Source organism: Ixodes scapularis, unplaced genomic scaffold (genome assembly GCF_016920785.2).
Source record: "Ixodes scapularis isolate PalLabHiFi unplaced genomic scaffold, ASM1692078v2 PGA_scaffold24__2_contigs__length_7659602, whole genome shotgun sequence".
Taxonomy (NCBI): Eukaryota; Metazoa; Arthropoda; class Arachnida; order Ixodida; family Ixodidae; genus Ixodes; species Ixodes scapularis.
This window is the reverse complement of record NW_024609851.1, coordinates 5,900,795-5,972,883: the sequence shown is the minus strand read 5'-3', so window position 1 is coordinate 5,972,883 and position 72,089 is coordinate 5,900,795. Positions and strand designations below refer to the sequence as shown.

General features: G+C 44.6%; 1 protein-coding gene across 1 annotated transcript; it reads left to right on the top strand.

The window, feature by feature from the left end:
• The first annotated feature begins 25,255 nt into the window (after nucleotides 1-25,255).
• On the top strand, nucleotides 25,256-26,317 carry LOC115331198 (zinc finger BED domain-containing protein 4-like). Its single transcript, XM_029993291.2, has one exon. The coding sequence runs from the start codon at nucleotides 25,256-25,258 to the stop codon at nucleotides 26,315-26,317; it is 1,062 nt and encodes a 353-aa protein (XP_029849151.2).
• Nucleotides 26,318-72,089: the final 45,772 nt, after the last annotated feature.

The following is a 72,089-nucleotide window of genomic DNA, read 5'->3' as shown; positions in this document are numbered from 1 at the left end:
CGCAGATTTCGACAGACACCATGTATGGTGGCACAGACGATAAAATTCCCCTGGTGTGCCATACGTCGAAAATCTGCGGGTCCTGGGCCACGACGTGGACCCTGGCTGACGACGAACCCGGGCCTGGTGCCGCTCGTCCCCGCCGCGTTCTCTTGCGACGGCCACCCTGGCCGCGGGCTTGGCTGGAACCCGGGCTTGAACCAGGCTGCTGCTGCTGCTGTTGGCCGCCGCTCGTCCTCCCCCCTCGGCAGACACGTGCGAGGTGCCCAGTTCTCCCGCACGTGAAACATTGTGCGTGGACGAACTGGCACTGTGAGGGGGAGTGGGCAGCACCGCAGCGGCTGCAGGCACCGCTCCTTGTCGCCATCTTGTGCACCGCCGCTTCCGTCGACGGTGAGCCGGCCGCACGCACAATCTCGCTGGCGTCCTTTGCTGCGGCTTCCATCGCCAGCGCTGCCTTCACCGCGTCGTCCAGCGAGAGGTCGGGGAGCTCCAGGAGTCGCGTCTGCATGGCAGGGTTGTTGATGCCGCAGACGAACCGGTCCCGGAGTAGCGAGTCCAACTGGTCGCCGAAGGCGCAGGTGCTCGCTAACCCTCGTAGCGCAGCGACAAACTGCCCGATTGCCTCCCCGTCCTGGCGGCTCCGGTTGTTGAAGCGGAACCGCTCCATAAGCGTGGACGGCGCCGGGCTGAAGTGCGAGCGCAGCGTGGCGAGCAGCTCACCCAGCGATTTGACGTGCGGCGTGGCCGGCTTGAGGAGGTCGAGCAGGAGGCTGAAGACGCGGGTCCCGCAGCTGGCCAGGAAGATGTCCCGTTGTTTCGCCTCGGGCGTGTCGTTCGCCCGGAAGAACACGTGGACCTGTTCTTCGTAGACCGGCCAGGCGGACCCATCTCCCTCGAACGGCTCGAGCCTCCCGTACAGCGGCTTGGCGACAGGAGCGGGGTGCGGTGTTCCGACTCTCTCGGCGGCGTGGGCCGAACCGTGCACGTTGGTGGCCTCCAGTGCCACGGTTCCTCGTCGCCAGTGTCACGATCTTTCTCGAACGTGGACGAAGGGGCCGAAGCACCCGCCGAGGAGAGACGATACGCAGCCTGGTTGAGGGGGTGGACGATGTCTGACCGGAGCGGCGTACGCTCAACGGCGTTTATTGACGAGGTGAACAATGTTGCCCGCCGAGCCAGGCGGCCGCAGACGGGCGGACTGGAGGGGGGCGCTACCAACTTGTCACATGCATATATTAGGGTTGCCATCTACTACGATGCAGATTGATCTCTGGCTTCGTATCGACCACTCAGCTAACTGCATCGCCAAAGTGCATTGTGACGACATTTTGACGTCACCACCAACTGCACCATTTTACGAGCATAGCTCGAACTGCATAGGGAAAACCACATTTCAACGTCATGTCACGTGACCCGAGAGAATAGCCAATATGTGCCCAATTCAGTTTTCTACATCATTTATTTTTCGGTCCAGCATAGATAGACAAATTAGAGCTTGATGAGTTTCTTGCTTAGCCCACGTAGTCGCGTGGGGTCCAAACACACACACGGTCTCCGGGCTTGAAGTGTACGTCGATCCGGCGAAGGTTGTAGCGGGTAGCGTCGATACGTTGTTGATCTTGAATTCGGAGTCGAGTGAGCTGGCGAATTTCTTCGGTTCGTTGGGCAACCACCTTTGCGTCGGGGCTCCCGACGCCAGCTGGTTCGTGGGGTACCATCGCGTCGAGCATGGCCTTTACGTTTCTGCGATGCACCAGCCGAAACGGAGTTACTCTTGTGGTCTCTTACACTGCCATGTTTTAAGCAAATGTGACGTAGGGTAACACCTCGTCCCAAGTTTGGTAGGATATACATGGAGGTGATGTTGGCGATAGTTCTGTTTAGCTGTTCTGTTAGTCCAAATGTCTGTGTATGCTACGCAGTGGTTCGACGATGGCCGGTGCCACTCAGGCGAAGGATCTCTTGCGCCAGCTGGGCCATGAACGATGATCCTAAATCTGTAATGAGAACTTTGGTGGCGCCGTGCCGGAGGACAATGGACTCAATAAAAAACTTGGCGACTTCAATAGCAGTGCTGGCGTTAGTCTTACCTCATCGCACAGCAATGTGGAGCGACTTTATGGCGACAGCAATTTCCCCGCTAAATTTAGCAGAATATTTACAATACAGGGTAAATTCGTGGTACAACGCGAGTACATAATGTCACGTGACGTACCATCTTGAAGGCATGTTGCAAGACATCACGTGGCGCTTGGTCGAGCGAAATCAGTTTCACCGGCAAATTTAGTGGGGTGATCATCCTGGTTTCCCGTGACTCAACGTCACACTGTGATAGGTCGTCACGGTTCTATGTAGCGCCATGGTGTAACATGACGTGACGTCACAGTTTTTTGTGGGAACAATATGCGCTATATTCGGAGAGAAAAACAGCTCTTTTAAAACCTAGACAAGTAATGTCGCACCTTCATTGCCATTGATTGAATGGCAAAAATATTAAATACTTTCTTGACGAGGCAATACTTAGCATGGCGAAGTGCCCACTCCCAGTACTTTTAACCATCTCCCGTGCACTTAGGCTGACTGCATAGGCAACCTGCAATGCTGTTTTGTTCGGCACTAATTAGCGACTGAATCAATAAATATTGGGTATGTCTTAGAGTGGCGGTTGCAATGTTCAAACGTCAGCATTTAGTCTGTTTACGCTTGATAGCCTAGTGTCCGACTCAAGAAATGCTAGGTAGACAAAGAAGCCGTAATCGCATAACATGCCAGTACGGCGGAAGCTACCGCCCTCAAGGGCCAATCGGAAAGTGACTTCATATCACCGAAGAGTAGGGGTGTGCGAATAGTGGATTGATTTGAATAGCGCAACGTCTTTCATAGTTTTGGAAATGCAAGGGAAAGGAAAGACGGCCGGTTTTTCCTCAGTGAGGAAGCTTGAGAAATGACGCTGTGCTATTCGATTCGAACCACTATTCGCACACCACTACTGAAGTGCGCTTTTACTCCGAAGAAGTATCGGGCCTTTCGCTATGTCATGCTCGAATATGTCTGAGTCGCTCTCCTATACGTATTGCATATGCAAGCTATCGGTATGCAATGTGGGGATTATTGTTTTTTATGACAATTAACAACGAGACGGGGTATAACCGTAAGCTCTTACTCTACTAGCGCCACCTGGCTCATGCCGGCCGGCTATATGCTCTGCCTGCGTAGCAGGGTATCGCGACGGTCCCATATATTGTAATATGCGTATTTCGGGAAAGGCGAACGTCGCCTTTGCAGGAGACGTGATGGGCGCAATGATATGACGACGCATGCACGGCTGCGTAGCGTCTCAAGAGCACCGAAATAGCGCGCGATTGAGCGCATTGCCTTGTTGGTTGTCGTGTTGCCTGATTAACGACGGCCACTTTGAAGCCGCCGTTGATATTATAAAAGTAAAACAAGTTTACATGCCTAAATGACGCACACATTGTGCTCAGATTTAAGAAGCTTCTCGCTCCTTCATTCATAATACGTTTTCAAACTCGCCATTTGGAGCAGTCGCGCGACCGGCTAGCGGCAAAATTCTAAGTGGAGAGTCAAAGCAAAATTGAAAAATAAAGTTCTCTCCAACCTGTACCACACGAGTTATAGCAAGTTTAAGCCAATCATGGAAAAAATATATAAAAAGCTTTTGTTTTCTTTTATTAAATGCCAAATGAAGGAAGAGAGAAGCGCGACCTCACCCCGTAAAGGTGTATTCACACGAGGGAGAAATCCCGGGGATTCCTCCCGACACGCGCACATCACGAGATGAAAACGCGAGGCTTTTGCACATCCCAAAGCCTGTCGTTTTCGTAGTGGGATGCGCGTGCCGGGGAGAAATTCCCGGGATTTCTTCCTCGTGTAAATACCCCTCAAGGCCACGGTCCCACTGAATGTGTCAGTTTAGGTACTTTTTGGCAGGTCATTACTCATCTCCTTTTAAATACTGCTTTGTGGGATTGATGTCATTCGAAAGGCAACGCAATCCTCTTTCATTTGATATTATGTCTGTGTTGGTTTTTACTGTTCATGCGCATTTGTAGTGTTGCGAATATGATGTCGCGGACCCTCTATTGCTCCGCTAGTTCATGTTTTATGAACGATACATTAAAGATAACACGGTTCCAATATAGCAGTTTTGTTAAGATGATGTCGGAGCAGAATGTAACGATACACTTTTTTGATATTTGCACTACTTTGTTTTTTTCATCCCTCCAAACATTGCAATAAAATTGACATTTTTCAGCACAAATATGTTTTTAATGACAAGCGCTAGGACAATAAAATTAGCTAAAGATGTAGTGCTTATTATTGGTAATATTCAAAAAAAAATTTAATGATGTGTAAAAATTTTTTGTTTAGATATTTTATATCAAACCTAGCACTTTTCGGTGCTTCGAGTCATGGTACTTCAAATGCCGCTGAGGAAATAATTAAACTATGACAAAATCGTTTATATCATTTAGAGCTACAATGGTTTCCCAAGAGGTGGACGATGGCTTTTTTTCATTTTCAAAGTCATAACGCTCCAGGAGCCCTTCAAATTTACCTGTTTTTGACGATATCATTTTGGACATCAAACATATTTATTGGCATCTAATAACATTTATTGTTTGGAATAGATATACATTGCAATGTATTAGATTTTCAGAATGATATTGCTTTGGTTCTTAATAGGTGTAGAGCTTAGATAATTTTAAAAACAATTAAAAACTGTTTGGGTGTTTTGTTGCGCTACCTGGCGGATGGCAGACAAACTGCTGATTTCTAATGTTCAAAAAATTTCCGAGGGCGGCGTTGGCGTCTGTATCATCATCAATCTCCGTGTCTTTTTACCTTCACATTACAAAAATATATTGGAAGATTTACTATCGATAAATGAATGGTTTAAGTAGTGAGTCAGGTTAATAAATCTAGGACAAAATATTACACAAGCGTAGCGTGATATAATGTGTTCATTATTTGATATGATTGAAATCAATAAACAATAAAGACGAAGAGGAAAAGAATACACCCGAGTTCACTTCATGCCTAGAGTCAGTAAATGAGCTTTAAACTATCGGCACTCCGTTCCCCAAAAATTGTTTTGGGCGCCGCCATTTTTGGTCTTGTCAAGAGCAAACGCAACGGCCGATCGTCATGATCCAAAAGTACGACTTCCTCAGCATTAGATGCGGTGCTAGGAAGCTAATGCAATATTGCAATGCTCTGTCGCGGGTTGTTTAAACATTTGTAGGGGACGGAAAAGCGTTTTCTGTGATTTTAGATAAAGCTTCAGATAACTGGCAACCATGATTTTAAGCCACAAAATGGCCAAGTGTCGTTACTCTGAACCGTAACTACTTTACTGGCACAAGCGGGAACAATAAGGAAGAGGCAGGTGTGAATCCACGGGGCTTGCGTCATGTCCCCTCCAGGTATTACCGCTCATTCACACTGGAAGCAGATCCGCGTTCGCAAAGCGGTTGCGAACGCGGTTGTATAAAGATCCAGTACAATTGCACGCGCACCTGATGTCATCGAGTGCGCGTGCAATTGTACTGGATCTTTATACAACCGCGTTGGCAACGGCTTTGCGAACGCGGATCCGCTTCCAGTGTGAATGAGCGGTTAGAAGCCTCTTGAACAAGAGCATGAATAGTGCCATTAAATAAGCTACGCTTCAGAATAGTGACACTTGGCCTTATTGTGGCTTAAAATCATGGTTGCCAGTTATTTGAAGCTTTATCTGAAATCACAAGAAACGCTTTTCCGTCCTCCACTTTAAACAGTTTGCGACAAAGCAAAGCAACATCACATGAGCTTCATAACACCGAATCTAATGCTGAGGATGTCGCACTTTTGAATCATGACGATCGGCAGTTGCGCCTGCTCTGCACAAGTACCAAAATGGCGGCGTTCACAACACTGTCGGGGAAGAGAGTGCCGATACTCTACGCGCAGCTCATTTATTGGCTCTAGTTCCCGCGAAACTCTTTTTACCTGACTGAAACTGAAAGTAAATATGAATAATACACCATTATTATAGCTTACTTAGTTATAACCAAATACACATAATGAGAGGAGGAAGCGGGCGGGTAGGAGAAACGCAGCTTTTATGTGCGACCGTTCTAACCGTCTCAAAAGAGAGAACGCGCGAGCTTTCGCAGGTTTAAGAAAGGCATCCAAAGAAAAGAGGCGGCACGCTGTGTTCTTTGTTATTATGCGTCTAATTGCAAATTGTTGTGTGTATGTTTATACAGCCGCAAGTTAGTCTGCCTTAGTGGGCGTCTGGTGTCTCAGCTGTAGATGAGCAATTTAGACAGTGCGGTACAACCGCAAACCTGGGGTCTTTAACGTGCACCACACAGTAGGGATACACGACCGCACGCCGGTACGATGCTCATCCAGATCAAACGGACAGGGGCGAGTGGCTTCTGCAGCGCGAGCTTTCGCTCCAAGCGCTCCGAGCTGGTGTGCGCTGACTTTAGTGTGCGCTAGGCCATGCACTCGGCCACCGACTCCTCCCCCCCTTGTGCTGTCTAATTTATATACAGGTATAAGTATTTTAAGACAGACGCTGGACGTCGATCGTCTCGAGGTAATGTAACGTAATAACATTTTAGACGGTTTACACACGCGCCAGATTACAGACGCCATTGCCGACCTTCTAGTGTCTTACCGAGATATCAAATCACTGAAGCGGGCTTTGGCGAGCCTCCACAAAGGCAAATGTCGGGGAAAAAGACACCGTCGTATTTAAAATAGCAGTAACCTGTCCTCCTGTGGTAATGATGGAGGAGAGTGAAAAATATGAGCGAAAACCAAAACTGAAGGGCGGTTATGGCGGCGCCCATGCGCAGCTGCTGTAAAGCATCTAAATATATAATAAATTTGTTGATGGACTGAACGAATCAATTTTTCAATTCTTGGAATGTAATATGGCGGCAGCCTATTGTACTTACTGTTGATGAAGAGCAATATGAGGTGACCAGGTAATGATTAAATGATGAGGCTCTATAAGGACGACGGTTTTAGTGGGTATCGAACCAGAACGTACAGTGCCAGACTTGTTTCAAGTATCGTGTGCCCAAAGACTTTCTTCACCCGCAACAGAATATGGTAAAATCAATGAGGATGCTGCTTTACAACTGTACGTGGAACAGGAAAACTGCACTGTGCAGAAGTGCGGTTTATTCGTTAATATGAGGGACGGATTTCTAGCAGCGTTCCCTGATTGACTACTTGGAACAAATGGCGTCGTTGACGTAAAGTGTCCCCGTTCCAAAAGATTCTTGAAGCATACTTAAACCGCAAAGGAGTATGAGGCGAAAAATAAGAAATAGAAGCCTGGTGTGAAAGGTCCAAATCACCACAATAGCTTCTACTATCAAATACAAGGGCAGTTACACAATACACAAAGAGGGTTTTGCGATTTAGTTATATTTACCCTCAAGGGCATTGATATCCAACGTATTCAGAGGGATGACACCTTCTGGTTAACCAACATAGAGCCTTTTCTACTCAAGTTTCACATGGAAGACCCGTCTTCCGCTAAAATTCCTCACGTTGTCCGACCGAATAAACTGCCATTACTCCCAATCTGGGAATCTCTCGATCTTCGTTCGTAGGCCATAGTATCATGAGATCGAGGGGTGTGGCTCTTCGTCCGCCGAATATTGCTTCGGCGGGAGTTATTACCGTGTAATATGAGACCGTCGCGTGCTGCTGGAACAAAAACCTGGCGATTCTTCTCTGAACTGCTTCTTCCGTAACCTTCAAAAGGGCATTTTTCAGTTTCGCACACCACCTGTTCTGCTTGCCCGTTAGTTGCAGGATTGTATGGTGCACTAATGTGATGCCTGATGCCGGTTTCTTTTTTCTTCAAAAACTTGTTTATTTTATTTGAAGCAAGATTTGGCGCGTTATCAAAGAAAAGTATTTTTGGTAGGACAAAAGTAGGTAAAAGAGACCGTAGAACGTCAATGACGTGTTTGGACGTCGTGGCGGGCATCATGTAAACTTCCAGCCACTTAGAGTACGCATCGACCATGACTCCGCAGATGCGGAGACGTTTCGCCACCCACCGAATGAATAGTGGATCGTTTTCAGTTACTGTTCATGATGGCGTTGGACTCAAGGAAGACTTCGAGTCTTTCCAGAAAGTTTCTGGGAACTATAATGTTCCCAGAAACATAATAGACCATTACAACATCTTTCGGACCCCGTGAAACACAATATTTCGTGACGTATTTTAGTCGTCATTAAAATGGAGAGGTAAGTACCATAAATCGCGAAGCAGTTTTCTTGACGTCTGCTTCCACTTGTGTCTTGGAAGATTGAGTCTACTGAGCTTGCATTCCTGCAGAAGAAATTTTCATTGATAGAATATTGACACGTCAATCAACATTTGATTCCTTCTTGGTTAGATTTATTGCGAAAGCCCGTTACCACCGCCGAACCGCATCTCCCTATATCAGAGAACAATTTATACCCAGCCTGACATTCTCGCATACATCCGTTTGCTCAGCCACGCTACTTGAGCCAGCTGAGCACAGCTGGCATCGGCGCGAGCAAGGCCACGAGGGGAACGTGATGGTGCTCGAGCCATCCCACTGTGAACCAATGTTTCGGCCGCACCACGGGTGCGTGTCGCCATCTATTGGTTGAACTAACGCCTTGTTGAAGATGGCTGCCGTGGGACCGCAGCCTTAACGAGCCTGCAGTATCCGCGGTGCACTTTTTTTTACTTTTTAACATACATATATACATTTTTTTCTTAACTCTTGCTTTTTGTTTCTTGAACTCTTGTCCTCTTGCTCCTTTTTGTTTGTTCCCTGGATCTTGATTGGATGTTCTTAGCTGCGGTATATCAATGTGACAAAATTGAAAATGAATAACTATTTATATATATATATATTCTTATGTAGAAAGTATTATATTGCTTATAATTAACGATCTAGTAATTTTTTCACATAATTAGTTTGTAGTGTCTTGTCTGTATGTATTCATTATCTAGTTTTGATTGAAAGTTCCAATTAAGAGATCTGATAACATTAATGCTTAGTAATACAATCTTTCTGGTGTTTAATGGGTTGGAATTTATTTCTAACTAGGAAATATAATTATCAGGGTGTGGGATGCAGAAATTGTGTAGGAAAGACTATTTCGATGGTGTGGCTAGAGAAGTTAAAGTCGATCAATAAAGAATTACAATTACATTGGTGTGATGGTTTGCATGTTTTAGTGAAGAATGATTTTGATGATGCGTTAAATAATACGTAATAAATTGTCAGTAATTCGAATTCAGTAGCAAAATAACTACCCTGATAGCGGCAGGCAATACGCGGCAACCGATTTTCTCACTCCGGTCGATAGGCGAGTCAGTACCGGCAAGTCGCTCCTCATAAGTTTTCAAGAGCCGCCGTTGATTCCATATCGTTCCCGCCACAGCTCGGGTTTGCGTTTGTCTGCTCGCTGCTTTCCCATTTCTGTTAGTGCACATCCCCACGTGAGTCATTGTCACCATGAGAGGAGAACTCGTGATATTGGCCTGGGTCATTCAAGGTCGTAAATTTAAAGCACAATCGTTCCAATGGCGTGCACTGGCTCGACCTTCCGCGGTACAATTTTACCCGGTTATGCCAATAACCACAAATTTACTGTCAAGGGAAGCTGTTTTTAAGCGCTTCTTCAAATAAAGCTGGTGCTCTTTGTTATATACAAAAGGTTACTCTTTAATATCGTTGATTTGAGTTGCCGGAGAGACCTAAATTGCTCTCTGTATATGGTCGCTACAGCGAACCGAGGTGTTGGATGGACATGTCGGTTGAATATCCCACAAAACCTCTCTACGTAAACAAACTCGGGGCGAAACACAACTAACTTTGTGGAGCCGTTGATTGTTTCAGCCGACGGATGAGTCGGTAACCAGTCGAAAGGAATTGGTCTGAAAAGTGATGTGCTGAAAAGGTCTCTTTTGAATAAGCAACTGTAGCTCTTGCGAAAAAAAAAATGTCGAACCACATTTGTGACCTGTACCTGTAAACGCTCCTTAAAATCTATATTTCGAGAACGTGGTGGGAAAAATATGTCCAACCCTGCACACGACTCTTGGGAAGTCTGCTTTCTGGAAAGCGCGAAAGTAAAATGTGGCGCATGGCAACCTTCTCCGCTTGAGGCGAAAGGAAAAGGTTCCGCCATACGGATACTTTGGATTTTATGGACGAGCAGTCATCCCACATGTAACAGCGCATATATGACAAAAACCAGCCGACACGAAACATTAACGGAAAAAAGACGAACATTCCAGATATTGTTTCTGCATAACTGAGCAACACGTGTCACATTTTTCCGCAATCTACCATTTTCGTAATAAATACTCAACGTAGCAATGATATCTCTAATTCTTGTTAAAAAAGTGTGCCTAAAATCCGCACTCAAACATAAGTATGACGAAACGACGGATCTTGAGTGACGCTAAGACATAGATACTTTATATATTTTTCAGTAAACTAGTTGGGACAATTATCAGGAATTTTATAAAAATTGATTTAAAACTTTCACAGCAAACGCTCGAACAAATTAAAGAAATATTCTCTCACGATTCGGCAAGTGGAAAGAAATAAATTACCAGTGTTAATAAGTGCGCCATATGTTGGTATTTCTGTGGTGAGTATTGCAAATACCCACTTACTGGACCGTATTTAAGACCTACAGGATAGAATTGTGATTTTCTTTTGGACTAGAAATATAATTATACTGATTTGCCCAGGATAGCGTCTTAGCTCAATTCTTGATAATTTTTGGGAATTTTGTTCACGGCTCAAAATTTTTCACCTGTTTGTTTTTTAGCATCAGCGGAAAACAACAAGACGCATTTTTTCTGGTCTTCCGGACAACTAGCACGAATTATCACAACAGTTTAACCATTCATTGATTAACGAGTTGAGTTGACTTGAAGCGTAATATATACAAAAATCAAATTTTATTTTGTTTTCTAATAAATGTCTCACTAGCCTCTACATCGTGGAATGCGCACCCTCATGTTAAAACAAATGATGTAATGGCGATAACTAGCAAACAAGCAAAAACAGAAGAAGAATATTTAAGCCTTAAGATACTATTCAAATATCGTACCTAAAAATAACTTGAATTACAATCCTGAGTTTTGTGAAGTGTTGTTCGTGAAATGCAATAAAGCTGCCTCCCAAAACACTTAAATATGCGCCAAATGGTAGAGAAAACATTTGTTCATTGTCTCCAAATTTTCTACCCTATCAAAAGATAAAATTATATAGCGATTAAATCATAAATAAAGAATTCATAATGAATTGGACAAATGTCCACCGCTATTAGGTGCTGTTTGCTGCTGTCGTGACCCTGAAATCTTTTAATTGACTTTTATTTTAGGTTATGGCTGGTAAATCGGATATAGACACGAAGTGCAGCATCCGAAGACTTTATCCCACTAGGAATGACTATGAGAATTTCTGTTTGAGAGGGACTGGGGTAAGTACCACGTGCAGTACTCAATACATCGCAAGGTATGTTGCGAATAGGAAGCTCTTACAAATTGACTAGTGAATGAATTGCTACAAAATTGGAACAGTACACGTTAGGATAATTGTTGTCATGAAGTTATTGAATTTACAAATGTGGCTTGAATGATAGAAGTACTTTCTTGGTAACTTTGGAAACGTGACGTAAAGTGTTGTTATTAGGTGGAGGTAGAGCTTGTTTAAACGGGTTTGATCAGCATTGATGTTGTCAAATGAAGGCTGCATAGTGAAGCTCACCCGAACAGTATGACAAGAAAACGCGCCAGATATTGTGTTTTCAGAATGTCCATTTGACATCCCTGTTACATATGTGACGTCCATTGAAATTGAATATTGGTTCTGTATAAAAATAATTTGTAATTCTTCTTCTAGGATTATTGAGTTTAGCTACAATAAATTTCACACCGGGAACAGTCATATATTTAGTTTAGGAATACGTACAAACCACCGGAGTCCCACTTTATTTTAATAAAATATACGTCAGAAGTGAAAAGCACAGCCAGGCAGCTGTGTAATATTTGAACCTCCATTCCCCCCCCCCCCCCCCTTGTAGAGTCGTATGATGCTGTTTATATTGCTTTAATGTGTTTCAAATATCACCTGCATGCACAGCAAAGAATAACCTCTTTCGTATCGCTGAAAAATCGCTGTTTACTTAGAAATACCAGCCTGCGAGGAGTGATATTTTTTCCGGTTCAGCGATGGATTCTAGTTTCTGACTGAAATTCAAAGCACAAAACTACGGCCTTCAGCTACTGTTGGTCTAAAAATATAGCCGAAATCTACATATCAACTTAATGAAGGGCTTGTAGTGGCACTAACTTTACCTCAGACATTGTATTTTATGGCAGAAACAAGCTAGGAATTTCAAGCATCCCAAAACAAAAAAAAAAAAATTATTATTTAAAAGTTTTTTTTAGAAACCCAGAAAACCCAAACTTGCAATATTGTGGGACCTGTGTATTAAAACCCACGAAACCATGCGACATGTACCTTTTTGCAAAGCATCTCCAATGAACAATTACTACCACGTTCGTCATTTTACTTTAATAACACGCGATCAAAACTTCTATAAGTCCACAAGCCTTCAGCCTCGCAGAAAACATAAAGGCTCGATCATCTGGCCTTTTCCTCTATTGAAACGAGTCCTAAATCGGGACATGCCCTTCTACACTTATGGCGCGTTCACACTAGAAGCGGATCAGCGCGTTCTCAACCGCAAATCGACTGAAATTAATTAGTTGAAGCGAGTTTTCGCTAACCGCTTCGGGACCGATTTGCTCCAATCGTTTTCGCGAACTACAAAGCGCAAACCAATCGCCACGCGATGCTCACGTGGTGTTGGTGTTTTTCAAAACACTATGGCATCTGTCACTGGGGAGGCGTCCAAAGCGCTGTTTTCCTTCCGTTACAGCAAACAAATTAACAAACAAACGTGGTGACGACAACCGTCACTTGAATCCACCGCGAAAATATTTTTTTCGTAATCTTTTCGGGCTTCGCTATGGTGATTTGGTTGGGGTAAGAGTCTTTTGTTTATTATTCCGGGTGCCACAGCCCGTCGCTCGTTACCTTGTTAACCTTTGCCCGTGGAACGTTGGAACCCACCACTGATCAACCAAAATGTTAGCTGTTGTACCCATTAAGATGGTCATGTGAACTATTCTGAGCTTAAGATACCATGCGTGCATAACCATCACGAAGGCCCATAGTGGCGTCATGAGCCTGATTACGTAGCCAACACAATGCCACGAAGCTCGCAGGGTACTTGCGATAGCTCGACCTGTATCGTTTACTAGCTACCAAAAGGAATAAAGGAAACCTATTCAAGAAATAAAGTTTGCGAACCAATCGATGCAGAGTAATCCATACAGTGTTTATTTGGATTAATATCAAACAAACAGTAGACGAGAGGAGATTCTTCCTCAAAAGAAGGCATGACAGGCTAGCACCGAACACATTCCCCCGCCCCACGGTCCGCTAGTGCCGCTCACAAATTTGAAAATTATAAGAGGGAGCAATAGGGGCGAAACTGGTCCTGTGCCCCGAAAACAACGTCAGCTTATCATTCGGGAAGAGTTCACTTTGAAAAAAGGGTCAGGGGCATCCTCTTTTCAGTCACTAAGGCCAGCGTAGCTGGGCTTTGCTTGTGGACGAAGTCGAGGAAATCGCAGGAGGGTGTTAAAGTCCATGCCTCTTTTCTCACTGAATGGACTGGGAATGCGTACGAACATCCCGAACTAAAATCTTCGGAGTACCAAAATAGCAAAATATTGGCTTTGAATCGTGAAATAAAGATAATTTTGGATTGTAAAATTTGGTTGCCAAACGCATGTCTCGAAAGGTCACGCGTGAACGCCAATGAATCACCGACCTGCTCTCGCCAGCCGCCAACCACCTCTTGGTGTGTCTCAAGAGGGTCGCTCGCGAACCGCAGCCGCTACCGCTTCGCCAACATAGCTCAACAGCCAGTGTGAATGCTCCATGAGCGAGTCAAAGCATGATATTTAAATCATACGTGGCTTTTCTCTTTGTGGGGGCTTGCTCATTTCTGAGGCCACATATAAGTCGAACTCCTGATCCGAAGAGTCCGCCGCGCACAGCGGGTACCCGACACCATTCGGGATACACTGCCGTGCGGCGGAATTAGCATTGCAGCTGCAGCCGAGTGCGACCCTTCAATGAGCGGTAGAGACGTCATTGGACCAGCAGCCGAAGCGCAGGCCAATTTCGTCGGCAGCTAAATTCATGATGTAAAAAAGGCTTTTAATATTTTTTTTTATTTGTAGAAGCGACACACACATTTCGATATCGGTGAAACAGAGAACCCTCTCGTCAAAACAAGCGACCTTCAGCAAGCACCCACATCATCGCGCCGCCCTCTTATCCCCGTAACAGACGGATAAGGTTTCTTCCATTGAAGATGGTATCAGGTCTGTGCTAGGACAAACGGATTGGGAATAGCATTTGATGCCTTTTACATCGAAATCAAGTTTGAATTAAATGGGCTCGGCTCCTTGGCGAGCTAAGTCGATCTTCAACTATGGCCTGTGGCCTGCTGGCGTAAAGCTAGCTCAGGGTCAACCCGGCTTTTAAACGAGCATCACTAAAATTTAGATGACTGAGGCTTCACTGTTTAATCGTCTTATCATCCTTTCAGAATAAAAGTGGCGCGCTCCCAGTGAAGAAACCAAAGCTAAAATTCTAGGCTGGATAAGGTGTAGGTCCTGGCACCGCGAGACGCGAGCAAGTGGCTGTTTTAATTATGTGCAATTAACATGTAGCTTTTAAATAACCAGATATTCTAGTGTGTGTGTAGATAACTATTTACTAATTAAATTGAATATGCTAAAACATCACGAGGATCATACAGAAAACTTAAAACTATATTTTTTACCAAAGTGCAAGAAATGGTCCTACAGTAGGTCCTGCTGGCACCAGACTGACCGCACTTTTCCGGTGATGTTTCGTGTTTGCAGCAGTGCAGGACGCTTTAGGGCAGGTATACCAGGCGTTTCATTAGCGGTGATGCTCTGCAAGTATGCGAAGTGGGGATAAAGTTATCTTCTGATTTGCAACGCACAATCCACATAATGTTATGCAGACACGTGCGTAACGCGTTACTAATATTAAGTTACTTCTACCTCGTTTTTTTTTGTAACGACTAAAGTTGCTAGCTAATTCTTTATACTAGAAATGACTAGCGTACTTAGCTATTTATAAGGCCAAGCAACGAGTACCTGTATTTCGTTACTTTTGAGCAGCTACGTGTACGACGCTGTTGAAACAGTCTAGTTTTAATTTTACCTGAGCTTCGTCTATTCTGACAAAGGCACATGTGCAACCCGAAAAAAACCCAATAGTGTTACAGAATAGCAACGTTTACTCCTAAAAATGTAGCCAAGCTCAACACCTGCGAATGTCCTCCACCCAACGAACACAATAGTGTTCGTTGGTAGAACTTTCTAGAATAGTGTACATACCGAATGCAAACCCGGATGTTGCCAACACGGGAAGGCACAAAACCCATTGTGTGCTTCGAATTTTAAAAGCAGAGAGAACAATGAAAGTAGATTCTCTCAGATTCACCAGCTCTTCTTGGAAGACAACTCTGCGATTCCACCGAGAGCTTAAGTAGAAAGACGCTTTAGCTCGAAGGACATATGTTCGCGTGGAAGCGCAAAACAATAGTTGACAGAAACTCCAGAGGCAACTACTGCCTAACTGCAACGACTACTGAAAAGAAAACGAAACCATGAAACAAAAACAGTTGCGTGTTTGGTCATCAAAGTAACGTGAAAAGAAACTCGCTACTTTTGATGTAAAGTAGCGCGTCCTTTTTCAAAATAGGTAACGTGTAATGTTTTAATTACTTTTTGACGTGTAACAATAAAGGTCTTTACTTGCTAAACTTTAGCCCAGAAAAGTAACTAAATTCTATATTTAGCGTATTTTTCGGGGTTAACGTGCACGTGCCTGTTTATAAGTTCTTACCAAACAAAACAGGCTGATCATGCATGTCTGAAGGCATATTACTATTAAAAAAACATTTGTGTGAGTAACTTCTGTGTCCAATAAACACATATGAATCATACAAGTTATATAAGAACATATAAGAACCATATTAGATTCTAGTGATGGGACGAATCTTTATCCGAATCGAGATTCTGAGCCGAATCTCAAGATTCGGAAAGATTCGGAAGCGTAGCCGAATCTCGAGAGAACCGGAAAAGTTCGGAAAAATTCGGAGCGTTGCCATGATTGCCAGATTACGTTGACGAGTGTTTAACTTTTCGTTACATTAAATTCACTAAATTCTACAAAGTGCACAAAATAATGTTGCAATATATTAGTATAGTAATAAATAAAATGTTCCGCTTCGTTTATAATATTTTGGATGTTTTGTCGAGAACGGTAGCCAGACATCGCGGGAAAATTGGTTTCGGTTCTGGATTACGACCAAAATAGGCATGATTGGTGCACGTATGGTACACGTGGAAATGCAAGCGCATGTCTGCATGTTTTCATCGCCGCAAGAGATCGATGCCGTACGTGCTGTTCAGTACGGACAGATTTCGTGCCCATAATTACGGTCATAGTGGCACACACCACGCAAGTGAGTATGTTCGATTCGATTATCTCCATCGTGTGTCCACTGAGGTACTGTTATCGGAACACGGGGAACAATCTGAAACTCCTTGCGCTGTAGTATTGCAGTCTCCTGTACTGCATTTGTACCTTTCTGGTTAATGACATCCGATTTAATTAGTGTTTGTTTCCGAACAATAAAGTTGCGTTGGACACCCCTGTGTTGTGTTTCTCTTTCATTAAAGAAAGTTCACGCATACAAAACCATCGAAGTGCGCCCCCCCCCCCCCCTCCTCCCCTTCCCAAAGCTCCGACTGCGCCGACTTCGGCGGGTATTACGGTTTCGCACTTGAAGGATGGAGCCAATGGAGCTACAGGATTCTTCGGGGCGTTCGGCACACAGGGAATCCCCCATCTTACTGTAAGTATATGAGCTTTCACTTTTTATTGGAGCATAACTGGTACGTGAACCGGTGTGCAGCATTAAACGTGCATTTCAATGTGGGAAAATTGTCGTATTGAAGTTTAAGTACGCACAAAATATCATGTGCACACAATTGAAACTAAACAAAAATGCGGTCGTTTTCACCTCGAATTATATTAATGCAATGTATTTTTATTGCCAGAACTACGTCGATCATAGCTGCTTGGTAGCTTGTCTAAAATAAATAAGTGAATTAAATATTAATATAAACGTTAAATACCTTGACCTGACAAGGGTGGTTCAACTTACCTCCTGTACAACATGCTCGCAAAGCACTATATTCGGAAGCTAAATAGAGCAACAAGTACCCAAGACTGAGGTGGGCGGCATTTAGTGTACCTATTAATGTAAATTTTAATACCTTCCAGACAAAGAATGTATTAAGTCTTATATTTATTCAGCTCAATTCAATCAAATTTGGCATTGAGATTACATGAATATATTTCAGAAGAGGAAAAAATATGCAGCAAGGGTAATTATTCGTCGTGCATTTAAGTGGAATGCAGTGTAGGTTTGGGGTTTACATGCAAAACCAACTAAGGGCATCTGGCACGCCCAAGCGGTGGGCTGAGGATTACTTGAACTATCTGGAGGTATTTTGATGTGCAACCCTAACCTGAATTACATGGCACCTTTTTGCAACGGGCCTCAGTCATATTCCGGGCACATTTAAGTGGAATGTCTAAATACCCTGCTATTCCAAACTCTCTCTGTCTGGACACTGTAATGGTGCAACAATGTTTCTCATGTTGCAATGCATGTTGCAGAATAACCTGTGATGTGCCACCCCAAAGTATGTTTCGGTTGTTTTAAAATGTGACTGATGTGGCACATAGGCATTGTGTAAACAACTTATAATAAAATAATAAAAAAACCTTTTTTAATTCTGAAAGGGAAATTCCTGACAAAGCCACGGAGAGTGACAGAGCAACGGGGCCTCCTGAAACTCCTGAACCTGCAAGAGACCAGTTCCAACCAAGGTTCTGTGTATGTCTTAAGAGGAATAGAAGGACTGGAGGGCTTCGAGATTGCAATAATTCAAGGTATTATATATTTAGCACACATCTAGCTGCTAGAATAAAGTCTATACTTGGGGACAACGTTCTTGGCGGTGTAGACAAAGCTACGGGCAGTTGTGAGCTCGCACACCCAGGGTGGCGGTCAAGGCTACACAAATGTCCTCTTTAATACTGATATGCCAAAAAAAATATCTTGCTTCAGATATAGTTCTCCAGCCAAAGGAAACATGTGCCCATAACAATATTAAAGCTGTATTACCAAAAGTAACCAAGTCAAATTATATTTCATCCGATCTCATTTTCAGATGTACGCTGCCAATCGACACAACTGCTTAGGGCGTGAATTCAGCACACAAGATATTACCCCCTGATATCAGCGTAACCTCTTTTTTTAGAATGACAACTGATTCTTGCTCATAATTATTCTTAGTCAGCCTTTGCTTTTCTAGACTGCAATTTTTCTGCGCTTTAAGGGCTTGACTAGTGAGCAAACACGGTAGACAGAAGTGCATCGTCGCTGCATCTAACTGATGAGTTCGCCTTCTTATGCCAGGAGCCCAGTTTTGTGTACAGATAGTGTTTTTCAATAAACAATACAGTTGTAAGTAGTGCTCAATGTCGTCTTGGTCTTCTGTTCTTGTCTTTGAGGAGCTTATTCACTATATGAAATATGGAACTGCAGGCACTCAAATAATGAAAGTTTTATAACTACATCATGCACACCAGCGTTACTCTATGCAAAAATTCTGTAGATCCAATTGCAGTGGTCCAAAAAAACAGTAGCTATGAGGTATATGGTAATCACCTACATAACTATTTGTTACTCTTTTTAAACTTTAATTATCAGATCCAACGCTGACACCTCCATGGACGCTCAAGTGGACCAAACACAGAGTTCCAGCAGCAGAGCGCCACCGAGTGGACCCAGTCCAGATATCCACGAGGACCGGAACCTGCCCCCACCCGCCAAGTGTGCAAAAGAATCATCAATATGGGTCCATTTCGAGAGAACAGGCCAGTATCAGGCAGTATGTAAACAATGCCGCAAGACTGTACGGCTTGGAAAAGAAGGTGGATGCCAAGGGATTGGAACAACTGCACTTCATAATCATATGAAGCGAAACCATCCTTACTTGTTAAAGAGGACTCCTGCTGCGCCAACAGCAACGTCTGCATCAACACCAGCAGCATCATTCGTGACATCCTGTGTTGCAAAATCACCCCAGACCCAGCTGACCTTACTAGAGGCCATTAATCGCAAACAGTGCTGGACTTCGACGCACCCATTGGCAATGGCGCACAACAAGCAACTGGCAGAATACATAGCAAAGTCAATGAAGCCATTCTCCATGGTTGAAGACCCTACATTCATAGATTTTATGCGGTTCTGTGTTCCGAAATCGAACATTCCGAGCAGGGGCTATTTTGCAAACTCGGCCATCCGAGCGCTGGAGACAGTCATTGCAGAGGCTTTAAAGGTACAACTTAAAGAGTGCGTGGGGGAAGTCCACCTGACAACCGACATATGGTCGAGCCGCCAAGTCAATGACTTTATGTCTGTGACGGCACACTGGATAGCTCCAGACTCCAAGGGATCCCTGACCAGAAACAATGCCGTCCTCCACATTTCCGGGTTTGGACAGCAGCATACGGCCTACAACATCGGCAAGACGCTCGAGGATGTCATAGAGACATGGGTAGTCCCTTTGGGGGTGAAAGTGGGCATTGTAACAAGCGACAATGCACAAAATGTGGTGAAAGCACTGAACGACAGAGGGATGAAGCGCGCACCATGCATGGCCCACTGCCTTAACTTGGTAGTAAAAGCATCAGGTACACATAGCAGAGCGCGTTGGATAGAGTACAGTTCACACTGAAAGAATAAAAACACACAAAAAATACACGAGGGACAGACACACACAGTTCTTTCAACGAGCAACTACATTTAAATGATGCCCATTACACAATGATGAACCACCTAGGATATGAAGAAAATTAAGTGAAGACGAAAATACTAGAAGGTACTAGAAAAATATAAAAAAAGACAATGTTTCTGAGCCCTCACTATCGTTATCGACAGCAGAGATGGATTTCCTAGCGCCGGAATTGTCATAGAAAACATCTCCCGTTTCTCTTCTTCTTCTTCCTTTTCAGGAAGCTAAATTTCCGCCATCTTTACCTTTTTCTTTATCTTTATCTTTTTCTAGTACCGTCTAGTATTTTCGTCTTCACTTAAGTTTCTTCATATCCTAGGTGGTTCATCATAGTGTAATGGGCATCATTTAAATGTAGTTGCTCGTTGAAAGAACTGTGTTTGTCTGTCCCTCGTGTATTTTCTGTGTTTTTAGTCTTTCAGTGTGAACAGTAAAAGCATCGCTGACCAAGGGCCAGGCAGCAACTGCCCAACCAAGATGCCTAAGCTTTTTGTGATATCGTTACAGCTCCTGATGATGTTCCTGGCACCAACGTGGTCCTCTACGGCGGTGAACGGCAACACGATCATCGGCGGCAACGTTACATCGGCGACGACTACATTTGTTTTCGAGATTACAAGCTCGTCATCGCTTCAGTGCTCCACGTGGAACGGACTAAATCACATTATCCCGACGGCGCTGATTGAAATCAGTCTTTCGCCTTCAACCACCCCCATGGATTCAGCGCCACTTGAAAGAAAAGCGGCTCCATCTTTCGACTCTACCAGTGGGCCAGGCAGCAACTGCAAAACCAAGATGCATAAGTTTCTTGTGATATCGTTACAGCTCCTGATGATGTTCCTGGCACCAACGTGGTCCTCTACGGCAGTGAACGGCAACACGATCATCGGCGGCAACGTTACATCGGCGACGACTACATTTGTTTTCGAGATTACAAGCTCGTCATCGCTTCAGTGCTCCACGTGGAACGGACTAAATCACATGATCCCGACGGCGCTGATTGAAATCAGTCTTTCGCCTTCAACCACCACCATGGATTCAGCGCCACTTGAAAGAAAAGCGGCTGCATCTTTCGACTCTACCAGTGGGCCAGGCAGCAACTGCCCAACCAAGATGCCTAAGTTTTTTGTGATATCGTTACAGGTTAGTGATTTCAAATACCTTGCTATCAAAAGCAACAATTTGTGCTTATTCTTGCTGCCTGGCCCCAAGGCTTGTTTTGCGTTGTACATAGAATGTCTCAGCATTTTCAGTGTTTCTGTTTCTACGTATGTTGAAAGTGTTAGTTACAGTCTGCTTTTGCTCCTTGGCGGGGACATTGAATCTAACCACGGGCCCATGACCAAACCCCAAGAAGAACAACTTAATAAAGTGCTTGAAATCGTTCAGACGCTACAGACAGGTCAGAACAATATCCTCCAGGAAGTTCGAGATTGAAAACTAAAGCAGAGTACGACCGAGGAATCAGTGAATGCCCTCATAACACGCGTTAATCGGGTGGAAAGCGAACTTTCGAAGTTAAAAGAGTCCGGCGTTACAATAAGTACGACTTCCGATCCGCAACTAACATCCGCCGTTAACGAGATATCTCAGCTCAGGGCGCGCTGCGATGACGCAGAGAGCAGAGCCCGTAGGTCAAATCTTATCTTTTTTGGTATTCCTGATACGGACAAAGAAACATGGGCACAATCTGAAAAGGCTGTTATTGATATGTGTCTCGAAAGATTAGGGTTGGAACTTGCATCCATCGAAAGAGCGCACCGTTTAGGAAGGTTTAGTCAGCAAAAACATCGGCCAATCATAGTAAAATTGTTCTCCTACAAAGATAAGGAGATGGTACTTCCTAACGCGCACAAATTCAAGGGAACACACCTTTCTGTGAGTGAAGACTTTACACCATCCGTGCGTCTTGCTCGAAGAAAACTACTCCAATTTGCAAAGCCTCAAGGCCTATCTTTCAAACTGCGTTTCGATAAGCTAGTTATGGGAAATAAATGCTACTTATATACATCTAGCACAGACTCTGTGAACGAGTTAAACTTCCGTGAACCTTATCAAACCTCAGCTGAACAGGGAGCTGAAATTTCGAAACCAAGCATTACCTCTTCCAATTGTTAGTTCATCTGGTAGTAACCCCGGAATTTCCACTCCTGCATCAGTTTTGCCTTAACAATCAGAGAGGAGTTACAGAGCCAATAATGATATCTGTGTGATTAATATTTCTGTTATTTTTACTAACATTAGAAGCGTTATGCATAAACGCCAGGATTTATCGTCAATTGTCGACTCATCTAACGCGGACATTATTGTTCTCGCCGAGACCTGGTTGTCAAGTAAAATACGCAATAGTGAAATATTAAGCTGTCAGAAACGTTTTAATACGTACCGTCATGACAGGGACGAAAGAAACGGTGGCGGTGTGTTAATCGCGGTAGCTGATAACATACAAACATTTCATATCAACACCGCTTCTGAACTTGAGATAGTATGGGTGGGTCTAAATATAAGAAACAAGAAATATATTTTCGGGGTGTGTTATCGTCCCACAAATGCAAGTGCCACTTTTGTCCCAAAGATTCATGATGCGATCAGTGCAGTCATAGCTCGTTTTCCAAGTGCACCCTTGATACTGTTTGGTGATTTTAACTATCCTTCCATAGAGTGGTCAGATGTGCGTACTTCCGTTAATCACTTTTCTCAGAGTGCAATGCGTTTGTAAACATGTGTCTAGATTTTAATTTTTCACAGATTTTTGCGCAACCTACACGTGTTACAGCAACAACCGCATCTTTGTTAGACCTCATTTTAACAACATCACCCGATCTCATCTCCTCACTAAGTCATATGCCCGGTCTTAGCGACCATTGTTTATTGCATTTCATGTTAGATATCCCTAAATGTTCCAACCCAAAGCAAATTAAGAAAATATATAATTATGCGAGGGCGGATTTTGAATCTATAAATAACGAATTATGCCTCTTTCTAGATAAATATACAGATGGCTTTGAGGAGCGCTCTGTTGAAAATAACTGGAATCTATTCAAAAGAAAGGTTGCGTCACTTATGAGTGTTCATGTGCCCCTTCGAAGCATATCTCTATCACCCCAGTCACCATGGTATAGTACGACTTTAAAGAGGTTGTCAAATAAAAAGAAAAGGCTATTTCGTTCTGCTAAAATGTCGAACGATGATCAACGCTGGGCAGTATATCATCTTGCTGCCGCGGAGTACAAAAAAGCAGTGGAGGAGGCGAAAGCCACCTTTTTCAACAGTACACTACCATTCATGCTAATTAATAATCCCAGGCAATTTTGGAAAGTTATTAGCCCCAGTCACAGTCAGGACGTAACGCTCAGGGATAATGACGGAGTTGAAGTTCAAGGTGATTTGTGCCCTTTTGTATTGAATGATGAGTTTGCTAAATCCTTTTCACTACCTATTACCTCTGACCATCCGGTTCTCCCAGTTTGTGAGTATCTGCAAATGAATCCAGTCATTGTTGATTGCGAGGGTATTGCGAATATTATTGAAACCCTAAAAATATCAACTTCAGCAGGCATCGATAATATTAATACTAAGTTTTTGAAAAATACTAAAATGTATTCAAGCATCATCTTATCAAAACTGTTTACCCAATCACTTGAACAACAGATACTACCTAGAGACTGGAAAGTGGGGAGGGTGATTCCTCTCCACAAAGGCGGTGATAAACATAATCCTTCGAATTTCCGTCCTATCTCCTTAACAAGCATCCCATGCAAAATACTTGAGCACGTAATATATTCCAATCTTATTAACTTTCTAGACTCGAACTCTTTTTTTCACCCAGCACAGCATGATTTTCGAAAATTCTATTCATGTGAAACACAACTCCTAACTTTTACCCATGACCTTCACGTCGTTCTCGACCTGGGTTCCAGGACAGATTGCATATTCCTTGACTTCTCCAAAGCCTTCGATAAAGTACCCCATGTACTCCTTCTCCATAAACTTCGTAACTTAAACATAGATAACAACATACTCAATTGGATAGAATCGTTTTTAACAAATCGTTTTCAATTTGTTTGCGCCAACGGAACTAACTCATCATTATCAAGTGTTAACTCTGGTGTTCCTCAAGATTTTGTGCTCGGTCCACTACTATTTCTTATTTATATTAACGATCTTCCTATGCATGTTTCCTCTTCCATCAGCTTGTACGCTGACGACTGTGTCATTTATAAGGAAATTATTAACGACTCTGACAATTCTGTTCTTCAAACTGATATAAACAACGTCACACAATGGTGCTCAGAATGGCATATGGAACTCAACACATCTAAATGTAGATCTATGAGAGTGTCCAGGATAATAACACTTGTCCATCCTACAACATCATTAACTCCCCCTACTTTCTGTTACTTCCTATAAATATCTTGGTGTGCATCTAACCAATGACCTTTCCTGGAATTTACATGTTGAATATGTCACTAACAGCGCTAATCGCTTACTAGGTTACCTCAAAAGAAACCTTTCGCTTACTCCTGTTTCATTAAAGCTTCTAATCTATAAGACTTTAGTCCGTACTAATCTGGAATATGCAGCCTCTATCTGGGACCCCGCAGGAAAACATCCCGGCATTGTCTTTTTCAGAAGATTTTTCACTCTAATCCAACACTTCGTCAAACATTATTCTTAGAACCATCTTACATTTCGCTACGAACTAATCACCATCTAAAAGTGGGCGTCCCCCAGTGTAACACCTCATCTTTCAATGCCTCGTTTCTCCCTCAGACCTCAATAGATTGGAATCGCCTTCCTGCACCCATAGTCTCGATAACTGATGCTACTGATTTTAAAATTGCCATTACTAAGTTTTTCGATGTTCAATAACTTTTGTTTTATGTCTTGGCTTATCTATCGTTATACTCATATGTTTCCGTTAAAAAAAAAAAAAAAAAAAAAAAAAAAAAACCCACTCCTCTCTGTATTGTCTTCGAGCCCTGAGAGAACAATAAATGAAATGAAATGAAATGAAAAAGTCTGGTGCAGAGCTGGAGGAGACTCTCAAGGCAGCACGTGCCATTGTTGGCCATTTCCGACAGTCTGCGAGTGCTCAGAGGCAACTGGAAGCTATCCCACCTCGTCACGGGCTGCCAGTTTACAAGCTTCTGCAAGATGTTCTCACCAGATGGAACAGCACATTCTACATGGTTGAGCGACTCTGAGCAGCGGAGAGCTGTCAGCGAGTTCTTCGAAGACAGCACGAAGCACTACCTTGCGCCACGGCAATGGGCTCTGCTCAAGACCATGGCAACCGTTTTGAAGCCGTTTGAGGAGGCAGCACGCCTCTTCTGCATGGACACGTCGACGCTGGGACAAGTGTTGCCCCTCCTCACATTCATCGAGAGAACAGTCAGCCACACTACGACAGGTGCAGAGCTGGACACCCCGGCGTCCTGCCTTGCGTCATGCCTGCTCAATGAACTGAGCCTCAGTCGACATTTGAATGCTGTGAAGACAGATGTTCAGTACTGGGCTGCTACCCTACTGGATCCTCGTTTCTGGGACACACTTTCCACTCGCACAAGCGAAGAGGCCTCTGCATCCCCAAAATTGGAAATTGTGCGAAGCTACCTACAGCAGAGACTCCAGGATGTCCATAGCCAGGCATGCAAGGACAAGAGTGCGGCTGAATCATCACCCCAGAGCGCCCCCAGCACCTCCTCAGGCAGCTCACCACCCAGTAATTTTCACTCATGGTATAACACATCAAGCACAACAACTCCCAGGCCACGACAGGAAAGGCGGCAAACCATAACGGTCGTCAAGGCGCAACTTGATGCCTTCCTGGAAGACGAGGAAGTGGAATGCTACAACTCGCAGAGCAATCCCACCGTCTACTGGGAGAAAAAGCGGTACCTGTGGCCTGACCTGTACACCGTAGCTGTTGGATACCTTGCCTGCCCTCCAACCAGTGTGTACTCCGAGAGGGTATTCAGCACTGCAGGAGCCATCGTGACCGACAGAAGGAACCGTCTCACACCGAAGAATGTGGCAACCCTCAGTTTCATTCGCATGAACAGGGAATGGATCCCCAACATTCTGCCTGCAAGAGTAGCCAACAGCCTCAGCAGTGCAGCAGAGACAGCACAGGCCAGCGCAGCTGAGGAGGAACTGTCTGAACCGGAAGAAGAGCCTTTTCTGGAAAAGATGATCTTTGAGAGTGGCGACTGCTAAAGTGCCCTTGCATCACTCCCAATAGCCTATAACATACTGTTTCAAGTTGTTAATTTTCCTGCGAACGATAAGCGGCAACTGCAGTAAAACTAAGCACACTACTCAAGGGCCACGACGGAACACACAAACCACAACGGTCGTCAGTGCACAAGCTGATGCTTACAGGAAGACGAGGAAGTGGAATGCTTAATTAACTTGCGAAGCAATCTCATCATCTATACTAGAAGGAAAAAAAAATACAGGTATAGCCACACTTAGCTACAACAAGCAGTTCGTGGTTTTTCCGTCCTCTAATTGCCGACATAGCAGGTGTGCTTACAAATACGCCACATGCGGGATGCAGTGAACTTGTTCTTCCAAACTGCGCAACGTTTTGGAGTGCACTTTCTTTGTGGGTGCTGGTAGGACAGGAGAACCACGGACTGCTTGTTGTAGCTAAGTGTGTTTAGGGGTGTACCTGTACTCTGACCTGTACACCTTAGCCACTGGATATCTTGCCTGCCTGCCAATCAGCATGTGTACACAGGGGGCGTAGCTACCCTGCAGGGGCCTTCATGATCGTCAGAAGGAACCGCCTCACACTGCAGAATGTGGCCATCATCAGCTTCATTCAGATGAGCAGGGCATGGAGGCATAGGCAAGCACAGCTGGAACAGTCTGAACCGCAAGAAACATTCCTGGAAAAGCTGACCTTTGAGTGGCGATTGTTTATGTGTTAATGAACCACTCCTAGTCCTTTTAACTTTTACTGTTTCGACGTGTTTATTTTTCTGCAAGAGAAGCAGCGAGTGCAATAAAACTATTATTTATTTCTGACAACACTTGCTTGGACAGGTAGTTCCAGGAGCATTGAGTATGGTTAAGCTCCTGCGAGAAATGCAGATTGGTATTCGAGATAGTTAGTGTTGCAAACCACGAGCGGCGCACCTGAAATGGACTAAGCCCTTGGCCCGTTTCTTCTAGTATCTGTTTTGTTGCTTCCGAAGATGTGCAACGCGTAACCTTTCACGGCCGACTTGCTGCCGAGAACGGAGAACAAGTGCAAATTAGCGAGGTTTTCCTTTGCCACCGGTGCCGGAACCGTGCGTGCCGGTACGCGGTCGAAGTTGAGACGAGCAACATTCATCTCGCTCTCGCGCCTTACAGGTAGACACACGCAGCTCTAAAGAAGGAGGCGAATCCTTTCCTTACCTGAATATATTTATTGTGCGCTGCGCCACATTATTAATAATACACTGCCTTTCGCTGCATTTTGCCGATCACCGCGAAATCGCAGAGAAACCGAGACCGTGCATTGGTTAGGCCTACGTCAACCACACCGATCAGCTCAGCTGGACCGGTCGCGTGCCAGGGTTTAACAGTGCAGTGCATACTATACGTTGAAATAAACAAGACGAAATCTGGTAATATGCAGTAACAATACCTAAAAAGAAAACACAACTAACCGTATTCGCGAGGTTTACGACAAGTTTCACGCTGTCGACTGCAACCTGCGACGAACCTGGCGAATCTCCGAATCGCCCGAATATTCGTCGCGGGAAGTTCGGAAATTTCCGAATCTGTCCGAATCCGAATCTCCGGTGATACGTCCCATCACTATTAGATTCAAATAAGAACGATATAATAACAGTATAAAATTTCTTAGAATATATAAGAACCATACAAGGAATTTGTGAAAAGTCTCTTATAAGTTCTTTTATGGTATTTATAGTCTTCTATATCTCATATAGTTCTTAAATAGTTATCATATGTTTTTATATATATTGTATGAAGCATTTGTTTATTGGACACAATAAACGAATGACTTTTCAACTAGGGGTACGGTCTGTTAAAAAAAAAAACGTGTGGTTTTAATTGTTGACGTCTGTTGAGAGGTTTTTACGTATAATAACGATATCGGTGTCTGCATCAACAGTAAGTACCGCGCCACAATTTTGCGACGTCCTCTCGTCTTACTGGAACCTGGGATTTGGGCAAAACTTATTCATCATTTGAAGTTCTGTCTGCACTTGATAACGTCAGCTTAAAACAGCCTTTTCCGGTAAGTCAGTGTTTCTGTCAAAAACCATTTGTTTACGCTTAGAAATCAGTAGAATGGAATTGCACAGTTCAGCCTTTCCGTGAGTGGGGTTGAACCGAGTGTTTGCATTGCAAGGATTTAAGAGGAATGTAATTGTAGGTAGCTATAATTATCCAAAACTAAGGTCGAACGGAAAGGGGTGCCCATTCTGCAGTACTGAGTTTTACCACTTGGACCGCCTGGCTCCCTACTCGCATTGTCTGGCTCAACGATCGAAAATCTCCAACCATGTTCGTCCTCGATATGATACGCTACAACACAGTGATGGGAGCGCTCAATAAAAGCGCGAAGCTCGCAGAGTGCTTCGCAGCAACAGCCTCTGCCACTGGCGCGGTTTACGTTTTGCCAGCCTCAATAGTGTTCGCAGGCGTATCACTCATATCCGGCCGCCACAGCTGTCGGCACCTTGGCCTGGGACACCATTACCGTGATTATCCGTTTGTCACCATGAATATCACTATTGATGGGGTCCACTTATACATTAAATATTAAAAATGACACTCGCCGTGTAATACTTGTTGCCACGCCCTCAGCAACTTTTGTGTGTGCAACTAACCCTCATGCAACTCATTATGTGCAATTCGCCGACAAGCAGCTCACCGTGTGCAACAAAAATAGAACTCACTGCATTTAAACCAAAGCAGCCACAGCATGCAACTGAACCCGCGCCACACCCAAGCAGCCGATTCACCGCGTTTCCTTCTCAACCTAGCAACTACCCATGTGAAACCGAACGCGGCGACGCAAAGCAATTGCAGCGTCCGATTCGCATTGTCTGGTTTACTCCGAGCCTTCACGGACTGCATCTCAACACAGCAGACACAAGGAAAACCCTCAGCAGGGCGATTTTAATGTGAACGACATTTTTATGATCCTCCCGATACTCCTGGCCCTCGCGGGGTGTCCGCGCACCCCGCGAGGGCCAAGCGCTCCAACTAAGGTCACACCAAGCGCTCCAACAGGCAACAACATATATCAACCACACTCATTTACGAGGCGCGGGACATACGGCAACCCTTTACACAGTATTATCATTACGTTCCACTTCTCTATACTCTCGCCACTGGGGAGAATTTCCGAAGCTTGCTCGCTTCCACGGTGCCACAAGCAAGTCGAACTCCTCACCCGGGATGTTTGCTGCGCAGAAGAGATGTCTGAATTGTCTGAGAACCATGAATGAGTGTCAAAATGAACATCACGGCGCTCCCCGAGGGGGCTCTGCCTCCAAAGAGCGAGAGAGACAAGCAGGGACCACTGGGCAGAGCGTACGAAACCTTCGTTCGCAGCTAAATTCACCACGTACTAAAGTAGTTCAATAAAATATATTTGCTCAAAATATCAAATACCTACACTTCATGAAAACGCGAGGAGACATAGCCATTGATTTCTTTGCCGTAATTGTCTCAAAAATCCCCAATATAAGATCACACGATATATGTTTTTCTAATAAAGTCCGACCAAACATTGCGACATGCCTTCTCGGCCTAATCGTCCTAAGACACTAGAAATGTAAATTGTGTATTGTCTAGTACTCTTTTGAAACGCGAGGAAAAATCGCGACGTGAATATTTTAATTTAAGCATTCGAGAATACCTAAATTCCAACTTGTAAAGCGGGAGAATATTTTCCCTTTTTATATTTATCTAAAAAATGGGTATACCGCAATGTTTGGTCGTTTCTGTTTATTAGAGAAAAAGGTCCTGGAGGATTGATATATTGTGTGTTCATTGTTGCTGAGGGCAGGTAGATTTAGCGTCCGCCATAGAGAGGCGATCTCAAAATGCTCTCCAGTGCCCTTTCGGAAACGAAGGATGTGGCGAGTCCCCGAGCGAATCATTATCCTTCCAAAAAGAACGAGATCGCACCGCTAGCAACGCCAAAGAAACTATCTCGAAGCAAGGTGAACGAACATAATTATCCACACTCTTAAAAAAATGGATGTAGGTTTTTCTCTCTGAAGGAGAAATTGGAGCTGTGGCCCACGTTCCTTCAGATACACAGAAACTATTCTCCTTGAAAACAGGTAAGCAAAAATATTTCGCCGTCGGAGCCTTATTACGGCGAGAGCTAATCTAGCTCAATAAGGCTTCACGAGGACGATACGTCTATAATACAGGGCTAAAGGAGCAGTAAATTAAAAGCGCAACACAAGATTTCCCCAAGCTGCATTTCTTCCCGAAGCCCGCTTGACCCGCAGGTAAAAATGAAAGCCGTTTACAATTCCCTGTAACGCCGTTTAGAGCGCAGCTCTTGAGGAGGAAGATGGAAGCGTACTGAGGGATAGTTGACTCCCTGAGGTCACGTGACCTCAAGGGGGTCACGTGACTTCAGGGGGTCACGTGACCTCAGGAGGTCACCCCCACCAGGTCACGTGACCTGGTGGGGGTGACCTCGTGAGGTCAAGTGACCTTAAGGGGTCACCTGACCTTAAGGGGGTCACGTGACCTGGGGGGTCACGTGATCTCGCGGTCACGCCGACGCCGACGCCGACGCCGACGCCGACGCCGACGCCGCTCAAGCCGGGAACGGCCCCTAAGAGCTGCGCTCTAAAACAAATAAAAGAAATCTGCGTATCGAAAGCGTTTGCTCAGTCTTCTCGTCCTCAGCCGTACATTGTTGAACGGAAGCATCCCAATACAGAGTTACTTAGACCACTTGACGTCTTCACATTGCTGCTCCTTGTGCCATAACTTCTTCGCGAGCACCGCATATAGCAGGGGAGTGGTAAGATATTCGCGGAAACCCGAAAATATTGCGAAGCATGAGAGAAGGCTTAATCCCACTCCACCACATGGCAGGGACAAGCAGAGTAATTGTAAGTAGCTAGGCTAGGTTGCTCTTGGTACCGCCCATTTCACGTGCCACACAAATAATTTTACTTGCGCACGCCAATATTGCCCTTCGGTTACCTTTATTATAAACACATGTAAACGCATTACCCGTGCCAGAACCACCGCCTGAAGATATACAACGAACGCAGGCAAATACACAGCACATACAAACATCTTCGTGAGCGTACACTACCCTGATTAGTACTTCCGCGCTCTGCGCATTCACATTTTTTTTCGTCGTTTTGAAAGTTCATATGTTCTCGGTCAGCACCTTGGCATCAAATAATAGTTACAGAAATTAATTTCTTTTTCTGTAATGTCACACATTTGCATGTATTAATAACAATAATAATGCTTTATTCGGTTTCTAATACCCGGGTGACAGTAGAAAGGCTATTGCCCATGCCATAGAGGCTCACTGTACCACTACACACACATACACACATACATACAAAAAAGAAAGAAAGAAAAGCTTGTACACTGGGATTTGGGTCTGATTGAGTGTCACTGATGTCACATCACAGTTCTTTGAGGTGGAGGGTTGCACATTTGCGCAGTTCTTTTAGGTCCTCTTTGCTTTCGAATGTCCCTTGTGTGACGTCACTCGGGAGGGAGCGCCAGAGCTCAATGGCTCTCGGAAGGAGTGTGCTTCTGTGACGCTCCGCCCGTCCAAGGAGGGGTTGTAGCTTGTCGGCGTGGTTCTTCCTCGCATACTCTAGAAGAGGTGTAGGAGGGCCACCCAGCCTGCAGGCTAGGAGGAGAAGCGAAGCCACCTGCCTACGGAGAGACAGGCAGTTCCACCCCACACTTCCGAGAAGTTACGGGCAGCCAATATCTCTGTATCGCTTAAGCTGCGATGGTGATTGGCGACACAGGATAACGTAGGCCGCGCGCCGTTGTACACTCTCCAGTGAGGCAATTGCAGCGACCTGTCTGGGGCTCCACACTGACGAGCAGAACTCAAGCTTCGAGAGCACTAGTGCAGTGTATAAACTCCGCAGTGCTTTTGGGCCGGCCCCCCTTGACACTCGTTGTATGAAACCCAGCGTGCGTCGCGCTTGCGAGAGCACCTCGGCAATGGGGGGGGGGGGGGGGGGGGGGGGGATTAAAGCAGGAAAACAAGCCAAAAGCTCGTAGGTGGCCCCCGACCCAAGCTGCTCCCAGACAGAAATTTGGATGTGTTCTCCGTCGAAACCCGAGCCGCTGCCGCAAGCCAGCCGCAAGAGTTTTGGAGCGATCACCGTCGCCCGTAACAGTAAGGACCACACATTCTATCGGACGACGCCCAGCGGGACGCAGCAATACCCGGAAACTTCATATAATTCCCATTTTAGCGTGACCTTAAAATGTTTAATTAAACAAACATCTTAACTCAACCGTATCGTTAATTGGTTTACCCTCAAACACTAGCATTTTACAAGAGGGACATATTATGGGATTCCTTTATTTCATTCTTGCCCATATTGTGTCGAATATGGAAAAAAACAAAACGTAAATAGGTCACCAAACTGATCATCATGAAACGGAAGCGAAGAAAAGACGTACACCAGGCAAGCAACGAGGCCACTTCAACAAACAACCTTGTTGGCGACAAGGAAGCCAACAAAAGCAAGATGCGCAAAGTGACTGGGACGAACCTGCAGGGCGTGCCTGCCATCTCGAATCCAAAGCCAGAGGTGTATAATGAAACACCGCCTGAAAGAGGCAACGCAGGAATCTCGAACGCGCACGGAAGGCCCCCGAACGACAACGGTAGCTCCTTCGACTTCCATGCATTGCTGGAAGAGACCATCAAGAAGGCAGTACGCGAAGTGATGAGCGGTGCTGCACAACTCTAGCTAACGCAACAACGACACGCCACACCGGACGTTACGAGTGCAACCGACGGTCGGCTGGCCACAGTGAGCTCCCAGCTTGTGCCAGTGTACGGTCACTCGACCAAGAGAGCCAACGGTGGAGGCATGGATGAGCATGGTGGAACGGGTGGAACGACAAGCAGACGACTCGCTTCGCCCTCGTTAAACTTCAAGGAGGGGGGAATACATGGTACGACGGACTCATGACAGCACAGCAATCTTGAAAGGAGTGAAATACCGAGATGAGGGTGTTTTCATCGAACACCTGATTCAAGGGGTGGTTCTCATTTGAACCCGTTCGCATTTCTACCTTCTCGTTTTTACCTTCTCACTTCAACCCAGCGCAAAACAACTTTCGCGTTTCTTCCTTTCTCATTTAAACCGTTCTTAAAACAAACTTTCGGGTTTTGACCCTTCTCAAAACGATTTTTCTCTTTTTAGCCTTTCTCATTTCAAATTTTCTCAAAACATACTTTCTGGTTTTGACCATCGTCAGAAAACTTTTCTCATTTTAACCTCTCTCATTTCGAACCCAAATTAATCTAACATCATGATCTCGCCATGTTTCTGCGGTATTTATGGCGAATTCGGGTAATTAATTGCCTTTGAGCCCTTGCCTGTGGCACCGGCGACCAAAAACGCGCCAGCGGCGCATCACGTCTCCACCAGAACGCCAAGCACAATGAACTGGCGTTTTTATTTGACTGGGTCGCGAGTGAGCTCTGTTAACTTCTTCTTCGGTCATTCTATGGTGCCATGAGCACTCTGCATACGCCAACAACATAAATTACGACTCTTTGAGATGTGTGTAAACAGAAGCGGCTTCACAAAACTTTTCAAAATATTGGCATTACCACAGTCCGTATAGCTGACAGAATATTAAAATATAAAATCAATGAAAAGGCAGATGTATAAATCAGTGCGGTGCTGCCCGCACGCGCGTCAAATTTCAATAAACTTTGGATTTTTGATTAACTGTTGCCACGGAGGCTTGCCAGCTTCGCTTTCCATATTCTGTTTACTGTTGCTAGAGAGTTTTCGTAGATCGTTCCCATGACTCCGACAACGATACCCGATACTCCGCCACCGCCTCCTTTGCGCATGCATAGTATCGTTATCGGGGCTATCGGGGGTATCGGAGCGATCTACTAAAACTCTCTAGTACCTTTTTTGGACTCCTCAGTCTTCTCATTGCACCCACCCTCCTTGAAATTGTAATACGCGTTCAAGTTTCAAACTGCATCACTATGCATACTTTTTTTTTCAGCGGTGTAATACTTTGTTATTACAGAGTTGTAAAATAAAGCGATGTATGATGTAGCCCGTTGCTCAGAGCAAACATACCTTGCTCAGGCTGGATAAATTCTTCCAAACATGTTGACTTTCTTTGAAACATAAATTATCTTTCTCTTCGTTGTTTTTGCTATCTTCTCTCAAACCACAAAAGGGTGCATATCTCGACGGCTTCGTTTTCCACTCGAACCCGCTATTTGCCGCCTCAGCGAGCATTGTTTCTTTTGGTTACCTATCCTGATTCGGATCTCATGATACCGGATACAGTATGGCAGACAAGCTGCCCGACCTCTTGCAGTTTGGGAAAACTTCTGCTGGTAAATTGCCGGTACACGCCTGAGAAGCGCAACCCGAAAAGCTTGCACCCGCCAGACTTTTACCACGCGAACGCCCTTGCCGAAGATATGGGAAAACTTTTTATCAGGGAAAATGACCATCCGAATTGGCCGTTACATGCAATAACACACGACTAGCACAATGATCCATCCGTTCCAAACGACGACATCGTAACGACATACAGCGACAGAAGAGAAATGAAGTACCGAATCTGCGCTAGCACTTTTGAAACCACGTCACCATGTGACCACGTAGCTACGTCAACAGACTCGGGGTGGCAAGCAGAGGTAAAGAAAATTGTTTCATGTGCTATGCAAGAGATGGTGCCGCTTCGCTTCATCTTCAACCTTCATCCTCAACTGTTTTTCCTTCTTTATAAACCTCGCTACGGTGTTCAAATGACAACGGGTTCAAATGAGAAAGGGTCGAAAAGCGAAAGGTTAATACGCGAAGGGTGTTTTGCAAATGGGTACAGACGAGAAGGGTTCAAATAAGAGTGGGTTGTTTCAAGATACACCCGATTCAAGCATCTTTTTCGAGAGATGGAGTCGCGTAGCAAACAACGCAAAAACGCAACGACGATGCAACTTGGACGTCGAGGCCTGCAATGAATGCCTCGTGACAGGGTTACACGCCGAGGACATGATGCAATTGTTGAGTGTCCCCGAGTAAGACAGCCACGAAGAACGCCTGCGTTGTATCAAGATATAAGACGAACAGGTGGACAGTGTCAGACAGATGCAGCCAAAGATATCCAAAAACTGATCGACCAAATCTCGTTACAAGAAGCCTGTGAAGAGCGCGTCAACTAGCAGAAACAACGCCCTGCGTGAATTCAGCGGAAAAAGTGAATCCCTCTGCTTCAGTTGTTCTGTATACGTACATTTTTTCAGCTGGATGCCCCATTCCTAGAATGAAACCTCGTAGTGATATAACCCATCGAACAGCACACCAACCGAAAGACTGCTGCCTGAGACCTGGCAAGTCGGACACATTTCGAAAACCGGGAGCCGTCCTCACCCAAAAGTGCGAGCGCGGGAAGTCAGCGAAAAAAAAAAAAAAAAACGAACCCAAAGCGAAGTATTTTATGAAAGCGCTTTGAAACAGAAAAAGAGGTCAACGCTTTCACTGATATCGGCAGCCAGTGTGTGACTCTTTAAGAAAGGGACGCGATATCTTTGGCGTTCATGTATGACAAGCTCCCTTATCATTTAACGATTAGCGGCTACGGAAAAAGACAGAGGACGCCACAGGACAGCGCAAGATTTATGCTGACGGTCAACCAGTTCACAAAACAGTCGCACTTCACGATCATTAGCAGAAAAGAAACCTTCCGATTCCGAGGAGGGCAAGGAATCTGGAAAGGAATATGGAACCCTGCGAAGCATCTAAATCCCCGATCTTGCGCCGCGCCGAGTGAGCCTCTGGGAGAAAGAGGCTGCGGTAACTCCTCCAAATTATATGGGCTTTGTAATCCTCCATTCGAGCGAGGAGTCAATAGAAGAAATCTTCCTTGGCCGACAGCACTGTGGAAGGTAAGATGAGGAGGACGGTATCATGAGTGGTGCTCTGAAGAAGAACTGCAACGAAGAATACTTCCTGCCAGTGGCGAACGTTGCAAGTTTCGAGATCTCGTTTACAGAAGAAAAACGAGTCGTTCGAGCCGAGTGGTGCAACGAGGAGTGTAAACCAGCAGTGGAGAGTGTGCGCTGTGGCGAAAAAACAACACTACAACATGATTCAGGCACAGTACCTCAACATAAGCAAACATGTGACGCCAACGCAACGGTACATACTCGTCGGTCTGCTCCACGAATGCCGTGAGTGCTTTGCCACATCTTTGCCTAAAATTAGGACCACCAATGTAGCCGAGATTAAAATTGAGCACACGAAGGACACTCCTGTAATGTATAGGCTTTATCGTCGTGCACACTCTGACACGTAGAGACGTACCAAGGCATTATCGAGGAACTAAAGGAGGCAGGCGTTGTCTAAGATTAAAAGTCTGACGTCTCGAACCCTATCCCACTAAAGGCAAAAAAGACAGGAGAAGCGGCAATGCGTTGACTTCTGAGCTCTCATCAAAATTACCAAGAGGAACAGATATCCGCTCCCTCCGATTGACTACAAGATTGACAGGCTCCACGACAAACGATTGTTCACGAGTTTCGGGGAGTATAGCAATACTTGAATCGCGATACTTCAACTTGTTATTTTTCTTGGGTACTTTTAACTGTTACTCAATACATTTTGTAAAGTAAGTGAAAAAATAACCTAAACACGTTTTTGAGAAGTGAACTAAAAAGTGTCTGCAAAGACACAGATAGTTTTCGCGAAAAATGCATCCTATTTTGTGAACACTGGAAGGGGGTTATATTATGTGTGAAAATCGTTTTCACATTAAGACGCGAGTGACCACCGGTAGGTACTGTCTGACCGGGACTACAGGCGACGTTTGTACTGGTCGACTTGCCGTTTCCAAGCGACCGTGAGCCTAAGATCCGCGGTCGAGTTTTTTGTTCTTTCGTTCAATAAAAGAATAACAAAAAAATCTAACCGAATTTAGAGATGTTTTTGTGCTGTTTTCGTTCACTCCTTGTTCGATACTAAGTCACATTTACACTATATTCAATTCCAAATTGTTTAGCCTTCCGCTCTCCTCTTACCGTAATGGATCCGTCTGTTCATTGGTATCTCCCTCTACTCTCAGCTGACAAAGTAGAATAATAAAGCTCTTAAAGGCCGAAGTACAACCTCGGTTTTCTGCAGGGAAGATAATCCTCTTAGCGCTGCCCCTCTCCTAAGCTGCGAGAGGGAGCCAGGTTGGGGCAAGGTAAAAAATGGAGAGGACAAAGGAAAGGAGGAGGTGGGCAAAAATGGAAAGTGCGAAGTGTTGGTCTGCCTTTGAGAAAAAAACAAAGGTAACAAATATAAATAGTAGCCATTGTGTGTTGCCATCAATATCTTCATACTTAAGTAAAAACAACGAAAGCATTTTGAAAGTAACAAACTTACTATGACGAAGTGACTATCACTATAACGCGTAACATTTATTTTTAAGTAACTGTAATAGTGACTTGCATACATTTTTTACAAACTTTTTGTCACTGTAAATAATTTGTTTATAAAACTAACTTATGCAAACTGTTGTTCATTAGCCTCGACCTCGCGTCTGGCTACTATCAGGTGCAACTTCTCAAGGAAAGCCGAGAGAAGACCAGATTCATCACCCCGGACGGACACTATGAATTCAGCCGCATGGCTTTTGGCTTGGTAGACGCACGGATCGTGTTCCAGCGCATTGTTCAAAACTCTTTTCGGCTCCCTCAGAAACACGAAGGTGATGGCTTATATTGACGACCTGTTGATCCCCTCGTGTACACTTCAGGAGGAGCTGGTCCTTCTACGTGCGATTCTCAAGGTTCTGAGGACCACTGGTCTCGCGGTGCAACTAAATGCGTGTTGTTTCTATCTAGACAAAATCACCTACTTTAATGTGGGATCTCGACCTCGAGCATTAAACCCAACAACCTCAAGTTATATGGCCTCTCCGATTTCCCAGTTCCGACGCACGTCCATAACCTCTGACGATTTCTCGGATTGTGCAACAATTTCCGCGGCTTTGTGGCTGGATTTGCCACAATATCGAAGCCACTCACCACGCGGCTTCGTAACGGAGAGGATTAGCACTGGATGACCGATCAGGAGTCTGCGCTCCGGGGGCTGCACAGCTGACTAATGAGTGAGCCTACGTGGCATAATACATACATAGTGCAAAAACGGAGATTCACACAGACGCATGTAAGTTTGGCCTCAAAGGAGTACTTGTATGAAGGTTGATGGCCACCGTACGACGCAAGATGGCGAGTGATATTACACTTATGAACTCAAGGCATTAGTAGTTGTGTGGAGAGTTGACAAGCTTAGGCCGTACTCGTATGAAACCTAGTTTGTTCCGGTCACGGATTGGAACTCCTTGCGAACCACGCTGTCGAAGAAGTACCTAGTGCAACGAATACGCAGGTGGCACCTGCGGCTACTGGACTACACTTTTGAAGCGCAACATCGACAGGGAAATAAGATGGCCCGCGTCAACGCTCTCAGCAGGGCTCATGTGTCGGAGCCTTAAGATATAGATGTCTTAATCGGCGCCAGTGTTTTTGCTACAGAGCTGTTCGACGACGATTGGTTGGTGTTAGCTTATCAGACAGATCTAACGTTACAGGAAATCAAGGAAAGCCTAAAGAAACCCTAAAATACAAAAGAATCGCAGCGTATCAAGAAGGAGTACGCAATCTGAGAGGGAAAGCTTCTCAAGAGAGATATCTCTGCTGGAAAAGGGCGTCTAGTCTGGGTACCGCTTCGAGGAGCTCGAAGGCAGATTGTGCGATGATGTCACGAGGGTGTCGGACACTTCATTCTCGCCAAGATCATAGATTTCCTCACCAAGTTGTACTTGTTTCCCAGGATGCATCCGTACGTGAGACAGCATCATGCCTGCTGTCTTGAGTGATTGTATATTGATGTTATGTCCGGAAAAAAGTCTTGCAAGCTAAAACAGCATCGAAAAAGCGGCCATTCTATTTGACATTCGCCACGTGGACCATTTAGGTGAATTGGTAAGCAGCACCATTGGCAACACAGATAATATTGACACAGCAAATGGCCTTACGATGTTTGTCTTCCTTCGAGCCTTGAAGAACACTTCGCCGGGCTAGGCGATGAATTTTGTCGAGGACCTGTTCGTCACTTTCGGAGCCCCGCGGAGGTTGTTTACCAACCAGGGAAACGCATATATCAGTCGACAGTTTGTACAGTACTGCAAGACTGCCAACGTCATCCACGCTAACTATGCAACCTGCACGGCTTGAGCTAACGAGCAGGTCGAGAGATATAACAGAATGAAAACACCCATCATTGGCAGTTTTTCAAAGTGGAGCGATGGAAATCACTGAGGCGAAGCCCTAATTCAGGTCTGGTGGAGTATCAATAACACGGTGAACCGAGCGAGCAAAAGGACGCCCTTCACTTTGCTTTTCAACTTTTTCTCCCGAAACACGGCAGGCGATGAAGTCGAGAGCACGCTCGCGCTCAAGTTCGAGGCTACTGTATTCAAGCTCCGGGAAAGAAAAGAGAGAACATACGGCAAGGCCAAGAAAAGCAGAAAGAAATGACAAAAAGAGATGAGTTGCGGCTTTCAACAATGCAGGAGATATGGAGTTTCTCGAGCGTAAGCCAGTGGCAACGGGAAAGTCACGGAAACTGAGTTCATAATGCAGGGTCCCATACATTGTTGGGGAAAGCTACACCCCGATAGGTTCAGAATCTCCCTAGAATTAAGGCTCACAGCACTTCTAGGAGAGACTAAGAGCTGTTGACAAGATGGTTCGCTTCGCTCTCGGTGTTGAGGGTAGCGATGCGGAGCAGTCGCCTGACTCTGAATGCGAATATACGCAAAACGCGACTTAAGATTCGCATGGTAATTTTGAGGACATAATCCGGCAAGATTCCGACCCGGGGCGGTAGAAAGACCGAGTGTAAGGGATCAGGATATTGAAGTCAGAATATAAGTCAAGACATCGCATGTGGCACCCAACACCAGCAGGTCCCACACAGAAGTTTGGATACGGTCCCTGACAAAATCCGAGCCGTTGGGGCAAGCCAGCCACAATAGTTTCGCAGCGATCACCCTTGCCTGTAGAAGAGAGTGGGCACATATTTCATCAGACAACGCCCAGCGGCACGCAGCACCGCTCCACAACCTTTATATAATCCCTCTTTTAGCGTATCCCTCAAAGTTTTAATCAAACAAACATTTTAATCTAACCGCGTCGTAAATTGGTTCCCTCCCAAACGTTAACAATATTTTCAAACCGCTCAGGGGGTGAATCTCTTACTAAAAGGAAGAGTTCATAGCGTAACTTTTTGAAAGCCGATAAAACAAGCCACTTCACTGCGGTTCCAAGCCGTTTGTTGGTTCCCAGCACAGCGTAACTTAGAACGGCTTGAAGAACACCCTTTTTCTGCCGTAGTACTTTTTTATATTTTTGATGTTCCCGTGCAGCTGCGATTGTTGTCTTGAATTAGTATCTGTAGAGGGGTTACTTAATCAGGTCGAAGCGATGGTTCACGGGCAGGGAAATCATTTTTAGACAAACATGAATACAGTGAAAGTCGCGACTTGCGGTGGGTGTTAGGTGTTTGGAGCTACGCTTTGATGAGCTCGAAATCTTCAAGCGCTCTTTCCAGCGCACCTCCTAAGGGGCAATTTCTCCAGGAACCGCAATATTTTTAAACCGCATAATAAAGGTTCTTTTTGTCGATTTTACCTACCATCCTTCTTTAATAGTAAGATTCCAAACTGTAAAAATGTGTACCTTCCCTCATATTTGAACACTGTTCAGTCGTTTCTCTAGAGCGCAACCGAGCTCAGGGAGGGAAAAGCAGGACATCGATAACGACAGTCACATTGCCCACAGAATGATAGAAGCTGCGGTTCAGACCAGCGTTCCCACATGATTTTCCACAGGTCGATCCATTAGACCGGAATCTATCAAATGGACTGAAAAACTTTAAAGTAAATAAGATTATCAATCTGCGACACGCGCCCCCTCTGGACACGGCCCGACCAGAGGCATCAATGCACGACTTTTTAGATCATCTTGCGGTTACACTACCAATACTCAAACACAAGCTCACATCGGCGACAATTCTAGTCGTCGTTCACAACGTGCAACACTGCCATCGCGATGTTGCTGCTATGTTGCAGTCGCGCCGAAATACAAAACCAGGTTGATAGTCGGCTGCCTCACGGCATTAAGAAAAATCTCCGAGCACTGCACAGAAGGCACGCTGGCACCCGGCAGCAAAACATGTCTGTCTTTGACGCAGTTTCCGCAATTTATATAACTTGGTCGACTTTTTCATGTCGTATGTATAGATTCGCAATTTTGAAACGGCCATTTTGGCAGAGTGCTCATAGCGCTGCTGCCACTTCTCGGAAATTCGTTGTTTTAACGGCTTAGTTTGCGCGTTTAGCCGAACTAGTGTTAAACACGTCAAAGCAACAGCGAACTCCAGCGTCTTAAGAGTGCGAGACAGAATTACAGCCCTCCTTCGCTGCCACTGAGGCTCAATCAACTAAACAACGTTTACAATAAAAAGGGGCGTGACGTATTCGAAAAGCAAAAGCGAATAAAGATGAAGCGGGATGGTGGAAGTTTTCTTCTGTCTGCCTGGAGAAAAGGAAAATGTTCTGTTCCTCCAATCTCGTGTCTGCTTGGGGTACGCCAGTAGAACGGAAGAAAACAAGCCGTTACTATCTTTTTACTCCTGTTTTTTTTAGAGGGCTGACCCTTCTTTGTTTGGCCTCTCAGTGTTTCTAGGAACAGTCGTGCGTTGTTAAAATTGCAAGCACTTCTCTCTACTTTTTCTGTTGTCACTGGCACTAACAAAATGCCAAGCATGACTTAAAATGTGCAACGACACTAATCACTGAAAAAGAGGAGAAAAAAGGACAAAAGTGGTGCGCGACTAACAACATCCGTCTGGTCGTGATATCGAACCAGGTACCTCTCAATTTCTAGTGCTGCGCTCTACCAACTGAGCTAACGAGCAGTTGGATGTAAGTTAAGAAAACGGATTTGAACAGCTGCCTCCACTTTAGCACCAACAAGTGAGAACAGCTGCATTTTAAGGTAGTGATATGCAAATAAAGCAAAGGGTGCAAGGGGCGAGCCGAACAAGAATAAGAATTATAATTTCTAGAGAAGGGGAACAAGCAAAACAAAGAAAATGCACAAATCTGCAAACACAGCAAGGTGACTGTTGCGCTAGTAAAAAACGAATCCGCCTTGTCTCGGTGTCAAAACTGAGACCTCTCTATTGTTATCATTTGATAGAGCGTTTTACTGCAAATGAAGAGGTCCCCGGTTCGCCACCAGGACCAGGCAGATTTTTTTTCTGTCGCACACCAATCACCTAGCTATGTTTGGAGATTTCCGTTGAACTGTTTTTTTTTTCCCTTGTTCTTCTTCGCCAGGTGAATATTATTGTCATTGTTTTTCAGAGCGCTTGCACCTCTGCATTAATTGAATTGCCTACTTAAAATGTCCCCGTTTGATGCTTCGTCCTAGGCCATCGTTTCAGCGAACACCAAAATCTTATCGGCAGTGATAGCAACCTGCTCAAAACACGCCACGCGCTGCCTTTCTTAAGGCGCCAGGTACTATTCATGACTTCGTACGTCGTGCTGTTCGTGTTTCATGGGAAGAGACAGTAACACTCCAAGGCGTGGCTTGATATTCTAGGACGCCCATCAATAATTATAACACTATTAGCTTTCATGGCCAATTTTAACAGTCCCAAAACGTATTACATTAGAATATCGAGATTAACATTAATGATATTAATAATAATATTAGTAATATTAATATTATGACGGTATCAGCAGTGGCAGTGGCTTCCACTCCTACTGCTGACATGTGTTGATATTGTGCATGGGTTCCATGTCTACAGATGAAAACGTCGTATCTGCTGCGTGCAGTGAACGGCTTCCAAAAATAAATACACTACTGTGTCGTATATAATTTCAGTTATCATTTAAGCAAGTGCTTCGGTTTCTGAGAGTTTGAACAAAAAAGAGTGTCGCTTCTGAGAGAAAGCGGAAGTGTCCCATGTTTAAACAAATTGAAGGCGACACGCAACTCATAAAAACAAAACAAAATGAATCCAAGCAGTGTTCCGAAAAACAAAAAAACACAACAAAAATTAACAAAAAGTTATCTGCTGTAGTGATGCTTCATGCAAAGCATGACTCACTAATGGAAAAAAATACAAGTGTCGATTGAATTGAACAATTAGTTGAACTGATGTCCGATAGCCACGACAAGCTACCATCTCAAAATCAACCGCAGCGAAAAACAACATTAAAAACGCATCACGTAACTTTAATTAGAAAAATACAGTAAAATGAGACCGACCAGGCGTGAAATAAAAAAAATCTGGATTAGTAGAGCTGATGTAAAAATATTAGGAATGACTATGGACTAAAACTTGCGCAGTATGCTAAAAACCCTAGCAGACCAACTCGAAATGCAAAAGATCGCGGTGCAGAATATTGAAGCAGTGCACCGACTTCATTACACATGCAAAAATCGCGGTTGACGTGGTACGCTTTATCTGTCTTTTAAACGAAAACATGTGGGGGCAGAAAGATTTGCAGCTAAGACAATTGATATCCGGAGTAGCATGTACGACAATATGTCACGCAAAAACCAGCAGCTCCACTGGCACATAACTTCCAAGGCTGCAGATTAGGAATATCGATTTGACTGGCATAAGGAAGGAGAAATGTTCCAGCGCGTAAGTGCGAGTGATCGTCCTATCAAAATTAATAGCGATGGTGATCTTAAACTCATACGACAAGGCAAAAAGCAAAACCTTTTTACACCATCTATTGTAACCCTGAGACGTAGGAAGAAAAGAAACGGACAGAACAACGAAGTCTCTGCATGTCATTCACCAGCTCACCTGTTTTTTTTTTATCTTCCTTTACCATTTTACGCTTGTTTTGTCTGCGTAATGTAGACTCGTTTCCATTGAAATCATCCCTCCAACCCAAACCGTTTATCGTTTCTTTAAGTAAGCGTAAGAAGATGACGTGTGTTTTTACACATTAATGGCCGCTGTCGCGTTTGCTCCGGGATGCAGGCAAGACTTGCAGGCAAGACTTCCAAATTGGGGCCCAGACCCAGAAGTGCCCCGTTTATTGCCACACCCACATATATAGACACATATCAGGTCACATGACAACAACAGTGTGCAGCACTCCTACGACGAGTCATCTCGAAGCAGACAGTAGAGCGCGATAACTGATAGTCACGCGCGTCTTAGGTTCTACCGCAGGAGCGATAACACTACATCCCCCTTTTCGAAGCTGAAGCACAAATATATATATATTTTTTTTTACAAACAAATAAACGCTATGAACAATAAGATGACCAGGAATCAGCTATACCACCTCAACAAGCGAGAGCCAAAATAAAGGTACGCTCAAAACATACAATCAAATACACGGCATAAAGAACAAACAGGCTACTCAGCCTTCAGAACAAACATAAATCAAATACGCGGCATTCCGAAACTCCGTACCGCTCAGGCTTGCGTACTGTCCGACCAGATCGCGTCACATACTCCGGAGGAACCGCTGGCAACGAAACATTAGGCTCGAGTCCTTGAAGCGGACTGTTTTGGCCAATCGAACCGGGACGACTCAGGCATTCTGCACTCACGCCGCCGTCAGTTTCCGCTTCCGGAAAATCGTAGCAGTCGTCACTGTTTTCAACACTTTCCCTGTCCTACTTAAGTTGGACCAGGGCTCTTCGATTCCGCTCGATTCTGCCCCCCTTATCCAACTCCACCACATACGACCGCGGCCTACTGGCCAGCTTAAAGGAGCGATGCAACAATTTTTGTACTGTGCACAAATACCGCTTAAATCGGATCCCTAACGTTAATGACCTATGAAACACGCGTTCGTTTTTCACCCCACGCAATAGAAGTCCCAGAAAAAAATTTAAGAAAAGCGAGCGGCGTTCACCCCCTCAACTCGCAGCCAGAACAAGCGGCCACGTGATCTGGAGCCGATTATATGCCGCCAGTGTTGATCATAGCCACGCGCAGGGGTTGGCAAAGCGCAGGACACGCGCTGAGTTCCAGACATTGTTATGGCTCGGCTGTTGTCGTCGTTGCAGCGATTGGACACGGGTCACAACCCGAATGCTTCTCGAGCTAGCAATTGTCACGAGCCCAAGTCGAGTGCCCACGCAATGCTCGGGTCCAATCTATGAACCGCATTCAAATATCGTCACTTGGGTGTACTGGGATCCCCGAGTTACGTCATCAAATTTTGCAAAGGAGAGATTGAATGAAAATGATCGCTTTTGTCCTTGAAATTACACCACAACAAAGGTGTTTCTTGGCCAATGGTGTTGCGTGTGAGTATCCTTGAGTCCGAGGTGTGCCAGTAAGCTAGTGTAGAGAGAAAAACATTCCAATTGAATATCGTTGCACAGCTCCTTTAAGGATTACGCCCTTCTCTCTGCGGTCTTTCACCCAGACTCCCTCACCGGGCTCCAACTGCGGCAGGTGACGGGCCGCGTGGCGCCTATTGTAGAAGCGACGTTGGGCGTCCCTAAGGAGAGTGTCTTTTCGACGGACCTCCTTCAGGTTTTGCGTACTAGGCGCCAGTTTCTTTGGGTGGAGCGGGAGCGTGGTCCGGAGTCGCCGACTCATGAGCAGCTCGGCTGGCGTGCTGCCTAGTTGTCCCGGGGTGTCCCTGTAGGCTAATAAAGCCAAAAAGGGATCGTTTGACTTCAATAGTAGTCCTTTAATCGTGTTTACCATCCTCTCAACTTCACCGTTTGCCCGCGGAAACCTCGGGCTAGATGTGACGCGTCTAAACCGGTATTCTCTCGAGAACTGGTCAAACTCCTGGCTTACAAATTGTTTGCCATTATCCGACACCAGCACTTCCGGAATACCATGCCTCAAAAGAACACTTTTAGGTTGTTCGACAACATGGGGACTAGTGAGGGATTCTAAGCGACACAGCTCTGGAAAACTTGAAAAATAATCTACCACCAAAAGGCAGTTGCTTCCTTTCATATGAAAAATGTCCGCGGCCTCCCGTTCCCATGGCCTTGACGGAGTCCTAGTTGGAATCATAGGCTCCGCTGGCTGATCACGGTACTCAGCACAAACACGGCAGTTCGTGACAATCGAAGCAACACGGCAGAGAGTTGGGCGAGTGGGTGTTCCCACCTATTAAAATCGAAGCAAGTTGTGAGCTTAAGCCCGGCCACCATACGGACTCAAGCGCTCTCGCCCTGCACCGGACAATTCCTTGATGCCCTTCATGAAGCTGTTTCAAGACCATGCTTTGTAATGACTGTGGAACCACGAGGCGGCTTCCTTTGAGGAGGACGCCTTTACAAACACTCAGCGTTCCACGTTCTTGCCAGTAAGGCTTTAACTCTGCAGGCAACGAAGCTAGGATGGGCCAGCCTTCACGAGTGTAGCGAATTAGTCGTTGGCAAACCTCATCGCATGGCTGCTCTTCGGCAACAGATCTGAAGCTATCAGACTCGCCCAATTCTGACAACGAGCCTGCAACAAAACTGCTGACTTCTTCTACCGATAGGCATTTTGCCGTTCGCTGTTCTCGTAAAGGCGCCCGCGATAACGCATCAGCAATCACGAGATTCTTGCCGGGCACATATTCCACATCAAAGCTAAAACGCATCAAGCGCATACGAAACCTCTGAATGCGCGGTGGGAGCAAATCCAGTGGAGACTTTCCCAGTAATGTGACTAATGGTTTATGGTGAGTTTCCACTGTGAAATGCAACCCCCTCAAATAACTTTCCAGACGTTCCGCGGCCCAAGTCAAAGCCAAGGTTTCTTTTTCAATTTGCGCATAGCGCATTTCAGTAGGTGTTAGAGCCCTAGAAACGAAAACGACGGGCCTTTGCTCGTTGTTGGGCTGCAGCTGTAGCAGAACGGCACCTAATCCGTATGACGAGGCATCTGCCGATAGGATCGTCGGATACCTCGGGTCATACTTGGCCATGCAACTATCTGAACAAATGGCCTTTTTCAGGCACTCCATCGCCTTCTCCTGAGCGTCCGTCCAAATCCAGTCTGTATTCTTTTGTAGCAACTGACGCAGTTGCGCTGTCTTATCAGCCAGATTGGGAATAAACCGCGAACATTGATTAGCGAGACCCAAGAGTCTGCGCACCTCCGCTACGCTTGTCGGCGCCTTCATATCAGCTATCGCGCGGACCTTTGCGGGATCTGGCCGTATGCCGTCCTTGCTGACCAAGAAACCAAGAAAAGACAGTTCTTTCACGCTGAATTGGCATTTTTCTTTGTTCAGGGTTATGCCGGCTTTGAAGACGCTCAAGAGTGCGATGTAAACGCTCGTCATGCTCTTGCTTATTCGACCCAAATACTAGCACATCGTCCATCATGTTTACTACACCCGGCATTCCATCAAGAATTTCGTTCATGCGCTTTTGGAAATACTCAGGAGCCGATGTTATACCAAACGGCAATCGTTCGAAGCAGTAACGACCATACGGCATTATGAACGTAGTTAACTGCTGGCATTCCTTTGCTAATCTGACTTGATGGAATCCCGAGTTAACGTCCAGTTTCGAAAATACTGCTGCTCCACTGAGCAAGGCAATAGTCTCGTCAACCGTGGGAAGTACAACTCGTTTTACGTTTTTGTTTAGTTGAGTTAAGTCAACGCAAATGCGTACCTCACCCGACGGCTTTAAGACCGGCACTATACCCGCACACCACTCGGTTGGGCCTTCAACTTTTCTAATGACCCCATTCATTTCCATTTTGTCAAGTTCTTTTTTTACGGCCTCTCGCAACGGGATGGGAACACGACGAGCGGTGTGGATGGCGTAAGGCACACTGTCTAGTTTAAGACTAATGCAGTATTCGCCTTCCATGGTCCCAAGACCTTGAAACAGCGAAGGAAAGCCTTTTTCCACCGATACTTTGTCGACAAACTTAACTATTCCCAAGGCTTCAATGGCTGGTAAACCCAGGATGACGGACTTCACAGATTCTACGACAAAGACAGTTTGTCGAGTGGAACTGCGCTTCCACGAAATGTGGGCAACAAATTATCCTTTTACCTTCAACTTATCGTTGCCCGGGCCTTTTAAGATTACATCGCAACTCTCTAGCTGCCTTGGTAATCCTGGGAATGACGTCGGAATCACCGAAACTTCAGCTCCGGTATCGACTTTAGCGGTGACGACTGTATCATTTACAGACACTTGTACCGTGCGAGCCTTCGCGCTACTGCCTGCTGAAGTACCAATAAAGGTCGCGCGCTTCGTAGTCCCTTGTCTCCCAGCCTGGTCGACGCCTACCTTAGACGGCGTGAAGCACGCTGCGGCGAAGTGTCCTCGCTTGCCGCACTTGTGGCAGACCGCTCCTCCTGCCGGGCACGAAGACCTGGAGTGCGGACCTCTTCCGCACGATGAGCACTTCGGAGCGCCGTTGCCTTTGTGTCCACAACGCCGGTTGTTCCGCGGGTGACGCCCCGTAGCTTGTTGTTCTCTGCGAACTGCGTCCACCTCTGCCGTTGACGAGGCAGTCTCGGAATGTTCCGCCGAGCCGCAGCGAAGCTCCCTCTGTTGCCGTTGCACCGTCTCCTTCAGGCGTGCCTTGGCAAGGGCGCTGGCTAGCGTCAGCGTCGCGTCCATCTGGAGAGCCTCAGACAGCTTGGCGTCCATCAGGCCCACAACGAAGCGGTCACGCACCATGCGTTCTTTAACTTCTCCGTAGTCGCACCGGTCGGCCAGCGTGTGAAGCGCCGTAACGAACTGGTCCACTGTTTCCCCGGGTTCTTGAGAACGACGGTGGAAGCGGGCGCTTTCGTAGGCCAAATTGCGCGCGGCGACAAAATGGTCGTCGAACTTTTTCTTGACCAGAGAATAGTTTTTCGCTTCTTCCTCGGACAGGTTGAAGGTTTGAAATATCTTGCGTGCCTGTCTTCCCATTGTGTATAGCAAGGTCCGTACCTGTGCTTCTTGTGTCCGCTCGTTCAGTCCTGAGGCGAACCTGTAGTCGTCGAAGTCCAGCACCCAAGCGGGCCATTCCGACGTTTTGTCGAAGTTAAAACTCGGGGGCGGCTGGACAGGAAAAACTCCCGGCTGCGACGGAGCTCGAATGGCCTGGTCCGCGCCGGTGCCGCTTTCGTCGCCAACCATGCTTGAAGTTAAATGGCAGCCACGGCGAAGAAGGGGCGTAGGACGACGACGACGAGGGAGAGCAGGGGTGTCATCCCACTTCTGACACCATGTCGCGTTTGCTCCGGGATGCAGGCAAGACTTGCAGGCAAGACTTCCAACTTGGGGCCCAGACCCAGAAGTGCCCCGTTTATTGCCACACCCACATATATAGACACATATCAGGTCACATGACAACAACAGTGCGCAGCACTCCTACGACGAGTCATCTCGAAGCAGACAGTAGAGCGCGATAACTGATAGTCACGCGCGTCTTTGGTTCTACCGCAGGAGCGATAACACTACAGCCGCTTTATGCCATAACGGTTTGAACGTATTCAATTTTTTTTTAATACTTTGAACTTTACTTTTTTTTTACGGATGTTTTCAGAAGCGTAGTATAGTTGCGATTCACGGGATATTGTTTTGTCTAATTACTATAATTTTTATAGTACAAAATGTAAAGGAAGCATGTGGGGTTTCAATGCTTGTGCTTAATCACTTGACTGCTGTGTTAGATGTATATCTCCCGAAATTACTCAATAAATAACCGTGGATATTTTGTCGCTGTAATGTGGCAATTATGCTTGAATTGAAATACAGACCTTCATCGAGACACATAAAGTTTCTTCGTTGTGTGATTCCAAGTCTTACTCAGGCATGTTATCTACAATATTTATATCGCCCTTTTGGTTGGTGGGTTTATATTGATTTGTTGAAAACGTCATACATGCGCTAAGGGCTGCTTTTCGTGGTTGAATCAAAAGGTTTTAGATGTTTTAGATGTTTCACGCAAAAATAACGGACAACGTTTCAAATTTATTTGATTCCTTTATTAAAAATGCTGTGAGAAAAAAACATCTATGCCTCAGGTGTAATTACATGGTATATCAGTAAAAATTTTTTATCTTTCCTACTTACTGGTACACACTCACCAACTTTCTGACAGAATTGTGAAGGCTTTTGTACACGAACCATTACACTGCAGAGACTGCGATATTTCAAAAAATTTATCTAAGCCACAGATTGGGGTATCTATCGTTCAAGCTAGCAATACACCCGACCCAGAATACAAGGCATTTTTGAAGATGTTCAACCAAAGTTATAATAAGTACTTTATAGATGTATATCAAACATGTCAATTACTAAAAGAAAGACATTTGAATATCGATTTGTTAAAAGAAGTTAAAATTAAGAATTGTTAGCACCTCAAGTTCGCAAAATCTAGACGTGTTGGGAACCTGGAAACATTTACCATGTGCCGGAATACTAAACGCGTTGATTAAAGAGCTTCACCAGAATACCTTATCAATATATTTCGCAAAATTTAAAAATAATAAACCAAACTGTGAAAAAAATATTAACCGTGTAATAAAACCCTACCAACATAAAGAGATGCTATCATAAATCGATCACTGAACAGAAGCTATCTGGCACATCACTCTCAAATACGTTTAATGACTGCCTGGTCAACATAGCGGATAGTATTCCCAATTTAAAACGCAGACAGGACCCTTGTGGGTATATAGTGAACATATGCAGTGACACCTTCGCAGTACTACAGATGGAAGGGATGTATCATTAGCAGTGCGAAGCAGAAATAACAGCAAAATAGAAGATATCAGTGCCCTGAATATTCGACTACTTAAATTTGCTATTTATTTGTAAGCTTCAACTTTGACGTTTATATTCATAATAGTGATGCCTTCCGGAGTATTTCCTTGACCTATGAAAATACCGCAGTTTGTAGAATATTTAGCAGGGATAATAACCACTTTCTTGGTAAACATAGACCAATATAAATAATATATCACCTTTCTCTAAGGTTATTAAAATTATGCAGTAAAAGGGGGGGGGGGGGGGAATTCATGGCACACTTGGATCGATTTTATAATAATAGATTTCGAGCGCTGCTTCAGGAAAAAACGTGCATAGAGTTAGTTCTGTTGACTGAAAAAATTTATTAGCATTATAAAAAAGTCGATAATAGCAATATACAGCAATTTTTCCAATTAGTTTACTTGAACGATCACAGTATTTTTAATGAAAAATTGCAAGCTATGGTATACAAGGATATGCACGAAGTTTATTTAAATCATGCCTTGCTGAGCACAAAAAACTTATTAACATTAGTAATTTATTACAAACTATACAACTACAGGCATCAGGAGTTCAGGTGTGGCTTAGAAATGAGTACTAGGTGCACTACAATTTCTTTGTTTACCGATTATATAGAAAACTCTATTCCAGACTATAAAGCCTGTGCCAATGACACTACCGTATTCGCAAAGGGTAATGAGTACATGTAAAGAAATCAAGATTAGAGCAAGTCGTATACTCTAAAAACTGCGTTTTCGATTTAAAACAAGCAGGTTACCAATCATTGTAGGCAAAACTCCCCGCAGGGGGCATCGCTGAAAGCAGATGTTTGGAGAGTGGCGTCTCCACGGACCCCGAGCCCCGCAGGGGGCGCCTGCACCTTAGGTGCTACGTCCTTGGTGAGTAGCGTTACCACGGACCCCAGCCACGTGGGCCACCATACCCGCACGCAGGGGGCACCTACTTTTGTAGGTGCTTGGTGAGTGGCATCACTACGAACCCCGAGCCATACGGGTTCGCCCACCCACGTCTGGCTGTGCGTGGCGTACCCGTGTCCGGGGAAAAGGGGACCCTCGTGGTTGAGCTGAGCTCGGGGTATGTTTGGACCTTTCGGGGCCCCCCGGGCGAGGCAATACACCGCTTCGGCCCCTGCTTCCCGTAGACGGCTGTCCTGGCTTGGCCCGACCAGGATGATTCAGTCAGTCGCCTTTCTCCACCTCTCCTTTCTTTACCTTTCTTCTTCTCCTCTTCCTTCTTATTTCACCTTCTTCGGCGGCAAGGGCTAACCTTGGGTGGCGACAGATACCCTCGTCCAGATCCACACTTGGTTATAGTTTCCCGGCAGCACTGTTAGCGTAACATTCTCCAGCCAAGCCCTTCTTGTTGTGGTGCGTTACCTAACCCCTTGTTGGGCTCGGTGGTGGGTGGTGCACCGCGGATTTTGAACACTCTTGGCCCCCCTATGGCGCCCCACCCCTCCAAACACCGTTCAGAGCAAGCCTTTAAAAGGAGTTGTCTTGAACCCAAGACCATTGAAAAAGAATCTAAAGACGAAGCCTTTACCAAGTTTTTTTGTCATTCATTCGCTGGATGGACAGAAACCAGTTGCAAAGCTCTCACCCTTCGTTGTAGCTAAAGTTCTCGAGCACCTTGTACACTCTAAAAAAAAAGTGCTAACTAGCACCTTTTAGGGTTCTTTCGCTTGTCCAATGGGCTGCACCATTGAAGGTGAAGAAAAGAACAAAAAAAAGGGTTCTCTTTAATGAACCCTATCTCGGGGTTATTTTCGGATCGTTTATTGGTTCTTCTTAATGACCCTATTTTTGGTTCTTTTGTGAACGCTTGTGGGTTTTATTTAACGAACCCTATTTAGGGGTTCTTCTAGGATCCTTTTTTTGGTTCTTCCTAATCAACCCTATTTCGGGTTCTTTCCCGAACCCTTTTTGGTGCTCTTGATGAACCCCATTTCGGGTTTTTTCCAAAACCCTTTCTGGTGCTCTTAATGAACCCTATTTCGGGTTCGTTCCAGAACCCTTTTTGGTACTCTAATGAACCCTATTTCAGGGTTCCTTTCGTATCCTTTATTGGTTCTTCTTAATGATCCCCATTCGGGTTCTTCCCAGAACCCTTCTTCGTGCTCTTAATAAACCTTACTTCGAGGATCTTTGCGGATCCTTCTTTCGTTTTTCTTTATGAACCCTATTTCATGTTTTATTCGGAACCCTTCTTGGTTCTTTCAATAAATTCCGAGTTCTTTAGATTATGTTAGCGTTATTTTAGTAAACCATATTTTGTACTTCTCACCCTCTTTTATGCCGAATCAGTTTTTTTCACATTCCTAGTTAGTTTTTAATAAATCGTATTTTGTATTTCCTGCTCCACAAGGGGATTTTTTTTTACCAGCCAAAGTACTTTTAGATAGTTCATTAATCGCTAGCACTGGGCCTTTTCGACAGGTTGACAAACATCAGTCTGGCCAGCGTCAACACACTTCATTCCTGTACGTAATTAACTAGGTGACAGGCAGAAAAGTAAAGATCGTGTCCATTAATGTACCTTATTGGGGTCGCAAAAATTGATTCTTCTGTTCGCAGTAAAAAAAACTAACAAAATTCGCAACAGTTTCAAAATGAGACGGGTATAACTGCCAGCATTATGCACACAGATTCTACTGTCGTTCTGATGCCGCTCACTGTAAGGACACCGTCCAAAACGATGTCAGATTTTCCTGAAGATGGATTAGTGGGCATCAGTGTCCGGACTTCCTACAATAAGAAAGCAAGAATAAAAACACATGTATTTTCCTCTGTATAATTATGCTGCGAGTTACTCATTCGCCGCGCTTTCAGATCATTTATAATTGTATAGGTTTCACTAGGCATTTTATTTCTCTTTTAGCCTTACGCTCTAAAACATACCCGCAGATGTGATTTCCTTTAAAACATTTAGTGGGTCAATCAGTGCGATCTGGAGAGCGCGACCAGCGGATGACGAAGCGTCCCCTTCGAAGCCCCCTTTGCTACAACACGGTGTAAAAGCGAAAAATGGCAAGCAGCCTCAAGTGTTCTCCTTCCAACCAAGAAGTAGTAAAGGAAGAAAATCGGACGTCAATGAGTTACAATATATGTACAGTACACACGTAAAACAATGCCCAACGTGCCACAGTATTTTTTATGCTCTTAAAAATGACCGTGCGTCCACTTCCCCTGAGAATACTCGAGGGGCAGATCAATGCAATCTACGAAGAAAACTCGGCCAATGGAGAAGCTGAAAATATGTTTCGACTTAAACATGAAGTCTGTAACGTGACACTGAGCATGAAGTAAGTACGTGAAACGTCATGCTCAGTGACATCTTTAGCTTCATTCATATGTCTAAACATGCTTTGGCCTTTTTATTCGCCGAGCTCTCTTCGTGGATTGGTGTGATTGGCTTGTCGAGTGTTCCGCGGGTAAGTAGATGCACAGGAAGTTTAAGCATGTTTCAAGAAACGTTGGTTCTACCTATATTTATTCCTTCTTGCCCTATAGTCAGTAACAGGTTAAGAAAAAAATCTACGAGCTGGAGAGGAGGAAGCGGACAGAAGCCTGTAGGGGAGAGGAGAAACCTTCTTTTCACTCCAAGCTTTCCATCGGCTTTCTTCTTTTAGATATTTCTTAACCTGTGATTGACTTTAGTCGCTTATATTTTCTTTAAATTATTTTCAGAAGATAAAGCAAGAACTTCTTTTATATTACTAGCTCGTATATTGAAAATATAACCCTGACAAGCTTGCATTACCATTTGTGACAATGGACTATACTCGGGGGTGACTTGGGCAACATTTTTGGCAATCTAGTCGAAGTTAAAAACGCCCGCGCACCTTGAGCGCCAATAAAGGCTATGCACGGGCACTCTTCACCTCAGAAACGCCACAGAATGTTGTTTCCGAGTATAAGTTAACCCTGTCTTACACGAATGCCCCCGACAAGCGGTTATCAGTTCGTAATGAGGTAGTAAGTTAACCCAGCATATTTATGGAGAACGAAGGTAAACCTCTGCGTCGTCGCAGTCTGAAACTTGTGATTGATTATAAAAACACCGACTAAATTGTACCTTCAAGTAGCTCTTCGAGGTTCAGAGTGACGTTCTTTTCCTTTGAGGAACACCTGTGTAGAAGCTGTAAATGCGTCCATCTTGGCTCTCATGTCCTCCGGGTGTCTTTGCCGAACGGCAGTTTAACGTCTTGTAGTTACTGAAAAATAAACAACGAATGGAGAGTGTTGCTGGTTTAGAAAAGTACATTTATGCGCTATGGATTTGTACACACGGATTGTTTACACACGGACGCACACACACATGTATATATATATATATATATATATATATAAATACCGGGTGTTCATTTTTAATTCGAACAGATTTATTTTGAAAAAATCCGTAAAAGATGCACTGATACGGTTTGTGCAGGTGAGTTATACGGCCAGGGGGACATAATATAGGAGGCTAATCGTAATGATCAGTTGGATAATTAATTAAAATTCGTTATTTAACTTTTTAATTAATGATAATAGACATATGGTTTCAATTAGAAACTTGCACAGCGTCACTGAAAACCCCTAAATCAGTCATTTACAGAAAGATTTTGAGCGCGTGAGAAGCGTAGTAGTGCACTAACGCTACGAGTCGCGGAGCAGGTACAAGGCTGGTGCTAGATAGAGACGAAAAAATCGCGCGAGCGCCTTACCGCAACCGCTAGCTTTGAACCTGCTCCACGAGTGGTAACTTTAGTCTTTCTGAAAATGACTGATATAGTGTTTTTCCATTACACTGAGGAAGTTTCTAATTGGAACCATATGTCTATTTTCATTATTTAAAAAGTCAATTATCGAATTTTAGTTAATAAGCCAACTGATCGTTACGATTAGCCCCCTATAATATGTCGCCCTGGCCGAATAACTCACCTCCACAAGCAGCATAAGTGTAACTTTCACGGCTTTTTTAAAATAAATCTGTTAGAATTAAAAATTAACACCCGATATATATATATATATATATATATATATATATATATATATATATATATATATATATATATATATTAACTGGATGAGCACTTACTGTCACTATAGTGGAGTAGGGCTGGGCGTCAATTAAAATAATCTTGATTTATGTTTTCTTTTACATTGATTAGTTAATCAATTTACAGGTCGCGCTAAACTCCGGGCATGATATTTTATCTAAGAAAAGGCCTAGAACAACCGATTTGTTCTTTGACAAGTTTTTACTACGTCTTGTAAGGGGTAGTGCATAGCAACTTGTCATTGTGCCTCATACAGAAGTAAGGAATGGCAAACATAACAATAAAATATCTGTACACGTTTGTACAATAACAAGTTCAAATAGCAACTTGTCATTGTGCCTCACACAAGAAAAGCATGGAAAACATTTAAAATCAAATATTTGCACGTTATTATTTAAACTTCAAAAAACACTCTAGATACGCAATAATCATATAAAACGCTTAAATAGCCATGAGCGACAATTGCGTTATAAACACACAAAAAGAATTAAATGAGTATTCTTCTTACTTTTTTTGTTCATAAAGGTTTTTGTAACTCTAAATTCAACCAATATGCCAATTAAACTCACTTGATTCGGAGTAAAACAATAGTTAATTAATCGGAATGTTAATTAATTCAAAATTATATCATTTAGCAGGTATCGAAAGCCCTTATCTCATTCACAGGCGATAAAACGGGTAGTAAGAAACTTTTGAAGTCCTGATAACTTGTAAAAATCTGGAAACTTTAAGACTAAATCAAAAGAAGACAATATTGAATTACCATTCCGGGAATCGTCATGGTCGGAAATTCCTCAAGGACTGTGAGGACTCCAGCCTCGCTGGGGATCAATTCTTGGCAAGACTGAAGCGTCCGCATTATGCGGTCTTGTATGAGGTCGACGTTCAGGGGCACTTTAGTTATCTCTTCGTTCATGAGCAAAACATGACGGCGAACGCTCACGGCGTCTTCACATTTGTCAGTATCAACAAATCCCTAAAACAAAAACAATTTGTTACGTTGGTGCGCTGTTTACGCATGTAAGCTATTTACATAATAGTTGCAGCACTGAATATAGAACCAAGTAAAACAGTTATTTTTTATCAACCATACATCCCCATTTGTGCAAACACAAAATGCACAAAACGTTCGCGCCTGTCGATTTCCGCACAACACTCCGAGAGCCAATCGTTGCAACCTGCGAAGTCCGCTCAGCGAATGACGACGCGGAACATACGTTTAGACCAAGAAATGCAGTCTGCGCTGTTACATTAAGCAATGCAAGCGGGACGTTTTGTATTCCTTAATGTCAAAGCGCAGACTGCACCTTTGGGTCTAACCAAATGTTCGGCTTTGTCATTAGTTGAGCGGTGCCGTAAACTTCAGTGATTGGCTTTCGGAGTGCCATGTACCTGACCAGTCAAAAAACCAAAGCGTTTACAGCACTTATTCGCTCACGTTTATTGGGGCCATAAATACGAATACATTAGCTAATTAAAGCCCGGTGACGTAAGATTTTACATTTACGAAGAGATATCATTGCTCATTTCATTTGCGCTGGAAATTCGAAGTTTTGTTCTTGGGATCTTTCTGGCGGAAAGCTTGAACTCAGTATTTTGTTATATTACATAAAGTCAGTATTTTAATATTGATATCAGTGTTGGCTTCAAAAATGTTTTTTTCTTATGTAGTTCAACATACAAGACTGTCAAAATAATGATACTTCTTTTGCAACGTGCTTGTTTGGACACCTCCAAGCCAAAGTAGCATAAAAACAAATTTCGAAAGACAAGTAGCTTAATTATTAAGAAGCCGCCCCCTGTCCTACTTATTCTCCCTATGCATCAAACAATTTCTGGCCATATTGAGCGCTATTGTGCTTACAGCAATTTTGACGAGAAATTAAAAAAATATTGCCTGCTCAAGAAGCTTTACCTCGAAATGATGAACAGGCTGATTCCAGTTCGTTATCAAAAAGCCACCTACAGACGTCTCCATTCGTCCATGTGCTCACGTCCGCTGACATGTTGCAAGTGATGTCTAAGAAGAAAGAGAGAAAGGTACTTCCTTCTAGAGCTTCAAGCCCAAAGGGAGAGGAGGTCAAACATTGTTCCGATCCACCACTCGGACGAGCGAGCGCTTGCACTCCCTCCAGCAACGAAGCTAGATCCTGTTGGCTCTAGTGACCTTCAGCGACCTATCCCTACTCACCGCTAAACTGACAGCGTGGAGGGAGCTACGTGCTCTCCGAACCAATTAGTCACCTGGTTTTTATCACCTGACACCTTTCTCTGCGATTGTGATCACGTGGTGCAAGACAGAAGGTTCACTGGTCAAACGAGCATGACGATTCCGACGAACTGTCAGCCTAATGGTGAGCAGATTTGCCCCCAAAACGTCGCTTTTGAACACATTATGGCTTATCTTCTGGGGTGCCGTTGAGCTGTCCGAGCCATGGTTCGCTGACGAAGATATTATGGACATGTCATCACTTTTCCGTCCCTCTCTGCCAGGAAACACGCCCATCACATCGCCAAGCATGTCCGTCAGCCGCCGGTAAAATTGTTGGCAGTTCACTCTCTTGCCCAAAAGAAACACAAAATAAGCAAGAGCAAAATTCTCGATTCGGCGTGACACCTTCCGGCAACGGAAACAAGCAACAAACTGTGTTGAGCAACGCGTGTTGGCCTATTTGGTGTCTGAGCGACTTTTGTGCCGGCAATACGACAACGCACCTAGATTCGATGATTCAGTGGTGAGAAAAATGAGTCGGGTTCACCGACTCATTTTTTACACTGCGTTATTATTTATAAATTTGAACGCACAACATATGAAAGTTTAGTTTTGCTTTGCTCAAAAATAAAGATGACTGCAACACACGACACTAACCTTCCGCGCGGCAGGATTTTTCATATCACCCGCGGATGGGAACAAACTATTTTTGCGGCTTCACGCGTGCGGCTAAACAATCAGAGGTGCCGCATTGGGAGACGGGCGGTTTCATGACCACAAGCTGGGGCGACTTCATTCTATACTAAACAAAAATAGAACGTTCCTCTGTTCTTTTCATTTTTCATTCATACGCGCAGTTATACATAACGTATATTGTTTAAACGCGAAAGCAAGTTAAAAAATAACTTTGTTACTAAAAAAACACGACGCCGCTTAATTACCATATCACCCATTCAACACAACACGCACTGTTTTTTTTGTGTTGCTCATTCATCGAAGTTTTGCGCCTTTGCAAATTTGTATGCAGTTTTTTCAGGAGAAAATAAAGTACACGTTCGATTTCCGGACGTACAGATTTCTTCAAATATACTTTAATTCAATGACCCATTTGGTTTATACAAATGAGTACCAAAGATTAGCTTTATACTAACATTTCTTATTAAATAAAATACAGCGAGCAGTTACGTTTGCAGACGAACGGCAGTGTTCAGACCGCTGAAGCATGTGGCCCGGGAGTCAAAGGTATCGAACCCTGTTTCATCTGTGGTGGGAGGCGAAGATTATCTCGGCCTCAAATTGCACGCGACTTGGTAAATAACTACGATATTCCACCTCTCTAAGCTTTCAAGGACTTGACAGCTCACTCGGGCAGCTTTGTTTCCACAGAATGGCACACCAATTTCTCGCGCACGAAGCTTTTCGAGCCTGGTCATTGTGTCTTTCTATTCGGCAGAAGACTTAAGTGACCTTCGTTTTTCAAAGATCGCTTTATTTCTTTCCTGGCTGCAACAAGCACCCTTTTCGCTCTTTCCAGGCCGGAAACTGGCTCTGCATTTCCTTTTTTTATTTTGCATGGGGTGCTTTTGGTTGAGGAAGCACGCTTCATAGGGATCTTCTCCAAAATCTGTTCTTTTTTAGCGAAAAGAACCCCTTTCTGCTCATTTGGCTCCTTTTTTTCTGAGAGTGTAGGGTTCTGCTATAAGGCTAAGAAGCTCCACTGTGGAGACCTGCTCGTGGAGGTAGAAACAAAAAAACAACAAAAAAAAAAAACAACAAAGTGAAGCACTCTCTAAGATGACCAACATTGTTGACTTGAAAGTGTCGGTGAGCCCTCCCCGTACACTAAATACCATTCGTGGTGTCATCTCTGAGGATGACTTCCTTCATACCACTGAGGAGGAACTTCTTGAGGGCCTCGAAGGCTCTGGTGTCGTCGCCGTCAAATGAATAATGTTTAAAAAGAATGGTGAAGAAATTCCCTCGAAGCATGTTATTTTGACTTTCGAGAGACACACTCTACCAGAGACAATTAAAGCAGGGTACCTTATTTGCCCAATCCGCCCTTATGTCCCTAACCCACAGCGGTGCTTCCGTTGTCAGCGTTTTGGCCACGGATCACGGAGCTGTCGCGGCAGACATGTGCAAAGTATGGAAGTCAAGGCCACGTCTCCGACATTTGCAAGGCCGTGGCCCATTGCGCCAACTGCGGTGGACCACACCCCGCTTACTACCGCAGCTGTCCTTTCTTTCAGCAAAAAAAAAAGATATTCTTCCCCTTAAAGTAAAAAAACTATCACATACAAAGAAGCAAAAAAAGCGTTTTTCCTTTTTGTCAAAGTGTAGTTATGCTGAGGTGGTGCGCAGGGGCCCTGCACCGCGCTCGGAGTCAAGGGCACCCAAGTCTCTCCCGACATCATGGCGGCCGACCTTAGGGACCCGGCTCCCCGACCAGGGCAGGAGCAGCTTCCTCCAGCCCCTGATGGTAGCATACAGGCTGCCCCTCCATCCAAGGACAGGCCGGCAGCAGCCGCGCCTGCCCCCTTTCTTAGGTCCCCTCTTAGGGAGGAGCGAGCTTCTCGCTCCTGCTCGGTGGAGAAGGTCCCCCTACCGTAGGAGCAGCATGGTACCCATGCAGCTCCTGTGAAAGGAGGTGTCAAGACAAGCTTGGGTGACCCCTCGCCCAGTTCGTCCGCCACTCCTCCATCCGGTCGTGACCGGAGTTTTCCCCCGCGCGTGCCAGGCCGGACCAGCTCTGTCATGCTCCATCTATCGGACACTTCCCAGAACATGGAGATACCAACTGATGTTGACAGTCGTCTACTCTTTGGTCCGACCAGGATGGTATAGAATGGGAGACAGCTTCTCGCAATTCTAAAAAACAAGCAACCTGTAGTAGCGCCCAAGTGATAGCCCCGATAACTGTTTTATTGTGATCACATCTTCCACTTAGCTCGAGTTGGCTCTCCATAGTTTTATTTATTTTGGTTGGTTTTATCTTCTTATATTTACATATTTACACACTTTTTAATAGATGACAAAGTTACATTTTATGCAATGGAACTGTCGCGGTATTTTAAGAAATATTGATGATGTCAATCATTTCATGAATGAGCTTCGACCCATCGCCCTTGCCTTGCAAGAAACCCATCTTCACTCTAATTCTTTTAATATTTTAAGGCGCCATCAGGTTTTTAGGAAATACCGTCCCGCTTTCACTCCGTCTGGTGGCGTTGCAGTAGTTGTGCAGAGTGGAGTCGCTTGCTCTCAAGTTCCACTCCGCACGCCTCTGGAGGCTGTTGCAGTGCGTCTCCTCGTGGACGGCCTTGTAACGCTAGTTTTTTTTTATACTTGCCACCAAATATTCCTTTGAATCTTCAAGATCTGCATGCACTTGTAGGACAGCTTCCTCAACCGTTTTTTAATTTTGGTTGATTTTAACGCTCATCATCCCAAGTGGGGTAGTACCCGTCAAGACTTCCGGGGTGGTGTTATTGAACGTCTTTTATTGTCTTCTGGGCTGTGTCTTTTTAAAGGGAAAGAACCAACTTTTTTAGTGCGGCACACAACTCATTCACATCTATTGATCTTTCCATCGCTTCACCTTCATTACTTCCTTGCTTTTCATGGAAGGTTCTCCATATCCCTTTTGGAAGTGATCATTACCCTATTGTTTCAGAAAGTACTGTTCCATTGCCTAATGTTTTAAAGCGTCCCCCTAGGTGGAAATTAGACAAGGCTGACTGGACACTTTTTAATCTTCACTCCACTTTAGATATTTCGTTTCTTTCTTCTATGTCACTTGAGAACGCTACACTTTATGTTACTGAGCAGATACCAAGGGCTGCTCAGCGCTCTATTCCACAAACTTCTGGTAATGTGCCAAAAAAATGTAAACCTTGGTGGAACAAGGAGTGTGCCACAACCCTGGCAGATCAAGACAGGGCCTGGGAAAGATTTCGTAGATATCTCACTTCGCACAACCTCGTGGAGTTCAAGCGCCGAAAAGCCAAGGCTTGTTGGACAAGGAAGCGGGCAAAACGGAAGTTTTAGATGAAGTACCTGTCTTCTCTAACTAGTCTTGTCGCTGCCAAAGAGGCCTGAGACAGATATAGGAAAGTAAATGGGGATTATAGTGCTTTGCTATCCCAACGTTTAATGTTCCTTGTTCGTCATTAAAAGACATAGCTAACATCCTCGGAGAACACTTTTATATTTCATCCAGCTCAGCCAACTACGATGCTAAATTCGCACAGTTTAAAGCCCGTGCGGAGCAACAAAAGCTAGTCGTAACTGGAGGAAAGGCAGCCTCTTATAATCGGCCATTTACGCGATATGAACTTGAGATGGCCCTTAATGTAAAAAAGCTATCTGCTCTTGGGTCTGATGGGCTTCACTATGAAATGCTTCGTAACCTGTCCACAGAATCCCTTGAAAACCTTCCTTTTTAATTCTTTATGGGAAAAGGCTTGTTTTCCTCAGACTTGGAGGCATGCACATATTATTCCCCTTCTAAAGCCTAATAAAGATCCTTCACAGCCATTAAGTTACCGCCCAATCGCACTGACGAGCTGCCTCGGAAAAACGTTTGAAAGGCTGATAAACAGGCGACAGGTTTATATATTGGAACAAAAGAGGGCCTTTGATAACAACCAGTGTCGAATCCGCCGAGGTCGTTCTACTCTCGATCACTTGGTACGCTTGGAAACTGTGATACGTGAGGCATTTCTAAACCGGCAGCACTTTCTCGCAGTTTTTTTTTTTTTTGATTTGGAGAAGGCATATGATACAGCGTGGAGACATGGAATTCTTCAAGATCTGTATGCATGTAATATCCGTGGCCGTGTGCTGCAATGCATAAGGGAATATCTAACAAACAGGACTTTTCAAGTTCGTCTTGGCTCCAACCTATCCGATTCCTACGTGGAAGAAAATGGAGTCCCTCAAGGAGGAGTCTTGAGCGTGACTTTATTTGTGCTAAAAATGAATTCAATTGCGCGACCGCTACCTCCTTCTGTTTCATATTCCCTTTACGCTGATGATATACAGATCTCGTCATCCTCTTGTAACCTTTGCAGCTGTGAGCGCCAATTGCAGATAGCCATAAACAAACTTTCCAAGTTGGCTGACGAGAACAGGTTTCGGTTCTCTGCATCCAAAACTGTCCGTGTGCCCTTTTCTTTGCGTAGTGGGCTGTCATTGGACCCATCACTGGAACTAAATGGAAACCCTGTACCTCTCGGGAAAGAGCACAGAATTCTTGGTGTGATATTTGATAAAAAGCTTCATTTATTTCACACCTGAAAGCTTTCAAAACTAAATATCTTCAGTCTATGAATATTTTGAAAGTTCTCTCTTACAAGTCATGGGGTTCTGACAGAAAATGTATTCTACGGTTGTACAATGCCCTTGTAAGATCTCATTTTGACTATGGTGCGGAAGTGTATGGATCGGCCCGGCCATCTGCCCTCAGGATGTTGGACCTAGTTTACCATCTGATGTTGGGAGTAGCAACTGGTGCTTTCCGAACATCCCCTGTGTCCAGTTTAAATGCAGAAGCTAATGAGCTATCACTGAACAATCGACGTACCTATCTTAGCCTAATGTATGCTTTTAAGATTCTGGCTGATCCTCAACACCCTACTTATTCTTTCCTTATAAGATCGATATTTTCCCGTCTCTTGAACAACAAGCCAAGCATTGTGACACCATTAAGCTCCCGCATTGAAGAACTTCGCTCTTCACTGCATCTTTCATTGGACCAGGTCGGCCTCATTCGAAATGTCGACGACCGTATTCCACCCTCGAGGACACTGCCAGTTGCCTGTGACTGGTTGCTCACAAAATTTAACAAACATGGCATTTCCCATGCTGTAATACTGCAAGAGTTTTGTGAAGTACAAATCAAGTATGACGGTTATATTCATGTTTACACAGATGGCGCCAATACTTCATCTTTCGTTGGCTGCGCTGTGTATTCAGAACGCTTCTCTAAAGTTAAGCGACTTAATTCGTTTGAGCATTTTTACTGCAGAACTCTATGCAGTATCAATGGCAAGAGACTACATTCTACATAAGAAAATAACTAGGGCTGTTCTTTTCTTTTTGATTCTCAAAGTGTGATTGTTGCAGCTTGCTCTGTTAAAGACACTAAAACATGATTGTACAACAAATTCAGAGTAAACTCAACACTGCTCTACATGATAGGGTCAAAGCATAACATTTTGTTGGGTACCTAGTCATTTTGGCATAGAGGGCAACGAGAAGGCCGACAGGCTTGCATGGTCTGTGGGAAACCTTGTCCAATCGTCTTTCTGTTTACCATACGAGGATATAAAGCCTTTAGTAAAGTCATCACTTTTTCGTTGTTGGCAGTTGGAATGGGACAGGGAGTGCGAAAACAAGCTCCACGTTACAAAGCCTGTTCTTGGAGCCTGGGAAAGCTCTTCATGCAAGAGTCGTCTTTATGAAACCTTGCTGTGGCGTCTGAGAATTAGGCATTCTTTTATCACTCATAAGTACCTACTTTGGGGGGAAGATCCTCCTATTTGTGATCAGTGTGGTGATACTCTTACAATCTTACATATCTTGTGGTCCTGTCCCGCTCTGGAGGCCAAGCATCGTATCTATTTTCCCGGGTTGTTTCAACAACAGATCCTGTTTCATCCGGCCCTCCTGCTGGGGGAGAATCCCATAGTCCCTTTTAGCAGGGTAATAGACTTTCTTACTAGCATTGGCATTTTATACCAAATATAGCTTTACCAAATCCTAGGTTGCACTTTGGTAAAACCCTCATCAATGCATGTTGATTGTTTCTATCGTTTAAGGCAGATGGCCTCGTAGCAATTGCGCATTAAATACCCAAAATCATCACACGCAAAACTAAATGAGGATGTTATTTCACGGAAAAAATGTGTGTTATATTTAGCCTTAACCTTTAAGACTTTAAATGCCAGTTTTTGCAGACAACGTATAATGCAATGATCATAAAAATACATTCAACAAAGGCAAGAAAAGCACTAGGAACAGAATCTAGATGCCCATTGATATTAACTCCGTTTGTTGACCTGTCACTTTCTAACGGCCCTGTGCAATCAAACATTGTATACTGTCATCTCGTATACGGCACCGCTACCCTACAAAACATAAACACATTTCCGATTCCTGCCGAAAAAAATATAAAGAGTAGCAAACGTGCCACATCTTCGCCACATTAATGAACATTTACGCGATTCAAGATTGCTCGGTTAAAGAACCTAGGTGCCTACCGCGTGTTGGTCTTGTATAAAGCCCCAATGAGAGTTGAACGAAGCTACTTCTTTGATAGGTTTAACAAACTTAAAATACTAACGCCTATCACACGCATCAAGGTGAACTATGTCATGTAGCCATCGTTCGCACAAAGTCTCATTCGTGAAATATAAATTACCATCTATATTAAAGAATGCGGAGAGCAAGTCGTCTCTTTATGCCGCAGGGGTGGCGGTGATGTAAGAGCCGAGCTCTTATTGGCTTACTGAATAAAATAGTGGCTACACCTCAAGGCATCTAGCATTGAGGTCTACCCACTATTTCTTTTCAATCAGCCAATAAGAGTTCTGCGTCCTTCTGAAGCCACCGCAACTCCTGAGCAAGGAGCAGGTGACTTGCTCTCCGCATTAAATCATATGCAATATTTTATGATAATTAGTAATTGGATGAAAGAAAGAAGCGTATTTTCTCTACACTATGAATAACATTCATTTAAAAATTATTGCTTGCTATGTGTGTATTTTGTGACTTGATGTATGTTATAAGATTCTTTTAGATTCATGACTCTTTGTTCCACATGTTTAACTACGCCCGTGAACATGTATACTCTTTCGCAGCCAGTGACCAAACTACCTTCACAGAGTTGGGGTCTCGTCGAACAATACTTGCTGCAGATTATCGCACAATTTTCTATCTTTCTTGGAGAAATATTTAAAAGAATTTTCTTAAATAAAACTTATGACATAAAATAATTACAGGTGTTCTTTAGATACTAAGAAAGTTGAACAAACACACAACTTGCGCGTGGTTTTCTTTCTAGCGACGAGTCAGTGTTAGAAGTTATGTCGTCCACAATGAAAATGCGAAAAGGGGGTAAATAACTAACTAATTCCCTTAACATTCAAATATACAATTTATAGTTTCTTTTTGGGTCTTTAATTCTTATGAATACCTGACGCTTGGCCTAAATACGGCACCATTACCCTAGAACATCGTGCCGCAGAAAGCTTGATTTGAAAAATTTGTATGGGGCGCTGCAGGGCAAAACATATCGCCCTCGTAGACAGAGTAAAACTTAAACGAAGCGAACAAAGAGCATCAGTAATGGGCATTTCTCAGCCTCCTTCTGCTCCGCAATCGAATGCGCTTCCGATACCGCCGTTCTTTGCTTGCTTGGTTTCATGTAAATCAGTGCTGCGGGCAAAGGCACCTTTCTGTAAATTTTAGGTTGCTTTTCCCTCCTTGTCCTTGCTCCTTATCTGTTTCACATGAACCTTTTTAAAAAACAGCTTTTAACATTTAAAATTTATAAAAATAATTTCCCAAATTTCGGTACCTATGTCTTACCGGTAACACTACATTCGGAAGGAGACTTGGCATTCGGCAAGGTGTAGCTTATTGTGGTAATGATAGAAACTATGTTCTCTTTCCTCAGAAGTCGCCGTTTTTATTTGACTGCGCTGGAAGATGATTCTTTGTAGCACGCGCGTAGCAACTTACTTGGTCTCATTGAGAAATTTAATCGACAGAAACGAAACCTGAAAGACCTATTTTTCGTTGTGAAAGAACTACGAGGGCGGCTATCGGATCCCTATGTCTTTTGAGTGCCCTAAGCGTGACGCCGAAATACTGTACAGCGTTTAATGTACAAAACCAAATAAACTGCACTCTGTCGAGCGCTCGGTGTTCACTTAACTATAAAGATTGCGCTCTGCATAAAAAAAAAAAAAAAGTTGGTGAACGAACCGATAAATTATTCAAAGTTCTAAGTCATTTTTAAAAAAACTTTCAATGAGAAATTCTGGCCCCTTCCTGAGAGCACCGATAATAAACTCTGCTTATGAGTTTGTAGGCGCCGTCGGCCGCTATTTTCTCATTTAAAATGTGAGACAGTCGCCGAAAAGTTTAGAGACAGATACCTTTATCCCCTGAACCTTCATTCTCTCAACCAGACAGCTAGTGTTATATTTTGGTTGAAGTAGGGCGTTCGGCCAAAAGTTATATGCTGTTTTTTTTTTCTATTTGCTTTTTGCGGGCAAAAAAAATTTAGTTTTTTTATGACTATTTGTAATTTTACCCTAGAGTTATTCATTTAAGGTAACAATATGTAACAATATATGGGCCAACTACGTTTTATACCTGAAAAACACTAAATGCGTAAGTAGAAAAGAGGGTGTAATATTATCGTTTTGTGCCATACTGCAATGTTATTTGCTCCATAATATTTCTGAATTGAAATACTTTTTACAATAGCTCCCATGTACCGCAAACGTATTTTCAGCGACCCACCTCGTGTGCATTCCGAACCCCCTCTGCTATACAGACGACTACCGTGGTGTTCTAATCGCCCTGCCAATTTATTCCAGATGTACTACCTTACAGAATGCGTCCACAAGGCATTTGAGGATGTTGGCTTGGTAAGAGCTGCCAATTCTTCCAATTCTTTTATATAAAAAATATATATTTTTTCACTATCATATCAAAGAGAAGACAAATCAAATATTTTCATATTCGAGTAGGCTACGGACGCAGCGCCACCATCTGTGACCCCATGGTCACAACACAAAGCAGTTCATCAAAGATTAGGTTGTCGAGCTCTGACGCGATGAGTTTGCCGTTTGAAATGTGCAGGTCTTCAGAAAAACATAAAACATTTCTTAGGTGCATTCTCTTAAACCTTATTTATCACAGGACGGGGTAAACTAGTAACGTTCAGCAAGGAGCCAGTTATTGTTTATTTTTTATATGGTTTCTCAGATTAATAGGAGTATAGATATACCTGAACGGCAAAAAGAAAAGATAGCACCGCCCTGTGGCTTTATTGCGTAGGGCGCTACCAAAAACCCGCACTTAAGTAAATAAAAAAAACGCGCTTTTCCTAAATCATGTTGAGCTGCCAGAACTGGCGCATGCATGAAGGTGATCGTGTCTCTCGGGTTGCTCTATATTTTCTCACATGATATGACCGGCGGGAGCAACTGGTCTACTCGAGCAAGGCGTTCGGCTGCCACAAGTGTTCCATCACGAAGGAGACAAGCCCTGCGTCAGCCTTTGGCTGGTACTTGGGTTCAATCAGTGAGGAAAAAGCGCTGCGTCCGAACTTCACGCGTGTTCAATCTGTGAGGATCAAGCGCTGCTTCAGCCTACAGCAGGCAGTCGTGTTCCACCTGTGAGGAGACAAGCACGGTCTGAGTTTCGGGCTTTCACACGGGTTCTAAATTAAGGAGACAAGTGCTGCTTCAGTCTTCAGCTGACACTCGTGTTCAGTCAGTGAGGAGACAAGCAATGAATTGGTTTTCGGATTGCGCGCGTGTTCTAAATTGAGGAGAAAAGGGCTGCTTCAGCCTTCAGCAGACACTCGAGTTCAGTCACTGAGAAGACAAGCACTGAATGAGTTTCCGGCTTTCACGCGTGTTCTAAATTGAGGAGACAAGCGCTGCGTCAGCCTTCAGCAGACACTCGTGTTCAGTCAGTGAGGAGACAAGCACTGAATGGGTTTGCGGCTTTCACGCGTGTTCTAAATTGAGGAGACAAGCGCTGCTTCAGCCTTCAGCTGACACTCGTGTTCAGTCAGTGAGGAGACGAGCACTGAATGAGTTTCCGGCTTTCACGCGTGTTCTAAATTGAGGAGACAAGCGCTGCTTCAACCTTCAGCAGGCACTCGTGTTCAGTCAGTGAGGAGACAATCACTGAATGAGTTTCCGGCTTTCATGAGTGTTCTAAATTGAGGAGACAAGGGCTGTTTCAGCCTTCAAACGACAGTCGTGTTCAGTCAGTGAGGAGACAAGCAGTGAAGGGGTTTCCGGCTTTCGCGCGTGTTCTAAGTTGAGGAGACAAGCGCTGCTTCAGCCTTCAGCTGACACTCGTGTTCAGTCAGTGAGGAGACAAGCACTGAATGAGTTTCCGCCTTTCACGCGTGTTCTAAATTGAGAAGACAACCGCTGCTTCAGCCTTCAGCAGACACTCGTGTTTAGTCAGTGAGGAGACAAGCACTAGATGGGTTTCCGGCTTTCACGCGTGTTCTAAATTGAGGAGACAAGCGCTGCTTCAGCCTTCAGCTGACACTCGTGTTCAGTCAGTGAGGACTCAAGCACCGAATGAGTTTCCGGCTTTCACGCGTGGTCTAAATTGAGGAGGCAGCCGCTGCTTCAGCCTTCAGCAGACACTCGTGTTCAGTCAGTGAGGAGACAAGCATTGCCTGAGTTTCCGGCTTTCACGCGTGTTCATTCAGAGAGAAGACAAGCGCTGCTTCCGACAACAGCCGGCACTACCGTTCAATCAGTCAGGAGACAAGCACTGCCTGAGTTTCCGTCTTTTACGCGTGTTCAATCAGTGAGGAGACAAGCGCTGCTTCAACCTACAACAGGCACTTGTGTTCAATCAGTGAGGAGAGAAGCACTGCCTGAGATTTCGGCTTTCACGCGTGCTCTAAATTGAGGAGACAAGCGCTGCTCCAGCCTTCAGCAGACACTCGTGTTCAGTCAGTGAGGAGACAAGCACTGCCTGAGTTTCCGTCTTTCACACGGGTTCTAAATTAAGGAGACAAGTGCTGCTTCAGTCTTCAGCTGACACTCGTGTTCAGTCAGTGAGGAGACAAGCACTGAATTGGTTTTCGGATTGCACGCGTGTTCTAAATTGAGGAGACAAGCGCTGCTTCACCCTTCAGCAGACACTCGTGTTCAGTCAGTGAGGAGACAAGCACTGAATTGGTTTCCGTCTTTCGCACGTGTTCTAAGTTGAGGAGACAAGCGCTGCTTCAGCCTTCAGCAGACACTCGTGTTCAGTCAGTGAGGAGACAAGCATTGCCTGAGTTTCCGGCTTTCACGCGTGTTCATTCAGGGAGAAGACAAGCGCTGCTTCCGACAACAGCAGTCACTACCGTTCAATCAGTCAGGAGACAAGCACTGCCTGAGTTTCCGTCTTTTACGCGTGTTCAATCAGTGAGGAGACAAGCGCTGCTTCAACCTACAACAGGCACTTGTGTTCAATCAGTGAGGAGAGAAGCACTGCCTGAGATTTCGGCTTTCACGCGTGCTCTAAATTGAGGAGACAAGCGCTGCTTCAGCCTTCAGCAGACACTCGTGTTCAGTCAGTGAGGAGACAAGCACTGCCTGAGTTTCCGTCTTTCACACGGGTTCTAAATTAAGGAGACAAGTGCTGCTTCAGTCTTCAGCTGACACTCGTGTTCAGTCAGTGAGGAGACAAGCACTGCCTGAGTTTCCGTCTTTCACACGGGTTCTAAATTAAGGAGACAAGTGCTGCTTCAGTCTTCAGCAGACACTTGTGTTCAGTCAGTGAGGAGACAAGCACTGAATTGGTTTTCGGATTGCACGCGTGTTCTAAATTAAGGAGACAAGTGCTGCTTCAGTCTTCAGCAGACACTCGTGTTCAGTCAGTGAGGAGACAAGCACTGCCTGAGTTTCCGTCTTTCACACGGGTTCTAAATTAAGGAGACAAGTGCTGCTTCAGTCTTCAGCAGACACTCGTGTTCAGTCAGTGAGGAGACAAGCACTGAATTGGTTTTCGGATTGCACGCGTGTTCTAAATTAAGGAGACAAGCGCTGCTTCAGCCTTCAGCAGACACTCGTGTTCAGTCAGTGAGGAGACAAGCACTGCCTGAGTTTCCGTCTTTCACACGGGTTCTAAATTAAGGAGACAAGTGCTGCTTCAGTCTTCAGCAGACACTCGTGTTCAGTCAGTGAGGAGACAAGCACTGAATTGGTTTTCGGATTGCACGCGTGTTCTAAATTAAGGAGACAAGTGCTGCTTCAGTCTTCAGCTGACACTCGTGTTCAGTCAGTGAGGAGACAAGCACTGAATTGGTTTCCGGCTTTCGCGCGTGTTCTAAGTTGAGGAGACAAGCGCTGCTTCAGCCTTCAGCAGACACTCGTGTTCAGTCAGTGAGGAGACAAGCATTGCCTGAGTTTCCGGCTTTCACGCGTGTTCATTCAGGGAAAAGACAAGCGCTGCTTCCGACAACAGCTGGCACTACCGTTCAATCAGTCAGGAGACAAGCACTGCTTGAGTTTCCGTCTTTTACGCGTGTTCAATCAGTGAGGAGACAAGCGCTGCTTCAACCTACAACAGGCACTTGTGTTCAATCAGTGAGGAGAGAAGCACTGCCTGAGATTTCGGCTTTCACGCGTGCTCTAAATTGAGGAGACAAGCGCTGCTTCAGCCTTCAGCAGACACTCGTGTTCAGTCAGTGAGGAGACAAGCACTGCCTGAGTTTCCGTCTTTCACACGGGTTCTAAATTAAGGAGACAAGTGCTGCTTCAGTCTTCAGCTGACACTCGTGTTCAGTCAGTGAGGAGACAAGCACTGAATTGGTTTTCGGATTGCACGCGTGTTCTAAATTGAGGAGACAAGCGCTGCTTCACCCTTCAGCAGACACTCGTGTTCAGTCAGTGAGAAGACAAGCACTGAATGAGTTTCC

What these genes read in the sequence shown, in the direction of transcription:
- LOC115331198 (XM_029993291.2), top strand. Translation starts at nt 25,256, where the DNA reads ATGTTCTCACCAGATGGAACAGCACATTCTACATGGTTGAGCGACTCT.